We start from the raw sequence: 72,089 nt of genomic DNA, 5'->3' as shown, positions 1-72,089 counted from the left end.
CTAATCTACTCTCCAGTGACGTTTTAGCAGAATATTAGGCCCCAGAACAAATAAGTGTGTTGTGATCCCTATGACTAAACTTTACTCCTAATACACGTAATTAATATATGTCATTCTGCTCGTGGGTCCCCAGGCTAAGTGACTATGGTACTATTAAGATAGCTCTGCTACTCTCGTTTATCACGTACACACAATAACATATTGAAATACAAGTACACTCATGTCCAAAATGATTGTCGTATATCCGTAACTGTTTTCTTGTAAGAATATAATTTGATAATGATTTTGCAGGATACTTTTAATACTGATACTATGTGTATAATCGGGAAATGTATATTTGAGGTAAGTTTAATAGGAAAATGATTATAAATACGAAAATTAGAATGAGTAAAACAAAATGTTGTTAAATGGACAAGAAAGTTTTATTTTCGATTTATTGTTCTTATTTACTGTTCTTTTGACATGAAATTTTCCACACATGTCTTTGCCGATTATACACATACTAACATTGTAAGAAATACCGGACAAATTCGTTATCACATTATATTCCTACAACAACATATTTAGAGACATGCGACAATAATTTTGGACATGAGTGTACATCCATGGACTCTACAAGGGGTTATGACCTCTCCCTAACAAGTAAATGAATAGTTTGTATTACGTTTCCAGGCATAAGCCAGGGGTGCCCACAGAGGGGAGGCTATGAGCAAACTGCGTCATTGAAATATTTGTGGGGAGGTCAAAAATCTATATAAATGTGTTTGAGGGGGTGTAAAAATTAATCGAAAAGAAGATTTTTCATGGAAGAACACCTACGGATAGACAATTGTGGGGTGCGTCATGGACATAAGGGGGGTGGGCACCACTGCATAAGCAAATATTTCTGAATTTAATGCTGCAGTAGTTTATTTTATTTTTTTTACGCCTGCAACTTCTGTTGTAAAAATAGATATGTCCAAGGAATATTCTGCACACCCCTAACACACCCCTAAAATGAATTCATTTTCTCATTCTTCGCCTTCGGTGCGAGTGGTTTCGGGTTTGATTCCCGGTGTGGGCACTCGGTCGAAAAAGTGTAAAAAGCTTTTTTAGGCAAGCTACCCTGAATGAGGTTTTCCTCATTCACACCAGGCAAATGCCAGGGTGGTACCTAGCTTATAGGTCCCAGGTCACTTCCTTCCTTCCAATCCTTTCTTCCTTTCCTTTTTCCGTATAGTATGCTCGCCGAGGGACGTCATCCCTCAAACGTGACGGGCTAAATGGCCTTAGATGCCGACAGCCCAGAAATCTACGTAAACCCTAAATCATTTTCTCATTCATTCATTCCTAACGGGCGACTTTTCATAAGAAATTATATGCAGGTGATATGTTTTATTCAGTCATATTAACATACAATGCAAGTAGGGCCTATTATATTAACCTTAAATTGCAAAATAACTTTCGAAAGTCAATTCGTGTAAGGCTAATTTGACAAAGAAACTATGGTATTTATAGTTTTCACTACAGCGAAATTAATCTACCGCTAATTTTAAAGTTTTTTCTGTAATATCTTCAAAACAAATAAAAATATTCGAAAATCAGAAACGTAGTGAACTAGACGATACGACCTTTACCACAATTCACTTCTCTGCTTTTGGTGTATCGCTCGCTATTTACAGAACCTGCAAAAAATGCTAAATCTATCTACAGTAGCAAATCGAAAGCAGATAAATAAATGAGTTATGATAACGGGATCACATGCAAAATCGTATTGTCTACTTCACTATCTACGTTTCTCCTTTTCGAATATTTTTATTTGTTTTGAAGATCTTACAGAAAAACTCAAAAATTAGTGGTAGTTTAATTTCGCTGTAGTGAAGACCCTTCAGACGTCTTTCTCTTACATTCTCCACACCTGTATAAGGACTGTTGGTAGATTTTACTAAATTTTTAAAATACTCTTAAAGTATAATTATTTTTGTATGTATGGCCGTCCGTAGAGTAGGGCAAGTGGATCAGTACATCACCTATATTTTCGAAAACTGTTCAATTCTTCGAAATACATGTCAAAACTTGTTAGATTGGCTCGCTGATACAATGTTGTATATTATAGATTAGTATGAAATTCTCTAGTACTGTAGATATTTACTTTATTTAATATATGCACAGTGGCGTGACCAGGATTTCATTTCGGGGTGGGTATGGGGATCCTCTCCCGGAAAGTTTTCGGCAATGGGGAAATTAAAATGCAATTTTCGGGTTTCGTTTAACAACTCAAAAAATTTCGGGGGTCCGGGGGCCATCAGTGTTTGGTAATGTTTAGTAATGTGGGGACTGAAGACGTATAAAGGTAACCAAGAAAGTTTTGTCGCTTTTTGTGGAGGTCTGTGTTCAATTGGCCCTCACAACCTGAGTTGAATGCGAATGGAGACATGGTGAAGGTCAGTTGTTGGTGTGAGTATATTCAACATACTACCTGATTATGGCTGTTCAGCTGTGAACTTCCGTCAGGACTGAGTAAACATGGGATCTCCACAGAGCGTCATAAGGCATAAGGGCGTGTACGCTGTACGAGTTCAAACTGGGGTCAAACGCCACTGCAGCAGGGCGGAAGATATGCTAGGCCTTTTGTGAGGGTGTCGTGACTACATGGACAGTGCAGCGATGGTTTAACAAGCTTAAGGACGATAATGAAACACTCGAAGACGCACTACGTGCCAGAAAACCAACACATGTACAAAATGATCTTCAGACAGCAATTGAGGCGAACAGTGTCCAGACATGTGAGGAACTGGGACTATAATTCATTGTGAGTGGACAAACCATTCGGCAACAACTCTTGGGAAGCACTGCAAGTTGAGTCGATGGGTCCCACATGATTTGACTCCACGCTAGAAGGCAACGCGAGCAGACACCTGTGTTTCTTTGCTGTCTCGTCTGAGGAAGGAGCCATTTCTGGACACGGTGTTGATATGTGATGAGAAGTAGGTCCCGTACGAAGCTCCACGGCGCCATCATCATTGGTTAGCATCCCATGAACCGGTTTTAAAACAGTCGAGACCAGCACTGCATCAGAAGGTCTTCCTGTGTGTTTGGTGGACTGCTCGCGGCATCGTGCATCGGAAACTGCTACCAGGTGGTCAGAGCATTAATGTAACTGTGTACTATCAGCAGTTGAGCCGTGTTCAAGAAAAACTCAAAACTCTGGAGCCAGCACTCTGAATCCTGTTACAGGACAACGCTAGGGATGGTACCGAGACCGAGACTAGTCTCGGTATCGTCTCGGTATCGTCTCGAATTATCGAGACGAGACCGAGACCGAGACGGCCTTTTATATACCGAGACGAGACCGAGACCGAGACGGCCTTTTATCTACCGAGACGAGACCGAGACCAAGACGGACCTCTATAAATCGAGACGAGACCGAGACGAGACTTAGGTCAGTCTCGAAAGTCTCGGTCTCGTCTCGAATATTGATATAGACAACTATTAAGATTGACCTTTACTCAAAATTTCTTTCGTTGCTGTATTAGGTAATATGGGAACGGTTGACTAATGTTCAGTGGCGTATTTAGGGGATGGCTATCGGACTGAAGCCCCTCCCGAAATAATTTGTGATCATTTTTTTCGCATTGCACGTACAACACAAATATTTCTTACTCGTTCTCAAGCCTCTCCCGAAACAAAATCCACTGCTGATGTGTATAGTCATCTCTGTCTCTCTCTCTCCCTCTCTAAACATATATATATATATATATATATATATATATATATATATATATATATATATATATATATATATATATATATATATATATATATATATATATATATATATATATATATATATATATATACACACTAGCGGATCCAGGATATGATTGAGGGAGGGGCTAAAGCATAGTTTGACATTTTACCCAATGTAAAGAAAAAGTAGGATTGAAGCCCATTTTATACAGTGTATAGCTGAGCGTCAAGGGGAGGTATAACCCCTTTAACACTCCCCTTGTATCCTTGCCTGTATATCATATCTAATATAAGTAAAAGGAAGAGTTTGTTTGTCTGTGTGTCTGCGTGTCTGTCTTTGTGTTGTGATTGCCTGTGTGCGGCCTGGGGACCAGACGAGAGTCCAAGAGTTACGAAATTTGAGTGACAAGTATCATGTCCCAATCCTTAGACCAAGAAGAAGCGTTTTTTTTTTTTTTTTAATTTTGAATGAGGGGCGTTTACCAAGACATGCAAAAGTAGTAGAAAATGACCGATATTAATGTCGAATACATAGTTTTCGCAGTCGCTGCGATGAATGATGATACTTCCATTAGCGATGACTTTCAAAGTCAGCTGCCAGTGCATGCGGGTCATGATTCACTTGCGGGGGAGGGGAGTACCGAGACTAAAAAATAATACAAAATGACCGATATTAGTGTGAAATAGTTTTCGCGTTTTCTGAGATCAATGGTGAAACTCCGATCGCATTAACCTCCAAATTCACCCCATTCAGCTGCGGGCCGGAGTTCACAGGAGGGATACCGAGACATGTAAAAGTAATCCAAAATGGCCGATATTAGTGTCAAATGTATAGTTTTTGCGGTCGCTGAGATCAATGGTGTCACTTCCATTAGCGATGACTTTCAAATTCAGCTACCAGTGCATGCGGGCCGGGGTTCACCTGCTGGGGAGGGGGTACCCAGACATGCAAAAATAATACAAAATGACCGATATTGGTGTCAAATGCATATAGTAGTTTTCGCGGTTGCTGAGATAGTGATACTCCCACAGGCCTTGACTTCCAAATACTGGTACCATGCGAAAAATGGGTATTTCATCTAGTTATATATAATAGTCATATATATTAAAAATGCTAAATTTTTTTAACATGCTGTGTGAAATATGGAAGGGGAAATTCTTCCAGATACTCTGCAATACCACTAGATAAACAAGCAATGTTGCCAACGCAACATAAAGTTGTAATTTCTCAAATTGCACTGCGTTTGATATTACATATTTCTGTTTAGTTAATTTAGTTTAGTGCGTGCGTTTTCTCGGGGTTCTCTCGTTTCCTCCCACTTTCTTCATTCCACCATTTTATTCATCTCTCATCATCACAGTCTCCTTTAGCCTAATCGGCATAACCGTGGGACGTAAAACTCAAAAATTTCATTTCATTTTTTAATTGAGTTTAACGCCTCTTTCAGCAGCGAGGTTATATGAAACTGAACCTACTGATTAACGTTGAATCTAAACCACATGAGCTCCCGCCGGGAATCTAACCCGGGTCTCTCACGCCATAGGCTAACTGCTTAGCCACGAAAAAGCTCTATATATTTCTAATTTAGATATTAAATTAAACCACAAAAGCACATATATTATTCAGTGTAACAAAGGACAATACATATCACTAACATCAACATTTTGGAGATCTCTAATAACTCAAATGGCAGGAACATTATAACATTAGTGTTCAGTAGTTTAAATTACAAGTCGCAGTTACATTATTTTAAGCAGTGTTGCGAACTTAAATAAATTGCTAAATATTATTATAAATATAGTGCAAATAACGTAGCTAAAGTGCAAAATATTTTAAAATTACTCGTAATTTGTTTTATGGTGCAAGAATGTTTTCAAAACACGATATTTTTCATAGTCTTTGGGCTACTTATAATGTTATTGTCAAAGTTTTCGTTCCAGCAGTACATGTAAAAGCAAATTGTAACTGAAATTAAACGTAACTGACAACTTTTCAGTAGCACTAGTTGTTCTCCCTAAGCCTTAGGCCTGGTGTATTTTTTAGATTAAAACACTGCTTTATTAAACTTTCAATTACACCCTAACTGCATTTCATTTGTTATAGTTTGACCACTGACCACCGACCACCTCAAACTCGATAGCTATATGCAATTATTCAAAGACTTACAGTTAGTAATACACATTGTGTTGATTTTTGTTTTGTTTTAGTTTAAGGTTTCACGATTATGCTAGGGCGGCTAAAGGAGACGTGGAGTTACTGATCATAGTTTAATCCGAAAAACTTCAGTCGTTGAACATTACCGCCACCGGGAATCGAACTCGGAACCATGCGAACCAAAATCAAGCGTACTAGCCATTACAGCAAATGGGGGTTCTTACATTGTGTTGATTTAAATAATTGAGTCAGTGTTGCCAGATCCGAAGATCAAAAAGTAGCGTGTCTGTGCTCCAAAAGTAGAGGATATGAACTATTTGTAGCCCAAATATATAGAAATGAATTATTTGGCAACTAATGACTGGTACTAATGAAATAATTTTTAAAATAGATCGGAAAATGTTATGGACATATTGCAAGACGAAATTATGATCGATAGACGAAAACAATTTTAGATTGGATACCACGTGACAAAAACAGTCTAGGAAATGTCAACATACAAGAAATTGTGACAAAGTCAGGAACCACGGGGGAGTAACCTGGAAAAGAATTACTCAAGATAGATAGTTGTAGAGAAAACTTGGGAAGACTTCATCCAGCAGTGGATTGATAATGCTCGATTATGATAATGGTGATGATTTTATATCGAGACCTCAGAGGTAAACTAAACCAAGTCATAATTTCGTAATTTTACAGGAGAAGCGAAAAATCGGTTCCTTAACTAAGATCTATAATACTGTTTTTCAAACTATACTAAGTAGTTACAAAGTAGTAAGATGGCTTTAGGCTTATTACACCACTAGAGAGAACATAGTCTATTAAAAAAATATTCTAACTCAATCTGACCAAAAAGTGACTTAACATAGTCTACCACTAATGTTCATAATGTTCATATATATATATATATATATATATATATATATATATATATATATATATATATATATATATATATATATATATATATATATATATATATATATATATATACTGTATAAATTTACTAGGTAAGGTAGGATAAAATTGGATCCAAAATTTAACGAAAGTCATACAGGGAAAAAAGTATATATTTTTGACTATTTAATACTTTATGTTGCTGCAAAACTACGAAAATGAATACAAAAGAATACTAGAATGTTAAGAATCACTTGTTTTGGCGAGAGAGAGAAAATAGATACAGCTAGCTCGAATTCCCTATATATCATGTTTCGCATAATTTTCAATCAATATAAAATTTCAACGTAATGAACGCACAATTGGTTTTCTCGAATAAAGATCACATGAACCGCTAAGAGCTCAGGAATAAGCTTAATCTATGTTACGGCAGTGAATATACGTATGCGTATGTAATGCATTACAACTTTAGGAACTAGTATAAGAAACAGAATGTACTTAAATTTAGACGCGAACTATGCGAAACATCTGACTTTGAATCTAATTGTTTCGTGATGCAACCCGAGGCTACACATAGCAAAGATGAGTGCCGTAGCCCCATCACAAAGTTCAGGAATTTTGTGTTATAAGGTGTCAATTAAACACGTAGATGTAAAACGGTAATAAAGCATTTGATCAATTTTAAACAAAATATATTGTAGTAATAATTTACCCTATTTGTTCAGATAATGAACGTTATATTATGCATTTAAAATGACAGTCAAAACAGAATGTATTGGATAATAAATGAGAAATTGTAAAATTTCAAATTCGGTACGATTAAATACATTCATGCTGCTATGTGTTGCGTTATCCGTTAGAATGTATTGAACAATTCTTATTCTAAGGAAGGAAATAAACTACTGTATAGTACTGAAGTTAATTTAATAGAGTTTAATTTATAGGCAGTACTGAGGCCATATGAGAATGTCTTTTGCTGAAAGTGAAATATGGGTTACTATTAGAATTTTATCCCAGATATGATATACCCACTGATGATTGAAACTAGAACACACGCATGGAAGGCATCAGCACTAGCAAATTAGCTCTGAAGAAGTACACCATACTATAATTCTAAGTCAAGAATAAGGCCAAAAATAAAAAACAGAAACGACACACTTTACAATAATAATACTTTTACAATTTTAATTTCACCTATTTATTTCGAGACTTTCGAGACGAGACCGAGACGAGACCGAGATTTGGCCCTCGAGACCGAGATCGAGACAAGCATTTGTTGACCGAGACGAGACCGAGACGGCGATTTTTGACTCGAGACGAGACCGAGACCGAGACAGCTATTTTTAAACCGAGACGAGACCGATACTGTACAAAGTCTCGTCTCGTCTCGTCTCGATACCATCCCTAGACAACGCTAAGGCCCACGTGGCTAAGATGACCCGGGACACCATTCTACGCTTGGATGGTAAACACTATTGCATCCGCCATATTCCTTGGACAATCACCTCAGAGGACGCCAGTTCAAATCCCTAGTAGAGGTGTAAAATTCACTTGATACCTTCTTCGTTTCACGGCCCACCAAGTTCCACCGCGATGGAATCCACGGCCTTCCAGAACGTTGACAGAAGGTCGTCGATGCTGATGAGGACTATTTTTGATCTTCTAGACACGTTTTAGGTGACATATCGATCATCGAAGGTGGTGGGTGAGAAAGCGATAATACTTTCTTGGTTACCTTTATAATTTTAGGTTTTATTTTAACTTTTCAAAATTTCGGGAGGGGTCACTAAAACAAGTAGTATTATGACTATGACCTTTTCAGATATGATATACTAATATTGCTTGTTGTGGATTTACATAATTTTATATTGAAATGTACCTTATATATGTTTAGTCTATTAACTTATACGCATTATTTAAGCACACATTTTGATCGCCATCCATTCTGACTGCAAAATTTCTATTAAACTCTTGAAATGAAATGAAAATGCTTTTTATTTGATGTTCCAGGATTTGTTCTTAGGAGACGGATAATTAATGAAAAAGAGGGATTAATAAATATAATTTTGTATGCTCTCCCACTGGGAATGGGGCTCGAGACAATGTACACCACAGGTGCATGCGCAAACCACTAGACCAGCAGGGAGAGCGCTATCTACATCTATATATACATTATCGATATATGAACTATCGATATTTGTAAAGAAAATTATGTATTTTCTGTTACCGGCACAGAAACTAAATTCTGATAGTTTAGTATATGCCCCACAAAATTGCCAACTGAGGAACAGAAAAAAAATCCCTGTGAACTGATTTGCCTTGGTTGCTCTTTATGTCCAAGAATATCATCCCAAACGTAATCAATGGAATATTTACGGGGTTTGGGGCTTTCAGGCTGAAGCCCATCCAAATTGCATTTTTTAAAAATGTAACGTTAGTCATTCCTATGCGTATAAGCTTCAAGCCCCCCGAAAGCCTAGTGATTTTTTTTTTTTTTTTTTTTTAAGCTTTTCTGAATGAAGCCCTTTTCAAACAATTTTTCTTTTCGTAATTTATTTTCCAACAAGAAATCCATTCCGGCATCTACCTAAATAGGAAATTTACCTAAAATTAGAAGACAGGAGGTATCAGCAGTAGTAATTTCCTATCTAACAAGTAAGAGATTACTTGGACCGGTGCAAAGTAACCCCGATTAGAGACTGAAACCGACTTCTCCCAGTTTTTTTCTTTTTTATGACTTTAGAACGTTTCACACTTCAATTTCAACTATTGTTTCAAAGTCCCATTATACACAGTAGTATTCTGCGAAACTGACTTAACTTTGACGGAAATTCTTGTACGTGATATCTTTCCAATTTTATCGGCCTTTACAATGACTGCTTTCCATAGCTCTACAACAACAAACTCTCCGGGTAATTAGAACTGATATTAACCATCAACATTATAGCCAAAATACAGTTAGATATTCTATCTTACAGTGGCAGTTGAAACTTTCTCTTTACAGTTCATTATTTTTGCCGACTCTTCATATTTTGTGCAAAGTAACACCGTCTTACTATATATACAAGTATATATATATGTTCTACAGACATTGGTGCAAGTTAGTTGTAAACCTAGGGCCCCGCACCACCTAAGGCCGGCCCTGCTTCCACGCATCAGAAACTAACCATCCAAAGGTGAACTAAAGAAATAGATTGTGTAAGAGTAAGTGATGTAATGTCTGTAGAAGACTATGTCACATTCAAGTTATGATACTGTTTTCCAGAACAGAGTTGGTCAATGGTAGTTTTGTTCTATGACCTGATAAATCCTAATTTCACAGCAACCTCCACTACATTGTGTAAGAGGTTAGGTGCTGTAAGCTTACGAAAACCTTGTTCTCAGAAGAAATTTCTTCATATTTCAATCAGGCGTCCAGAAGATGACACCACTTTTTCCTCTCACATAGGATGTTTGTTAGGATTTAGATTTCTGGGCTTTCGGCATCTATGACCATTTAGCCCGTCACGTTTGAGAGATGACGTTCCTCGACGAGCACATTACCCGGAGGAAGAGATGGAAGGAAGAGGCCTGAAAATGAAATTTTTGAGTTTTATGTCCCACGGTTCTGCCGGCTAGGCTAAAGGAGACGGTGATTATGAGAAATGAATGAAATGGTGGAATGAAGAAAGTGGGAGGAAATTGGAGAACCGCGAGGAAACCCACGCACACGGTGTTTGTCCACCACAAAATTCACTTGGGGAAGCGGCCTGGGAGCTATAAGTTAGTTACCACCCCGGCATTTGCCTGATGTGAATGAGGAAAACTCAGGGAAACCTCATTCAGGGTGACCGGCCTGAAAAAGCGTTTTATACTTTTTCGACCGAGTGCCTCCATTAATCGAAGGGATGTTTGTTAGATCTCGGTAAATTTCTATGAAGAGGGAAAGAGATTAGCCGATAACACTGATAGTATAGTAGATAATTTACCTATCTTTGTCCCCGTAACTAAGTGAAGCCGATAAAAAAAAAAAAAAAAAGAAACCATCACTAAAACTGATTGGTTTCTCTCTTTTCCGCCATTAATGTTCGCTCAAAACATTAGGTTCTTTGTATGTCAATACGTAATTTTTTTTAAAAAAATTATTTAAATCTTTTGCGTTAACGTTGAAAATGCTTAGGAGAGACCGGGGTATTCACGAGCACTTAAGTTTTGATTATAAATGACACTTTCGTTTTTGAAGATAAAGATTTTTTGTGTATAGAAAGCTTGGAATTTTTCCTGTTTACTAAAGTGCAGAGGAAAGTCAACATTAACATTTTTCAACATATCAGTGAGATGTTCTAAAAATGTCTTTATGTTCGAAATTGCTCAAGTGGTCGGGGTAATCCTAAATATACTGTTTACTTTAAATTTTCCTATACGAAAGAAGCGAAATGCATTAAAATACATTAAAAGTATACCGTAATTTAATATTTAAATCTTTAATAAGAATTATAATTACAGACATAACTAATAAATATAGCAAATAATACATATAGCGAACTATTCTAATTAATAAAGCTAATAATGCTTATTACCAAGATATGATCTATTTCCCACACCAATTTCATTAACGTATTACTTAGTTTTCAATTAAAAAAATACTATTAACATTTTTTTAAATATAATTTCACACCATAATGCAACCCCGAACACTCCGGGGTAATGACGAACATCCTGTCTGGCATTTCTCCATGAGGCACCATTTTATTGTTGAAGTTGAAACTAATATTGTTGACTGCATACAGGCTAGTAAGATTACAAAGAACTAATGCTCAAATATAGGGGAATATATAACTTCATCTGTAACAATATCGATAAGAGCTGACTTACCTTGCCCAGATTGTTGAATCAACGTTATAAGTGGATCGACAAAAACAACAAAACATCTTCTTCCTGGCAATCCACTCAACTGACTGTCACCAAATTTATGCTACACTTTTCTAGGTCTCTCCGCTAGCGTGCAGCAAAATCGTCTGTTTTCTAACAAGCTTCCTTCGGCGTAAAGTTGGGTGTTTGGCATTACCTCAGTGTTCACGAATACTCCTGTTTCCCCTACGTGTACAGCTGCCGGACTAGCGTTCATTGCCTTGACTCGCGTTCATATTCTCGTTGAGGCTCGCACTTAGGGCCTACTCTTGTGCTCACATCCTTCAGTGAGGATTGGATTCACTATCTTCTTTGGAGCTCGCGCTCACTAATTTCGTTGGAGCATGTGTTTACTTGAGCTTAGCCTTGGGATCACTACACTAAACTGGCCTTGGGTTCGGTAGTCTCAGTTGGGCTCGGACTCACTTCCATCAATGGGGCTCGTGCATACCGTTTAGCCACGAGCTTATTTCCTTAATCAAGCAATATTCTTCATAGAATTCATCCATGTTAAGATGCTCAATTTTTAACAAGAATTAATTTTAACACATAGAAGGACGACAAAAGCGTCCGGTTTACTTACAAAAGACAGTCTTTCAACGGGCTTTGAATAAACTCACTGACGTTTACGAAGCGAACTAACGAACTCTTGACAAGGCTGAAACCTACTTAATAAATATAAATTAGTGGTCTTTTGTCTCAAACAGCATTAAACCTTCTCAAGAAATAATACAACTGCAATATCCATTTCCATCAATCGTTTTGTCGTAACTTTGGTATCGTTTATTTGGGAAGTTTGGAGACAATTTATTATTATTATTATTAGCCACTGAAATACAGCTAGGACCGAGGTCAATCACAGTATTTCAACAAAAATGCACCGGAATCTCCATGAAAATATTACTTGCATATATTATTTCTGGTTGAAGAGAAGGAAAAGTAGCACTTACACTTATTTTCGTTGTTGTTGTGATTGATTTGAGTTTTGCGTCCCTTTCAGCAGCGAGGCTACATGAGACGTGGACCTACAGCTTAATGTGAGATCCAAACCATATGAGTTCCTCCCGAGAATTGAATCCGGATCTCCCACGCAAAAGCGAGTATTCTAACTGCTAAGCCACGAAAGAGCTCAGCACTTATTTTTGAAAATATTTATAACCATTTTTATCTTTCTACTAAAAAGTACAAAAGATAGGACAATTTGTATTTTTCGTATAGAGTCATGTTCAATAAAATGCCTTGTTTTATAAACAACAATAGGTGTATTTTAAAGATATTATTTTATCAGCAATCGGGAAAGGGGGAGAATTTACTCCCTCATTATTAACCCGTTTCAACTCTAAGCAGTAAAGCTGAAATCCTCAGAAAATTTTATGCTATATTACACCAAAATTGCTTAAAAATAAAATAAATAAATAAATAAACGAAAGCTATCGTGGAACATATTTGTTCAAACCACAGAAATAAGGAAAAGGGTGAGTCCAAAAAAGGGATCCTTACTTTTGGTCGACTTCAAGAATTTGGGGTTGTGTTAGTCTCACACCAGTGACAATATGAGATATTTTTTAAGGATTTTTTTAAAAACCTAGGGTTAGAGAAGTGTTATTCATCCTACTTTAGAGACCTAATTCACCGTTACTTTTTAACTTTTGAATACCAAATACTGAAGACCAAGATAAAAAACTCAAAGAAAAATTTACGTATTCTATCAAAGTCGAATAATTTTTACTAAAGTTAATATGAAAAATTTTAAAAATCAAGAGGGGTTAATGCATTCCTTCAATCTTCACTTGCAGCACCGATTCTAAATACTAATAATTCTGTTGGTCTTCTTAACCCATAGTGTTCTACGCTACCCAATGCTAAGTAAACACCAGAAGTACTGAAGAACAGCAGTATTGTCGAAACTATTATTGAAGATTCAGCCACTATCTTGCAGAAAAAGCACCTATTCGATAATATCTAACAACTTAAAGATTTTTCAATGCTTATCTAAGTACGTGTTTCCACTTCTCAAAAATTTGCTAAAGCCCATTTTCTAAATGAGTACCTAACTTCTACACGGAAAGGCAGTTATGTCAAACATTAAAGAAAAGAATCCAAGCACTTTATTGGGTTAGATATACGTACTAGTTGATGGTTGAGTCGAACTATTAGATGCTTAATACTACTCTTCAACATTACCAAAATAGTCGGCAAAAGTCAAATTAATTTTTAAAAAAGAAATAAGATTCTTAATCTCTTTATCAATTCAGGTTCACTTAAAAATTTGATTTAAAAAATCATTCGACATATTGGGGATGTGCTTCTGGGATTTTATTCCAGCCAAGTCTGATGTACGTAACACGTTAATTGCCTGATAACCAACGCCTTTTTGCAGAGAAAGTGCATACTAATTGAACTGATTCAATTAGTGGAGTCTCCAATACAACGATAATATGTATTTGTATGTTCTTTTCAGTATTTTTTCCTATTTAGGGATAAAAGTGCTGTTTAAAAGGGCACAAGCTGCTGAAAAGAAGAAGAAAATATATATAGAATTAATTTAATAGTTGTTATTGCATCGACATATTTTCTTGTTTTGGTTGCTATGACTACCTGTTTATGTTGTTGATAGAGTAACTAAGATATAATATAACGTAAGACCAACTTGTATGAATTTGATGTTTATCATTTTAATGCGTCTTATTTGGTATTTGTTGCACAAACTATATATTCTAAAGTGTATAATCTGGAGTGTGACTTATTTTAATCTTCTGAACTTTATAAGTATTATGTTACATTGGCAAAAGGTTCGGTTAAGCTACATTGCACGCCACAAGCTTGTATACAGATCTGTCTATGATTTGCTTCGACAGTATTCGGATTTCAATTTTGAGAATTTCTGCCATATATGAATCTATTACGAAATCCATTTCGTGTAAATTAAACTTATTATTCACTTGATTCCTAAATGTATTACGATTATTGTTCCTGTTAATTTATTTTCTATTCCCTGGTTCCAACCATACATACATCAGAAGAGAGAAATAACAATGATCCCCTCCTCTGACTATTTCCACTCAAATTTTCGTTTCGGCATGTCTGAACCAGTTTATTTGAACAATCTAGATGACTCGTATTTCACTCAAATTCTTTGTTCTTGATCCCCTACCCCCACCATTGACATTATGTGAGAGCAAAAGAAAAAAAAATCGTACGTACCTCTGTTCAACACACAAAATGTTATGCAAATAAGATTAGACTTAGTTTTCAAAATTAGGTCAATAAAGGTGTTTTCAAGGAAAAAATTTGGGTAAAGCTGATTTTATCCCAAGTGATAGACCACTATGAGGGGAACATTTTCCCAAAAGTCCCCGCACCTCCCCCCGGAGCTTTCCCCCCACGCCCCCTTAAAGTTAAAAAATAGGCGTTTTAGAAAAAAAGGCCATATCTTCAAAACTAATGGACATATTGACATGCTTCTTTTTTTCTCGTAATCTGTGAAATGTGCTCTACAATTTCGTCTTCCTTAAAGTTTTTCATAAATCTAATGGTTTCTTGGCAATTTTAACCTAAAGAGTAAAAAATGAAAAAAAATCGCCCGCGCCATTTTGTTTTTCCTCATATATTTCCTTAGTGAGTTGTGATATAGAAAAATGTTTCAAATAAATCTTAAAGAGCATAAAATTATCTTTCCAACGGTGTATATATTGTGGGGGTTACTCGTAAAATTAGATATGTAGCGAGGTAAGTTTGAAGACGAGCGGGCTCAAATTTTCGCCTCAAATATCAGTCTCTGTTTCATTAAGGAAAAAAAAAAAAAACAAAGCTTTTTGTTTTTCAAATAATAAACCACTGCATTGTTAGAAAAGCGTTTTCGTGATATCCCTTCTCTCCTCTGGATCTCCCGCCTTACCTCCTTCCCATTGTAAAGTTAAAAATGAGCGTCATCCATCAAAAGAAGTTTTGTAGTTGTGTCATGATTTTGGTATTAATAAGAAAATAAAAAATGTGGTTAAATGACTAAATGAGAATTACTTTATTAAAATTAATGTTTCTATTGCTTTTGCAGTATGTTTAGACTAAGTAGGCTGTATGTGTAGCGACATTATTGTCCACGCTGTTGGCAACACTGCCCCCTTCCACTCAAGCTTTATCAGACCTAACTGGTGAGCTAGGTTGTTGTGTTCAGCGTCTCTGTGAAATACTTTGTGCCATATTGCAGGAAAGATTTCCCATCTAAAGCTGTTTAATAATAAAAGAAAAATAGTTCTTTCATTCTAAGTAACCTTAATTAAAGAACTCCCCCAAACGTTTTGAATTGTAAATAATCCTAATAAAAACAACTAGGCCTAATTAATCTTGAGTGCGATAAGGTTAAGTAATTAACCTGTCGCCATATTACTGTTTATTTTAGGGTTATAAATATTTTTATAGCTTGTATTGTTTGATAACAATGGCCAGTAAGTTTCTCATGTATTATTTGTGGGGATGAATTGGAAGGAGATGCCGTAATAGTTGAAAAGGGGCTGAAAACGATTATTGAAAGTAGCTTAAAGCTCAACGATGGGCTTCATGAAAAGTTGGAAGGGAAACAAAATATGACAGTTCATAAAAGATGCAGGCAAAATTATACTCGACCTTCGAGTATTAACGCTGCTATTAGAATATCAGATAAATACGAAAGTAATCCATCTTCAATGGCATCTTCGGTTTTGAGGAGTTCGGAAGTGAAATTTGACTTTAGAAAAGATTGTTTTCTTTGTGCAAAACCAGCAGAAATTGACACAAAGGCACCTTCAAACCGAAGGAAACCTATTCACATTGTAACGACAATTGAAATAGGAGAAAACATGCTGAAAAAGTGTGAAGAAAGAAACGATACCTGGGGACAGAAAGTAAAGGCCAGGCTTCTCAGTGTTAGCGACCTTATAGCTCCTGAAGCAAGGTATCACAAATACTGTTACAGAGATTTTTGTAGAACTACCAAACATGATTACGGGTCGTTTGGTAGGCCAAAATCAGAGTTGAACGAAGCATTTTCTAGATTAAGTGAACATATAGAGAATAGTGACGAATGCCAGTACACAATAAAGGAACTACAGAACCTTTTAACGGAATTTTCCGGTCTCCAAAAAACGTACACAGATAAACACTTGAAGAACCTTCTTAAGGAACATTTTAAGAATCGTTTATTCATGTCAAATATAAAAGGACAACAAAATGTTCTTTGTTTATCTGATAAAGATAACAAACTGATTGATCAGTGGTACAGAGATAGAGAGACAGATCCTGCTACAGAGTGTATGAGAATAGTGTTAGTAGCTGCAGACGTACGATTTTCAGAAATATCCAAGTGTTGATGAGGGGAAAATCTTGTTCCAGAGACTCTTAAATGTTTTACTAATAGAGTAACAGGAAAGAAAGGAGCTCCAGATACCAAGAAAAATGAACGAAAATGTGCGGTAATAAATCACGCAATAATTTCTGCTGTGAGACTAAGATAGTTTTTATCTCCCATTCAAACAGGTTTGGGATTAACACTGCATAGGTTATATGGATCAAAACATCTTATTGATCTTCTAGCATCAATGGGTGTTTGCGTCTCATACAATGAAGTATCTGTATACATGAAGTCTCTCATAAATGCTGGATCGCCTAAGGTAATTGATGAAGGACTCTTCCAATACGCATTTGACAATGCAGATGTTAACGTACGAACACTAGACGGATTAAACACATTCCACGCGATGGGAGGGATAAAATGCATAACACCAAGTAAATGTGTTAAAACAGAAGTGGAGGTGAAGCGAACTCCGTTGGGAACATTTAATCCTGAAACTATTCGTATTCTTTCGTATGCCAAAAAAAAAAGTCACCGTAGTGGGCTCTCCAATATTTTTGTGGAAGATTTTAATGACTTGAAAGTTACCAGAGGAATTGAATGTCGAACGGTACACCCCATATTTCCAATGAATGTTTTGTGGATTGCAGGCGCAGATATGCAGCCTGGGTGGAATGGATTCATGACCACCGTAATGGGTAGAAAAGAAGATTGTGAGGATACGTATATATTAGGAATTCCCTTTATAAACATGGATCCTAGCAATCCATCAACAATTTTCTCTGCTCTCAGTTATACTGCAGAACAATGTCAGAAGCAACGCCGTGCCTGTATTGTTACGTTCGATCAACCATTCTTTTTAAAGGCGGCTGAAATTGTAGCGTCAGCAAATCCCAACAGTGAAGTGTCAAAAATTATTCTGAGGCTAGGAGGATTCCATCTATTAATGTCTTTTATGGCTGCTATTGGAAAGATAATGGAGGGGAGTGGTTTGGAAGACCTATGGGCTACAGTGTACGGTAAACTGACTGAACCACATGTTGAATAGTCACACATACGCAAGAGTTGTCCGAGCATATAACCTTACTGCTTGTGCGATTGTCAAAGTGATGAAGAGCAGTTTTCCTGAAATAAATGGCTCTCTTGCATACTTGGAAAATATTTCTAAAGGTCTTCTTGAAAAGGGTTTTAATGAACAAGATGTTCTAGAAAAACCAGCTGTTAAAGAAGCTTTGAGCAAATTTAACGATTTCTTGCAGGAAATTAAAACTATTGAGTGGGCTATATAATATAGGACAACAGTGAGAATTTGTTTCTGCATCTATGAATCTTTGGGTATATTTCTAAGAATCTAGACGTGAAAATTATTCCTTGGTGACCTGCATCACCATGAAGAGTTTAGTGAATATTGCTCAAGAACCATAGGAAATGCACCGTCACGAAAAAAAAAAAAAAAAAAAAAAAGTGTAGCTTAAGAATTTCGCTCGCTCAGCTTAATTGTGCCCTTACCCTGGAAATAAGCTACTCAATCAATTTGAGCATTATTTTTGTGTTTACGACCCAAAAACACGAAGAAATTGTATTGCTTTCGTCATAATATCCCACTAATGGAAATTTGTTGAGCAGTGTTGAAGGAAAGAAGAAAGAAAGAAAAGAAAAAACGTGTGTATAAATTCGGAAGATGAGTTTCAATGTTTTAGACAACTTTATTATTACAAATAACTTTCAGCACCCTTTCCTCATTAAATAACTAACGAAAGGACCACGTTGATTGAAAAATAATTTACATCGAGGAATTGAAGAAAAGGGTTAGTGTTTGATTGCTGTTACGTTATACACAATTTACTCCAATGACTTACTGTTATTGCAATTTCTCGAATGAGGAGCACACTATGAAACTGTTCGATAACTCATTGTAGCCCTAAGCAAACAAATGTAGGTTTTATAGTTCACTGTGACTACAAAAGTATATAGTTACTCTGTACATACAGTTGACAGAAAAATTATTATAAACCCCATACATGTTTCATACTCACTAGCTTCAGGACAAATTTGAGTACCATTATCAACAGTGTACAAAGCGATTTCTCTATATCTAAGAAAAATGTACTTAAATTTTAAGGACTTATTTGGAAATTCCTGTAATTTAGCTATTATTTCATACATGAGTTCTTGTCAAGGGCGACGATCCTGAAGGGGCCGGGGCCCGAGCCCCCCAAAAGCTCGTGTGGGCCCCCGTGCATTTTTTATTGTTATATGTATTTTTTATGAATCTCCCCCCTCCCCAAGTTACAGAGAAATCGGCGCCCTTGGTTTTCGTGTACTTTATCTGTATACTTCTTCGGATGAATATTGATTGAAGCGATAGGACACATATATATAAGAAACGTATCTCACCTTATAGCATTGTTTTCTTGAAAACTGCAATTAAAGGGAAAAAAACTCGACATACAAGATAAGTTACGTTTCTTCGGATGAAGCTTAATTTTTAGCTACAATCATATCTGACTATTTAGATATATTTCTTATTTTTCTTTAGACATTCGTTTACATTTTTCTCTGAACAGTTTCCTAGTTAATTTTGATTCTGTTTATCAAATAAGTATATATGAATTAGTATGTATGAATAAATAAGTATATATGAAGTAATACTAAAAGCCTCATGTAAAAAGTCATAATTAAATTACAAGACTTTCCGAATCAGTAGCATACTTCTGCACAATTCCTGTGTATGTGTTGTCAAGATTCTGAAGATTATCTAAACCAACCATTCTGGAGTTAATGCTTTAACATTATCCATTGTAGGAAGCATGAACAGCGTTTTACGTTAGCTTCCATCTGCTATTACGTGCGATTTACTCTAACACTTATATAAATATAGAACCAACATGATTACCAAGGAAAATGAATCTTCAATAAAACAAACTTACGACTGAACAACTATTTATTCTGAAAATGCAGTGAAAATTATTTCTTAGTAACTTGTAAACAAAAATAATATTCAAGAAAATTCTGCTTGACCATTGTACTAAATGCAATATAAATACTTACATTAGGATCAGTCTTAGCGCTGGCTCAATTTAAATGAAATTTAGCAAAATGTGGAGAAATTTACGGAGAAAGAGAATATGTGAGTTGGCTAACAAAGCTCCACTCCGACTCCTGCTTCGAATTCATTTTCACAGGAGGCAGGGTTACGTAATCTTTCAAGGTAAACTCAACAGACGTACAATTTTCAGAATTGGACAATTTTTTAGTACATACATAAACACCAGACGTTTGAACTTCAATCAAATACTCAACATCTTTTCTCAAATGTACAGCATTACTTAGACATACATCAAAAGAGGAGCCGAACTCTACGCTATCTTCAAAAACAGTAGTATTGAGAACTTTATACGATGGTAATTCAATTACATTAACTGTCAGAGATTCCTCATATTCTTTGGTGAATGGATAATTATTTAGTTTACTAGACTGATTATCACTACTACCATGAGTACAGGCGGGAACATGTATAGCATGTAATACTACATCACTGCTTACTTTGACACTAACTGAAAATTTAGCATTACTGAAAGTACCATTTTCATTGAAAGGCATGAATTTATTATTGAAGGAAAAACCGAAACTATGACTACTAGTACTTTGAAATGTGCCACCAAATGAAGATGCTGTGGAAAATAATCCTGTACCTGCAAGTTTTTGACCAAAGGCCGATGTGCTTTTACTTTCAGGAAAAGGTGTAGCACCAAACACACCAGCACCTACTGGTATATTTTTTGTGAAACTAAACCCACTTGATCGTGGCTGACCAAACACACATGATCCTGGATTAGGAGTGACGTAACTTTGCTGCGGAGTAGAGTTTATAACTTTGCGTACGCAACGCAATTCGGGCAGATTCCTAGGTGAAGTTATCTTACAAAATCCTTCCGGCATGGGATGCAGATTGATAGAAGATAAATTCATGAAAATACTGCACATTTCTTCAAGAGTTAGAATTCCTGATGTCGCAGGACCTTCTGCGAATTCCTTTGGTTTAAACGAAAGATATCGGATCTTTCCAAACACTTCTGCACCAAGTACTTTACGCTTATGTTCTCCGTCCAATGGGTAACCTTTTTCTTTACAACGACGTTCAGCCCACCGTTTGATTGCTGCAAACAGATCACACTCACTGATCTTCAAAAAATCTTCATTCAACAACTTCAGGAGAATGCTTTTGTCTACTTCCAGAAAACTCGGGTGTTCTAGGACTTCAGTTGTTCTCATTCTAAGTATCTGTCGAAAGAAGAAAAATACTGCAATAAGATTACACAATGAATTAAACAAATTGTTATAAAACTTTCTGGATCATTTCTCTCATAAAAAACAGTTCACATTTTTCTTTTAATTTAAACCGAACTGGAATCCGTCTGTTCGTTACCATATTTGGCACTAGAAATCAACTAATATAACAATCCGAAGATTAATGTTAATTTTAAAAAATAAATAAATAAATAAATAAAATAAAATAAATAAAATCTAGGTGCTCAAACAAGCAGACTTATCATCAATACTGACTAAAGACTAACTCTTGAAAAACAAGTTTTAGAAAAAGATGAGGGAAGAAGCTTTGAATACCGAGTGTATAAGCCTACAACACTTAATACCACCCTGGATCCCAACATAACCGGGAATATAAAAAAGTTGTGTCATCTGATTCTGCATAAGGAATATCTGAAATTTGTGCTACAGTGTTTGACAACTTTAAGAAAGAAAACTGATCAGCAGGAAGCATGAGGTCAGTTTCCAAAGCCATGAAGCGAAAAAGAAGTTAGTCATTCAGAAGTTTGCCATCTTACATGGTCAAAAAAGTCAATGAAGGATTTTATTGGACTAAGATACGACACTTTAGAAAAATGAAATGTATAACAAAAATAACGTGTAAAGAGTAAGGAAGTTCAAGGATTCAACCTCAAGAAATTCGTTTCTCAAAAGAAGCTTATAGAACCAAAAGTGAATGACAGTTTCAGATAAGATGATGATGCTCTCTGTGGCTGAAGATGATGCTTACTAATTTGATGTCTCTCCATGGTTTATGTAATAAATTTTATGACAATGTACTGAGTATAGATGTTGAGGTATTGTATCTTAACCTTTGTATTATACCAAACGTTGTTACTTTCTTTGTCCCTTAAAACAGTTGTTTCTTGTGACACATATTTCTTGTACTGACGTTTCAAGTCAATGACTAAGAGATTAGTTGTATAAAGTTGCTGCATGTAACAAAATCTTTAATTTACATTTTCTTATTAACTAATGACAGTTACCATTGATTTGATGTCCATCGAGTCAAACTTCACCGGTTCGCTGCAACGGCATCCCGTGCCTGTGGTCTATCTAAGTCCTGAAATTTTAAAGATTATTGCCTCCGAAACAGCATGATCAATCGTATGTGTAGTCCACTTCGCAGTGAGCAACAACTTTCAAGCGACTTATATGAAATGAAAACCTAAGACAGAAAATTGGTGATCTCAAGAACAGCGACCCTTGATACAGGCTCGGTAATGGTATGTGGTGTGTGCCCACAACTGTGTGGTATATAAAAATATGAACAAGAAACGAAAGAATTGTTAGAACCGTATGTCATAAAATGTAACTGTGCCAATATTAGTTACTATTAAAGTAAAGGAAGGGTTGCTTAAACTGAAACCACATATGAGTAGAACTTGTTAATCTCTTACTTACGTTCCGTAATTATACAGTTTAAGCTTAGAGCGTCATACAACTTCTACACACAAATACACTGACATTTGATTCCTTTATTGTGCGACGTTTCTATATTCAACAGTGAGTACTTCAGTTACCAAAAGGAGTACTTGAATTACCAACAAAGCCACATAAACACAACACGATTAGAGATTCTACCGACAAGAGACATTAAGGCCGCGCCTCCATTGCTTCCGAATGCGATTGTGAATTTCCCAGCACGTGTAAATAAATAGGAGTGCCTCGACTAGTTCCGACCTGCGAATTGCGAAAACCGACGAAAAGATGCGAATGCGAAGGATCCCAACATGCTGGGATTGTTCGTCCGAACTCGTGCGAACGGAGGGTCGTCTGGAGGGAAATTGAGCGCTACGTGAGAGAAGAAAGTTTGTTTTGCGTGAAAGCAGACGACGTTGCGAGGTGCGGAGATAAAAATAAAATTGGAAATAGATATTGATGCTTTAATAAATTGTGTATTTGATAAAGTTCCATTCAAGCTCATCCAGATTACCACAAACGACAAATCGTAAACAAATTATGGGCAGATGTAAGTAAAGAACTTAGTTTGGAAGGTGTATATATATATATATATATATATATATATATATATATATATATATATATATATAATTTTCTTTGTTTTCTCTTTAAAATATGAAGATTTAATTAATACACGAACCGCAACTTCTTATTCAATTTATATTTCCTCTTCGTTCCTCAAATAATGATTTTACGAATACATGTAATTATTCAGTAATATGTGTGAAACAGCAAAAATGGGTTTTTTACTCCTGGAGAAAATTTTCTTAGAAAGTTGGTTGATTTTGCAATCTCAAATTTTATTTAATTAATTTATTTTAAAGTGAAAATAGCGGTTACTACAGAAGCACGATAATAACAGGAGCGACATTCACTCTATTTTGCACACAAAGGAAAGTTATTATTATTATTATTATTATTGCTCTGAAAACTTTAAGATATGAATTTTAAAGCAAAAACATATCACATTGAAGATTTGAAAGAAACATTGCAACTTGATTCGCATTCACAAAACTTCGGATGTAGTAGAGGCACATGAATTCGCAGTTCGCAGTCGCATTCGGATGCAATGGAGGCGCGGCCTAAGCCGACATATTTCGTTTCTACAGATTCATTGCTGAACAATTATACATTCAAAATAGAGTATATGCTATATTCTGTGGCACTCTGAGCCCAGTACAATTATTCCGTAGTATTTTGTGCTCCTCCAATTCCCAACACTCTTCCTCTTCACAAAAAATTGACTCGATATTGCTCTGAACAATTAATTACACACACACCTAACCACTAAACAATAGAAGAGCAATAACAGAATGGAAATTACATTAAGATACTTTGATATCATAAATGATCAAACCATATTTTTTCACTTTCACACTGAATTACTTAAAACATTTTTCCAACACTGTGGTAATGCCTTTTCATCTTAATTTTCAAAGTCGCTTGAACAGCTGGTAGACTTGAACCACTTTTTCTCTTAAGTTTTAATATTTAACCTGATTCTGCATAATAATTTGATTCTCAATTATTAGCGTTAACTTTTGATCCATATTCATCCCAATACATGCTTTTCCAGTCCAACAGATTGTATTTTCCACTTCCTGTCCTCTGTCTTTCTTTTTAATGACCCTGAGTTGGTTCTTTTTCCTTTCATTTCCTATTAGAAAAATAAGGTTTTGTTGGCGACAATCTTGATTTTTCGGAATTCGCTTCTTCTAAGGTCATGGTGTGATCAAAAACTCCTTCATGGGTGAGTCTGTACTCTTTGTGCTTTCAAAACTGGGTTCAGCAAAGTCTCCAAAAAGAAATTTGCCGTGATATTTAATTCCTCTAGATGTTCGTTATCGATAACAGCCGTTCTCTTGAACCGGCTCCACAACTGATACCGGTGCCTGTTGTCTGTACTTGGAAGTTGGAAAAGTGTCGTACTGATTTAAATAAATAAATAAATAAATAAATAAATAAATAAAAAATAAAAATAAAAAAAGTGAAATGATATCTTCGATTACATTTCATACATTGTTTTCCCCATGCTGAACAATTTCCTTTCCGATGTTGTCCTCCACAAAATTTACATCGAACTATTGGTAGTAGCGATTCGGTAGAAAATGGTGATGAAAATCGTCTGCTATCTAGATTTGGTCTTTTAATTGGAGAGCTGAAACATTTAAATTACAGGTTGCAGACGATTTAAACATTTGTAATTGTTTCTCTGCTGTCCATGGCTTGCGCAATCTCAATTGCTTTATAAAAAGTAAGATTGTGTGTGTTTATAATTTACGTCGTAACGCTTCATCGCAGACACCGAAAACAAACTGGTCCCGTAAATTGCCATTCAGGCAACATTTAAACTCACAATATGAAAACTATTTTTTCAATTCCAAAAAAAATGTTGGTCAACTCCAAAACAAACAACCAACACAGACGGACTGTAGAAGATAATGAACAGGAAGTGGAATAAAACGTGGTAAAATAGAGTGATACTTACTCGGAGTTGACTGCCAAATTTAAATTACGGTCCACAATTGGCATTTAGTTTAGAACTGTTCCCCACCTTAATGTTTCGCCTCCCAGAGGTCTGAATTCACAAATTACATCATTCAGTCTTCTTGAGGTGACCGGTGATATATGAAAACCCAAGATTGTTAGACCCTAGAAAATTGAGTAACCCCAGTGCTAGTGCATGTCACTTATAGCCTGGGAACTGAAATACAGAGATGAAAAGTTACTTCCACGTGTAACCACTGTGAGCATACAAAATCCGAAGGAAAATTAAGACAACTCATAATAGAATCTTGAGAACTTCTGCTATATCAATGAACCACAAACCGGAAACCACATATCCGATTATTCACAGAAAAATCTTTCCTTGTGTACTTTTTAAGCCTATAATAATTTAAGATTGTAAAGCTTCATTTAACAAATATATCACACAACAAAATTATTTTGGTTTCGTCACAACGAGGAACTCTAGAATGGAAGTATAACATCCGATTTTCCTTTAACTTAGAGACCTGAATGTGTGTTGAGAATATGTTGTGGAAAGCCAAGAAAGAGTTAGCGTAAAACGACTTCCAGATACAGGGCAATTTCTACCAATAACGATTGGCATAAATTAAAATATTTTATACGATGTAACCCCATAGAAAACGTAATGCTTAAATAAGAAAATGATTGATCAATGAATTAATTGATAGCTCAGCAAAATGATAATTGCTAATTACGTATTCAACATTTCTTAATCGGTACCCCAAATCGGCACGAGCAAGGTAACACTTAGTAATCGATTATACCAGAAGTGAGAGCCGTACCACAGACAGAAAACAGACGATTTAAAGATAAGAGATCTGATTAAATCACACCACTTCATTTAATCATATCAAAAACATTAACACCTAGTGTCGGATCTAGCCTGGAACCAAAAGATCTAGCCCCCCACCCCCCACATCTCTTGAGGAAAACTGAATGTAATCTTATAAGCAAAGTTTTCCGAAGTGTCACACTAACATGGGGGATGAAGGGAGTAAACATCCTCCTAAAGAGCGAACATAGGGTAATATGACACATTTTAGCAAGACTATAACTAGCAACGTACAATGCAGATCTGCTTGAAACTCCTGCAGTGAATAACAAATAACGGAATCAAAAGTCGGACATACGTGTTATATATGAAGGGGGTAAACACCACCACCCCTGAAGTGCGAACATAAGATAATATGACACATTTTAGGAAGGCTATAACTAGAAACGCACAATGGGGATGTGCTTGAAATTCCTGAAGTGAATAAAGGAATTAAAAGTAGGACACACACATTTTTTTTTCCTTTTTAATCGGTCAATGTGGGGAATGAAGGTGGTAAATACCTCCCTAAAGTGCGAATATAGGGCAATGTGACACATTTTAGCAAGTCCATAACTATCCAGGAGTGATCAGGAGTGAAATAAAGAAATCAAAAGTAGAGTGTTTTTTTTTTATTATTATTATTATTATTATTATTATTATTTTAATATTGGCAAACGTGGAAGTTGAAGGCGGTAAACACCTCCCTAAAGTGCGAACATAGGAGAATATGACACCTTTTAGCAAGGCCATAACTAGCAACGCACAATGGGGATTTGCTTCAAACTCTTCCAGCGAAAAAAGGAATCAAAAGTGCGACCTAAGTTTTATATCTCGGCCAACATGGGGGATGACGGTGGCAAGGGTAATATGACACATTTTAGCAAGGCTATAACTAACAATGCACAATGCGGATGTGCTTGGAACTCCAGCAGTGAATAAAGGAATCAAAAGTAGGACATACGTGGTTCTTTTATATCGGCCAACGTGGGAGATGAGGGTTGTAAATACCTCCCTAGCTGAAAGGATTAAAAAATCTGCTAAATAAAGCAATAGAATCAAGTATAACCACTTTTCTGACTCCAACAGATGAGAGACGAGCGATGTCCACCTGTCCATCCCAGTCAACCTGTCAAGAATGATCAAATCCCAGCAAGCATACTTTCTTGGATCCAAAGGCCCGTGGATAGGAGATAATGAGCCAAATGGAGGAAATCCTAAAAGTATTGCGATCAGGAGAGAAAAACTACAAGTCTCGCTCCTTATCTTCTATCCTCTTGAGTCCCTATGACGGAACAGATGTTATCACATCTCTATAACAATCTGAAAGTCAATACTTTCTTTTAAAAAGCTAATCAAAGTCTTCCACTAATTAAACTAGAAAATCCTATCGTCTAACAGTACCACACAAAAACAGAAGAAAAGTCAGATCATCAAATCTGAGCACAACAAATCCATTTATATACAGGCTTTTCCTCTAAAATCTATACTTCTAATACAAGCAAACACGGTCTAAGAACCAATGTTTATTTACAATACTAGAGGCACAGTTATTGGAAATGGGTGGCGGATTGTATACTTCTAAGAATCAAACGGAAGTTTGAACCCAGTGTTTCAAGGATATACAGGAAACAGTGCCTACCAAATGTTTTGTGGATGCAAATGTGACCAGGAAGATGATGAAAGAACATCTGAAGACATATTTTCTTCCTGTTTTGAATTCACATTTGTCGAAAGTTAAACGGAACTGTGTGACTTCTAGTCTGGACATAACGATGAACAAGTACTGATAGAAGCCTCTGGAGGAAAATGTAAATTTAAAAATCATCCTACCTAAAACTACGAAATATGCACAATCTCTACATGTGTATTTCTTTCGCCAGTATAAAATATATGCCAAAAGAATAACACACTTCATTAAACTACATTTCAGTAACACGCAGCCAAAATTCCATGACAGATTCTTTATCATGAAATTCCTTCTGTCATTTACAATTAATTACCTGACTAATGCCAATAGACTAATGCTTCCTTACATATGGCACAATGCTAAGATGTTGGTGAACCTATGGATAATTTCAAAAGTGTCATCGACGTGGCGTCAAGCATTGACATTACAGAATAAACTGTTATGGCAATTATGCCATATGGCATATGAAACTGTTTTTTCTTTACTGTGCGTTTTGTGGTTATTCATATTGCTTTAAGCATTGTGTTGAAAGTCCTAACTTGCAGTAATACTCCTCATCTGCACTGTGTTTAGCTTCTGGTGAACGTTTGCACAATTTTGCAGAAAAACGATACCCACCAGTATACTCAGAGACATGTAATCGCCTGTAATTAAAATTTCATACAGATAAGTTTGTTCAAACACAAATACTCTTCTTGTAAGAACATTTTCGATTGTATATAGGATGTCTGTTACGATCATGTATTGTACACAAACTATATGACACCATGAACACATGCCCAAAGAGCTAATTACTTTTGTTACTCTAATTTTTGTTATCTCACTATAAAACTCTACGAGAACTGGAATTTGAACATTTTCTTTTGTTCTATCCTCATTCATTTTCTACTCTGTTTCTTATATTTTCATCTCGAACAACAACCAACAAATAATTAAAAAAAAAAAAAAAAAAAAAAAAAAGGAAAAACATGCAAGAGGAAGCAACGTCAGCTATTATTATTATTCTTTACACATTTCACATCAATATAAAATTATCCTTACCTTCATACATTCTTTGGTCAAAGCTTCATCTTGAACGGTTTCAGATAACCGTAGAACAGTCCACACGTTAGAAGCATCCAATTCCTTCACTAAGTAAGCACTACACAATTCATACAAATGAGGTAGTTCATACCGCCTAGCTGCTAGAAGAACTTCACACGCTTCATCCACTGATCTGAGATTCAAATTATCTGTATACATGTACCTACAAATATAAAACGGCCCATGTAAGTCTCCAACTGTGTCTACATCACTTAACTGTCCATAACATTTCACTTGTAAACTTCTGAAAATACAATGTCACAAAGAAAACATCTGGCGTATTTGGTAACACAACACAAACACTAACCTCTATACAAATGATTATATCACAATATTTAATATGATGAAATAATTTCGAGAGGGCCTCCTGCTCTCTTCATCGGTCAAAATACAGAAGACGAACGCTAACATCGAAACACATATCTTTATTTCTCCTTTTCCAATACTTTTGAAACACTGCACTGTATCAATTGTATCACGAGTCATTCTATTTAAAACCAGCTAGTCAGCTATAAGAAGAAACAATATACACAGTTCTCAAGATATATTTTGTTAAGAAATCTATTCATGTGGCAGTCTATGAGGTTATCTGTCAATGTGATGATGGATAAGAATAATAACGATACCAAAGACATACAAGACGTCAAGAATCAAGATTTTGCAGTTTCCTGCAGGCTTGTCCAAACATAGTATTAATAGATTCATTTTTAATAAAATATAATTTGGATTTTAACATCAAACTACTTATGTTCGGAGGTTATTCACTCGTTAGAAGGCATTTAACTTACATAAAGAGAAATTACACGATTTCAAATCACAATCTTATAAACGAAGATTTCGTTATTAGCTGTGTTGAAATATTGAAATATCAACAGCATCAATATAAAATTCTAGAGTTGGTAGATCACTGCCTTTCCAAGTTTTTCGAGAATACATTAGACAGTACCTTACTCAATCTCAGACATGTGAGAGGTTAATGTCTTCATTAAAAAAGTAAAACAGACTCTTATAAAGTCATGTGTGGAAGAAAGATCCAACCCTCATCCTGTAAACTTCGCTATAGCAGTCAGTGTCTCGTTTTCTATGTAGGTACCTTGCCACCTCAGGCTGTCTCGATTTATTCATGTTGTATCCCTGGCTAGTATTAAATGGTTATTTCTACGAACATTAATTATGGATATGATTTGAAGTATCTGATTCAGGAAAACTAACTGTTGTATTTCATTTAACAGTGAGTCTGAATTAATTTTATTACAGAAATTAGTGGATACTTAAGATGTAGGCCAAACACGGATGTATTTCAATAGCTCCCAATTTATTAGAAAATTGCTAAACATAATATATTCCATTGTGCTATATATTAATAGCACCAAGGAAATAAAATCCATTCACAAAACCACACCACAAACCGAAAGTAACGTTCTTCAGTTGTGTTATATTACAACTAGAAGTTCCAAGTTAAATCTAGACGATGGCAACTTCGATAAGAACTAAGATTATGTCATAAATAGTTTAATTCAAAAATTTAAATTCAATTAACGTTAATCCTACTTAACATTTCACTTTCCCGTTTATACTCGGAGGCACTACATAGGAGCAATTCGCTCTTAGCGTGTGGAAATTTGCAACATTAAAAAAACTTTACATTTATTTCATATAATCCTAATTACGGTTCGCTTATATTCTGTCAAGTGCCTTGTAAATATTTTAAAATATATTTTCTACCTTTAGTAATTGTAATTTTGTATAAGTAACAAGAATAGGTTTCGATGGCCAGCTTGTTTTTAAATAGAGTGATTCGTGAAACAGTGCAGTATTAGGGAAGGATGAGAAAAAGAACAAATAAGAATACGAGTTCTTCAATTTCTGCATTTATCTTTCATAGTGTGACAGACGGAGAAAGCAAGAACAGTTCTCCAAATTAAAGAAAGCAAGAACGGTTCTCCAAATTATTTTATCATGTTAAATAGTATGGTATAATACAAATTAGATGGTCCCGCATAGCGTAATAGCTAACGCTCTCGTCTTCGATAACAGCGGTCCCAAGTTCGGTTTCGACAGCGGTGGGAACAATCGGTCGAAACAGTTTATAAGTTTTTTCACAACAGTCATCCTGACTGAGGTTTTCCTCATGCCCACCAGGCAACTGCCCGGATGGTACCAAATATAATGGTCCGAGACCGCTTCCTTCCTCCCCAAGCAGTGGGATCGCCCAGGGACGCCGTCCCTAATATGTGATGGGCTAACATCCAAGATGCCGAAAGCTCAGAAACCTAATTCCCAATCTTACTACAAATTAGTTATTTATTGTGTTATACTGAGATACAAGTTACTTTAATGCTTAGCTTCATCTGTATATAAAAAATAAAAGCGCATGTGTGCGTATCTGCCATCAAATTTTCGCATAGAAAGGAAAATTAAATTAAATCTTTAAGTTTTACGTCCCATGGTTATGCCAGCTAGGCTAAAGAAGACAACGATGATGAGAATGAAGTAGTGGAATGAAAGAAGTTGGAGGAAACGGGAGTATCCCGAGAAAATCCACGAACACGGTTTGTCCACCACAAAGCTCACTTGGCGCGAGCTGGCATCAAACCTAGTGCACCAGAGGTGAACGTTCTTCCACTGAGCCACCACAGTCCTTTGCATTGAAAGGAGTTGCCCAGATCCACCAAATATTTCACACAGACAGATCTTCATCAGCGCGTACGAACGCCGTTTTCTCGATTTTTGATTCGAGGATCCGCGCGAAGATCATATTCTTCTGCTAGTCTAGATTATACGTAAGCATGGTGCCACTTAAAATCACTTAATCTCATTCATTTTTAGTCACAACAAAAGAAACATTGATAATATTAAGCAGCTCTGTAGTCTTATATAAGACATTAAACATATACTGTATATTTACTTTTCCTGACCAATAAGGCAAACACAACAATATATAAATTAAGACCAACGTTTACTCAAGCAAACTTGGCTTGCTCAGTAAATAAACACTGGAAGTACAAACATTTCTAGAACACAACACATTTTGAATTGTGATGACTGTTAAATATATGAGATTTTTATTTATATATTTTCCTTAATTGTTCAATGTGTAGTTACCTTACTGAAGACAGAACTGTAAAACACAGTTACAGAAAGGATTTGTTTTTAAACTAATTTCATTCTTATTTTGCCCCCTGAACTGCTTGCTATACAAAATGCCCGTATTAACATGAATACGAATCCAATATTTTATAATTTTCATAATTAAACTACCGGAGAAATTATTTAATACATATACATACAACAGCTAATTTGCTGTGTCCCCAAGAAAGGTGACTGTCTTCTGGTTTTACCTACGATTCAATATTTCCACGAATCTTGTATATACATTTTTTTTAACAAGTAATTATGAAACTCCAACGCTGCCTAAGTAATCGTGCTTCAACTATGCTTACTTTCTACCGAACCACACATTTTCAAACATTATCAACCTTTAAGAATTTCTACACCCTTATATTCGCCATCCCTTTACTGCGAGTTTATGAGTCAAAAATATGCTATTTACGAATGCGAGTAGCACACAATGACTGTGTTCGTTTTTTCCCTTTTTTTGTGCATAACAAACTAACGTTTATCTTTCTGTCTCCTTCATAATATACAACATATATTATTATTATATTTACTTACAAAAGTTCGAATTTCTCATGAAACAGATTTTTAAATATAATTTTGAAAGCAAACTTAACAATGCCTACAGAATAAAATTGTAGCATTTCAAATATTGCCTTTTCTTTTGTATTTTGACTGAAGTTAATTTCACGATTTTTCCTTCTTTTAATGTGAGCTTGAAATTTCATTACAAGCATCTAAAACTGGAATATCTCTACTGAGTTATCTCGCTTTTTGTATCATTACTGACTGTGTTGCGTACATATGGAAACCGCCTGATTTCCACGGATTTCGTGATGGACGTGAAGACATTTTTGATAACCCCTGAAAAGGACGTCCGTCAACGAGTCGTTCAAAGAATAATGTGAAGCGTGTTCGCGACTTGCTGCAATCTGACCATCCACATGTACTGCAAATCAACCGCGAAACGAGCCGGTAGGTCCCGAAAAAAGTTAGGAAAAAGGAAAATTTTTGCGAGTCATTCTTTTATTGAAGAACAAAAAGCTGAGTCGAGTGCAGCACAGAGTTGATTAAGTCTGTGGAGTCGGATCCGTCGTTACTGGATCACATTGTTACAGGCGATGACGCCCAGTGGTATCAATATGAACCATCACAAAAAGGCAATGCATGGAGTGGAGAGAAATAAATTCACAAAACTCCAGAAATCAAGGATCACGACAATGCTAATCATTCTTTTCTAACAGCCAAGGGATCGCTCATAAGGAATGAGTTCCTGAGAGTGCAAAAATCAACGGATCCTTCTTTCGTGAAGTTCTTTGAATGCTCGCTGAAGAGAGTTCATCGTGCAAGCCACAATTGTGAGAACGCGGCAACTAGTCCTAAAAGACAATGCTCGTCCTCGCTTAGCAGTAACTGTGAGATCTCCACGCTCACCAATCCTCCTTATTTCCTAGTTTTGGCTCCCACCGACATCGTCGTATTCCCCAAACTCAAGCTGAAACAGAAAGGACAGCATTCATGACAGTTTAGGACATCAAGATATCCGTGATATCAGAACTCATTTCCTTGACGCATTCCAAAGAATTACTTCATAATCAATTTTCTAGACCTTGTGAAACAGACAAATCTGAGATTACTTTGATAATCCTCATCGTGGTTTGCTCCAGTAACCTCAACTTTCCAGGCATCAGCATCATTCACGGAACTTTATTGTCGAACCTTAGTGATTCTGTGCTTTGATTTCATATTATTATTAAGGTTATTAGATCTGCGATAGTTACAACTAAAGTGGAAAATAATGGAGTCAGTAGGAAAAGAATGTGGGTCATTTGAGGACACGCCCAAGACGCTTGATTTATACTATGTTTTTGTGAAAATCCCATAGTATAAACAAAGCGTCTTGGGCGTGTCCTCACCCCGCCTCAATATATTGGCGTCATATGTCTCAACACTTCATAACTATCCGTTAAAACAAATCTTTTGGGGTGGTATATCAGGGGGAGGCAATCTCTTTGAACATCGGTGAATTCTGTCCTATAACGACTCCTTTATACTATCAAACAAGCTGTACTCACGAGGGTACAAAATCCGACAAGACAGGAACAATTTTTAGATCCTGTTATTTCTCCATAGTCGCTGTAAACTATTGGTTCTGGCATTATAGTGTAACGATTTTCAACCATTTCACCAACCCTTGCTGAACTCAGTATATCATTCTTGAGCTTTTCATTGTATCGGAGTCAATCCCAGCATCAGAGTGCCATCAGCACTTTAGAATGTAGTTGCCAGTTGTTTCCCCACAGATGATTGTTTTAAAGGCTGTTGCCCTTCTATTACATCGGTTGGTTGCTGCTTCTAAGGAGTACCGAACAGATTTGTTCAAGGCGCTACCTGCACTTATCAAACGCGTTCACGCTCTTGCTCTTGTTGCTAGGTGAGATTATGTATTGAATCCATTGGGTAGATTTTCAAATCTTTCCCGATGTAAAATTTCCTTCCCCAGCACATTTTTCACTACAACTATTCAAGTGTAACATGTCTGTCTTGTGTAATGCCAGAAACTTGCTCAATCATGGTCAACTTTAGGGATGTTCTTGGACTGACTCCCTTGTCTGAACCGTCGCTCCCGCCTTTGAAAGCCCCATTCAGTAAGACAAGGATCTCAAAGTTAGACTCGCCATTTCCACACATTCCCCTCATTCACTGTACCAATTCATTATCTCTCATGCTGTAACACTCCTTTTGTTACAGTTAAATTAACAACGTGACAAATTAATATTCTTTTCACAACAATCTATAGCTACTAAGTACAATTTTAATAACGGGATTCTAATTTGCTGTTACCAATTTATGGTGTATAATAAGTATACAATGGAAAGTCATCGATATCAAAAAATTAATAAGTAACGGAGTAATCAATCACTAACATTATTAATCAATTAATAATTCACTTAAATGTGAAAACTACAACTGCCAGTGTGTGTTTATCAGGAAGCCGTATTATATATCAGGAATTTGGAAGAATAAGAGCTCTTGTTCCTTAAAGGTTATTGATCTTATCCTTCAGCAGTTCTAAACCTGCAAATAAATATAAAATTACATAATGCATTTTGTGAGATGAGAAGATTTTCCAGTAACTAGCTCCGATCTACTGAGGACGACAGGGGTATTTGTCGAAAGTAGTTGTTTTTTACTATTATTTTAATTGGAAAATACCTGGCCTCTCAAAGGACTTCTTCACTTCACCATCTTTCACCCTGCCATTTGTTCCTTCATCTTCTCTGTAGCCATATCTTGCAATTTTTTGTACAGAAACTTATTAGGTTTTTTCCATTCATTCTGCAGGTCCATACATGTAGCACAAATTTTTTCTACTCTTTTTGGAACATTCTCTTGGTTAAGTATATTCCTGAGTATTTCACTTATTTCATTCAGCATTTACTTATCTTCCCCAGAATGCTTCTTAAGAATCTTTCCGTCGATTACTGTGGTAGGAAGTACACGATACAATGTAAAGTCTCTTAATGAGTTGAGTTCAAAGAAAATTCAAATCTATATATAAAAGGAAATGAAATGAAATCTTTAAGTTTTACGTCCCACGGTTATGCCGGTTAGGCTAAAGGAGACGGTGATAATGAGAGATGAGTGAAATGGTGGAATGAAGAAAGTGGGAGGAAACGGGAGAACCCCGAGAAAACCCACGAGCACGGTGTTTGTCCACCACAAAGTTCACTTGGCGGGGGCTGGGATCGAACCCGGGACCCCAAGCACCAGAGGTGAACGCTCTACCACTGAGCCACCGCGCCCCCTATATATAAAAGGAAACAAGAAAAAGAAGGTATATTTCTGAATTGTATAAATTTCCGAAAAGCATACACTTACTCTCTCATAGCTTCGAAGACATCAGGCTTCACATCTGGTAAAGTACACGTATTAATCCCATCGCCCTGTGAATCTTTACAATAAAGCATATCTTGAAATTTAGGACTTGACATTGCTAGAATCATCTTATGAGCTGCAAAAGTCTGAAAAGAAATCATGTCTTCGTCACTAAGATAAAACTGATTATTATTATTATATATTAAAATACTAGTTAAACTAAACAAACTTTTAAGTTAACTTCCTTGAAGAACTAGAAGGTAATTAAAATTCGGCAATGTATTATGAACAGTGATACAACTTTCTAGTTTGAGACTTCACCTAGCTAAATCACTAGTATACTCACTTACCAGTTAAGAGTTGTCAGATGTTATGTTTTTCCCGTAAGTTTTATTTCTTGTGGCAGGTCTTACATTACACGTTTTTATTTCGGTTTCTTCCGTTTTTTAATAAACAAAAAGAAATGACTGCCCTGGACACTTTTAAAATGCTTTTGTAAGTTAATACGAAGAACTTTTTTCTTTAATTACAGGAACTGATTTCTCACGCTGTGTTAACTGCGCAACCCATTAATGTAACATAGTATTCAGAGAAATAAAGCAACAAGTTGAGTGTTGATAACAAAATATCTGTATATTATACTTGACTCGTAGGATTTGAGTTGTGTTCCTTTTAGCACCGAGGCCACATGAAACGAGAACCTACGGTTTAACGTGGGATTCCAATCACATTAGCTTTCACCGAGACTTGTGATATACCTTTTTGTATTCCATGTGTTGGATTATTTTCAATAAGATTGCCCAAATTTCCAATTGAAAGGAGGCACAGTGGCTCAGTGTTAGAACGTTTGTTTGGTGTGTGGGGTTCCTGGTTCGAACCTCGGTCTAGTAAATTTGCGGAGGACAATATCGTGTTTGTGGCTTTTCTCAGAGTACTCTCGTTTCCTCCCACAATTTAATTCCACTAATTCTTCCACCATCATTCACTTGCTTTAATCATCCGTCTCCCTTAGCCTAAAGGGCATAATCATGGGATGTTAAACTGAAAAACTGAATTTCATTTTCTTTCTTTTTTTCAATCAAAATTATTCTACTTCACTAAATGAAATCATATATGTGTTTGTCATATGTAAATTCTGAACATTACAGATCTTCATTACTAATAAAACTCCAACTGACCATTCCTCTCTGGAAAATCTGGAAACCCACCTGGCACAGGAAACCCGGATTTTATTTCAAGAGTAAATCTAGTTCGATTTTCACATTAAACCACAGGTCTGTGTCTCCTATAACCTCCGAGTTAAAAAGGGGCGTTGACTCACAACAACCACAACTCCCAGTTATGTAACAAAGTACAATCAATATTTACAATCTTATTAATATAAGAAAGTAACAAAGTATTTTCGAACTCAACCCATCAATGTCTGTATCAATAATCGTATCGGTGTCTGACATAAATTGGGCGAACTTCAACTTGACTTGAGTTTTACTGATTATGATGATTCAAACTTAAAGCTCTTCGTGTTATGACAATACCTAACTCAAGGCATACTGGTAATTACAATATACACTCCACAACTCAGATTTCCATTGACCTACTTATTTTTCAAAAAGCTAATAACATCTTATAATCTGTAATTACAATTAACTCATTTATCTAGGAATCATATCATACTAATATCAACCTGAGCTTCCTCGTGGCTATATGCCTAGCGTACGCGTCTTTGGCACGAGAGACCTGCCTTCGATTCACGGTGGGACCTCAGTGGATCAGATCACATGTTTAGCTGTAGGTCCAGGTTTCATCTAGCCTCCCTGCTGAAGGGAACGTTGAACCTTCAATCTAACAATTCATTTATTTTCCGTTTTTCTTGTTAGCTTTTATTACAATTTTCTATATTCACAATCCACCACACGAATCAATCTTGAAATCAAAGTCATAATTTTATAATCATGTAACGTCCCTTCCTAAATAGTTTACGTCAAGTACCTGACAAATTTACAATCCACTTTTTTTTTTCCTTTGGTCTCTCATCAGTTTGAAAGGAGGATATTATGTAATAGTGATATTGTGCCATTGCAGATATTCTGGAAACGAGAAGTGATACACCCATAATTACTGGTTTCAGAAATTTCTATGTTCTCACGTCTATTTTTACAGGGCAACAACATCAGTAATGACCAAATAAATGTCAACTGATACTCACTGAAAAATGTTTACCGGACTGAGAACACGATGTGCGTGTAATTTTACACGAAAGAAATATATGACTTTAATGGTTTTGCGTTTGTTTTCTTGTTCACGGTAGCATTGTTATCTTGCTCTAAGTTTGAATTTAAACTAAAATTTAATGGATATATATATAAACAACACGAATGTCAATATTTATATAAATTTCAGGCACTGATGAGCAGAAAATGTCTGATTAATGTGGAATATTTTGATCCTTTTCCATGAGTAGTATAACTAAGGTGAGTTGTATAATCTAGCAAATATGCAATGCTAGATTAAAAAGCAATCAAGAAAGCTGGCCCCAGATTGAACATAAGATTCATGAATACTATGTTGCAAAGCTACTTTCTCTATTGCAGAATCTAATACACGAAAATAAAGGTAGTAATTGAATAAAAAATTATACGTACAACAATTCTCCATCCTTCATTAAAAAAATACGAAAGAAGAAATGCGTCTCAAAAAATCAGTCTTTTTTCATCTCTAACAGCACGATTTAAGTGTTGTAGTCAAAAGAATATCTTCCCCAGAACCAGCTTTGAATTTTGATATATTTCCACCTAATAATGTGGTAGGATGGATCAATTAATCAGAAAAAATAGTCACTAAAGCGACGCATACGTTTCAATAGAAATTTAAAGCCAGTAATTTAAGATTCAATAACATTATTTTTACAATGGAGCAAACAAATGAGAATACTTAGTTTTCCAAGCAGCCTGAATTCTTGAAGCAAGACAACTGGCCACTGAAACGTATTCGGCGAGTATTTTTCTCATTAGACTTTCTTCCAACCCAACAAGTCTTCCTATTACTATGATAAAATTGCCTACTTTCAAATATATACACATTTCAAATCCATTTTTATTACCTTACAGGACAAAGAATGAGTACTGAAATTGAAAAAAAAAAAAAAAAAAAAAGGATATACAATGGTATTCGTAATAGGGAATTGTGGTGGTATGAAAACAAAATTAGATTTCTCGATAAATTTAAAGTAATATATAATTCATAATGTAATATATAATTTAACCGACTCATTCACTTAGAACATCCCACATATCCATAACATTTACATGCAACCTACCTTCTTATTACCATCACTTCCGACAACAACTTTACAATCACAGAAATCAGTGCTGTCTAATAAGTGATGCAGTCTGTCCAAAACTTTTTTCTTCGATAACCGCCAATCATCTAGAAACAAAGCAATTTTCATTAAAAAAAAAAATTAAAAAAGACAATTTACAGGGTTAGTTTCTTTCTTCAAAAATCAATTACATCATTATATAATGAAAATACCGTAATATTCTTAGAGATGAAACTATGAAATTATTATTACTATATTTTAGTATGTTCAACTACACATAAACATCTCCTGATTAATCATCAATTGAAAATATATATACTCTATATATTCTTATATTTGAAAGTTTATTCATAAAACTCAACAAGATCAACACTTTCAATTGTGCTTCGTCAAGATGCTGCAGACTAACCACTAAAAAGGAAAACGAAAGAGTGATTTAGACTTCATAGAAACGGCTCGCATCTTTGTGTTTAGAGTGTAACATTGGAACTAAAAGTTTGAAAGGTTTTTTGCTTAGTGTTTCCTGTAATGTTATGCATAGTAGAAAATGAACACGTAAAACACTTAATGTATTATAACAAGTTATATTTTGTTTGCTATTTTGTGTTCTGAAACTTTCATATTGGCAAAACCTAATATTTGTAAATAGTGATATACAAACCCATTTAGGGACTCACTTTGCCTGTGCTTTTAACATTAGCTGGAACTGGCATTATGTTCTTCTACTGATGTTTGTTCTTGCATTGAGTAGCCCAAACTTCGGCAGAGTCCAATATCAACTGAATTGCTTTCCAAGTTTGATTAAGATAAGGTAAGCCGTTTTGCTCGTCTACTTTGTCTCTACTTAGTTTAACAAAAGTGAAAAAATAACCATGACAAAATTTCCTATATGCTAATATATCTGTGGAAGAATTACTGGAAACTTTTTCTCTTATCTCAAATATCTAAAATATGTAAGACTTTATTTAATAATTTATATACATATTTTGACGACGCTTTATCGTTTTGCTTCAGTTGAAGATTAAGGAAAGCAATTTCACAAACTTCTTCGAGTTCATAAAAATTCAATGTTCTAATGTTCTTTAGTCAACGTTGTAAAAGACAGTGATCATATCCGGTGACAATTACCTACATGTTAATATTTTGGTAACAAAATTACCTAAATTCGTTGTGAATAAGCATAATCAATTTTTAAAAGCCTAATTGTATTCCATCTAGCTGTATTTGTATTTGCTGAAAATCCTTAGAAATACGAGGGGTATCATAAAGTGTTAATGATCACCAGGAAGTTATGAAGAAATGATGATGAAATTTTGTCAGCGTTATGTTTGGTTCTTATGTGCATGATGTTAGGGAAGTTTTTTTTTAACTGTGCCACAAGTGACCAAAGTGCAAGATGGGTAAGATTGAGGCTTGCAGTGTGATAAAGTTCCTCCATTTGAAGGGTAATAATGCCAGACAAATTTATGACGAGATGAAAGCTGTGTATGGCAATGACTGTCCATCTTATGACACCACTGTAAAGTGGAAAAGAAAATTCCAAACTGGTCATATACGTCCCTCACAGGAGACTCAAGTCCTGGAACACCATCCCTAACGGACGATGCGGCCACTGTGAAGAAAGTGGAGTGTTTAATCCTCGAAGAGAGACGCGTAACTATCCAAACGATTACGAATGAGACTGGTATCAGTTATGGCAGTGTGTGGAAAATTATCAATGAACTTCACATGTCTAAGGTATCTGCGCACTGGGTTCCTCGTTTGCTGACACCTTTTCAGAAGCACAGCTCATTCATCTCAAGTTGCTGTCGACAAAGCAAGGACATGTGGCTTCCAGGCATTGCAGCATCCGCCTTATTCTCCCAACCTTGCACCCAGTGATTTTTTCTTGTTTCCCCAAATGAAGAATCCGTTGCGTGGTCGCTATTTTGATAACACAGATGACGTCATTCACAAGGCAGAAGAGTGGTTTAAAGCACAATGTGCTGGCTTCTACAATGACGGTATTCGTAAAGTGAAGGAACGCTCGCAGAAATGTGTAAATCTGAGTGGTGACTACATAGAAAGGGGTTAACAATCCCTGAATCCTGGTATTTTTACTATGATAATTAAAACCTTACGACACCCCCTCGTATGTACAGGTGCTATCAAACTTGAAACGTAAAGAACTCTAGATAACAAACTTGCATGTTCGCTGTTCTAAGCTAGCTATTTTAAAAATGCCAAATTTTTACTTTTAGGTGCACCTAAATAAATCACCATTTCACACAGCATAAACAAATGTTTATGTACTAAACTAGTTGTTTACATTTACTTGTAGTTTCGTTGTCATATGTTCACATGGTTAAAATTACAAACAACGAACTTATACCATGGGCGGCGATTAAGGGGGCAGTTGCCCTCCCACTTTTTTGTAACCAATTAATGTATATAGTTTAATTTGGAAATGTAAGCTTTTTGTATGTATTACTAGTTCATAGAAAAAAAAAAAGTGCCATATAACATTCGCCGTTGCGTGAGTACGTAATGGTTATCCTCCCGTAGAGTTAAGAAAGCTCCAGAAATTGCGTTTTAATTGCCACGGAAAATAACGCCAAAATTAACCTATTGGAACACAAGAATTCCAGCATACTTTCACTTCTTACAAGGATTCAATATATTAATCAGCCGCTTTGTATTTTAAGATGTTCGTGAGCAAGGAATCAAATCTCTTCTTACACCTTTGTTGTTTAAGAGTACAAAGGGCTAGTATCTACTTGCGTTGCTCTTGTCAATTTACTTAATAAAATATGAAATACGATATACGGTATTTTAACCAAAAAGATAGTATCCTATTAGTTATACAACCTTCCGTCAAATCTTGCCCCCCCCCCCCACTTTTAACGTCCAATCGCCGCCACTGACTTATACAGTAAACTTATGTGCAACAGTAAACTTATTCTTGTGATTTGATTGTTATTCGTGTGCTTATTTTCATCTTTCAACGAATAAAAAATATAAGGAAACAAATATGTAAAATTCGCAATCTTTTACTCCCAGAAGTGGAATTATGCTTTGACATATTGTGATATCCCCCCCCCCCCCCCACACACACACACTTTTAACGTCCAATCGCCGCCACTGACTTATACAGTAAACTTATTCTTGTGATTTGATTGTTATTCGTGTGCTTATTTTCATCTTTCAACGAATAAAAAATATAAGGAAACAAATATGTAAAATTCGCAATCTTTTGCTCCCAGAAGTGGAATTATGCTTTGACATATTGTGGATGATTGTTCATAATATCGGATGATTATTTATTTATTTGGAACTTAATTCAACAGAAGTTCTAGGTTTGTGTGCTTCTATTTATCCTTAAAAAAAATCCAATCCAATGACATTGGTAGTACATGGAATATGATCAATACCCTGCTTGTTCCTTGCGTTTTAATTCTGTACACTTGCTCTACAGGTAATTTTAGCAAACACAAACAAAAATATTGAGCTACTCCACTATCATTCTAAACTATGGCTAGAGGTTTTAATTATAAAGATCTAACGCATCACTATAGGACAAAATTCAAGCAGTAACTTTGTTTCATATTATTCTGTAAGTTTTAAACCACTAATAAGCTCACACTTAGATGTTAACGTTTCTCTTTTGGTATTTTCAAATTAATAAAGGAAGGAAAAGCACACGAACTAGGACTTTCTTTCGAATTCCTCCTGACCTGGAACTAAACAATGCTTTTTATTCAGATATAAACATATTGTACCGGTACATATTGTCATGAAATTGTGGGATTTATATTACATATATACTATTATATTTCATAAAAACCAAAAGCTGGAAACAGCATTTTTTAAAAAGGTTCAAACAGTTGTTCAGCTTTTGTGTTATTTTACTGTATATGTTTTATCTGGTGATGATGGCTACATGAAATTCTGTTTCAATCTTAATAATAATAAAGAAAGTATATTTGGTATTTCATTTAATCAGGTTGAAAGTTAATTTGTCAACGAACTCAATCACGTATTTTGATAATTTAATCACTGAGGACATTAAGGCATGAAATTAAAAAAAAGTCCATTCTAGCTCCAGCTAAACTGCATTGCAGAAAAATGGTGCGGTAGTAAGAGACTTCCTTCCTTATCAACACATGTAAACTGTATTCTTGTATGTCAGATTCTGTCATTTATGCTTATAGTTTGGACTCTCGCGTTTCTTATCAGGTGCAAGCTCTCTCTCTCACCCTGGTTGTTGTAAACGCAAACAACTGGTTATTAACTGTTTGTCCAAAATCTTGTACTCACAAACAAAATAAATAGTTGGTTAATCATCACTGTAATGGGAAACAATAAGAGGTAATGTTTTTTTTTATTTGATTTTCCCTAAAAACTGGACAGCTAAAAATACTCATACAATCAACGAATTATATTTATTTAAATACTACATTCATTGATTATAAAGCAGCGTAATCCAATTGCGATCCTCTCCACTTCTCTTAATATTATTTGACATTAATCTTTAGAATACTTTGCACTTGAGAAAAGTAAAGTTTGGACACTACTTTAAGTATAAGTATCGTGTGCGAACTAGACGCATTTTCATAATCATTATCACTACTACTAACTCAAATAATAATAATAATACGAAGAAGACGAAACAATATTTAGTAATAAACAAGATATACAGCATATTCACGTTATTCTTCTTGAGCCAGCGTTTAATTTTTGATACTTCTTATGTAAAAGATCAACTTCCGTGACTGACTATCTTATATATGGTTAATCATTGCCTTCTCTGTACGTTCTACTCGTGTTAGGTGGAACTAGCAAGTTAGTATAGCAGGTCTAGAATAGTTAACTCTTTCCATGAAATTCAAAAAGTATTTGAAAAAAAAAAAAAAAAAAAAAAATTAGTGTGGAGCGAATGAATATATTAAGAATTAGGATTATGAATATAACAACTAGGTAATTATTGCTTCATTATACAAATATTCATTTTCACACGCTAACTAATGTTTCTTTCATATAAAACACACTGTATACTTGACAGGTGTAATCTCATAATTTGTATTAACAATAAATTGAAATTTCTACATGAATTTATATAATATCCCTATATCACACACCTGCATCTTCATTTTTAATTTTTGAAGACTCCTCCCCATCAGATGCTGACGTGTTATTTGATTCCATCGTGTATCTGAAACGAAAAATAATTTTTAGTAAAGCATGATCACGAATATCCTGAATACAAAAACTGGGAACGGGTGAGATGTAAGCTCCACATTTCATATAACTGGTGTTGAAAGAGACACATTAAACTTCAAATCAAGGACATCAAACACACAAACTTCCAATGGCAACAGAAATCAAGTATCCTTCACCACAAACAAACAAACAAAAAGAAAGAAAAAAAAACAAACATATAAAGCTTATTTATGAATATTTTGAATATATCTACCTAGTAATATGACAATGATAGGTGACACTCAATTCCCGCGAATATAAACAAATTTAATTCAAGGTTCCATTCGCAGATCGTTTTTAAGGAATTAAACAAGTATTTCGGTTTTATGTAACACTACACTTTAACAGAAGAATCATGAAATGAGCGTTTAAAAATATATTTGTGGAAACAGATTTGAAAACACCGCGTATGCATCGCCCGATTCAAATAAAGTTCGCATCACTGTCTGTAGAAGTTACGACGCTAGTAGTTTGAACGTATTTGACAACACGACAAGTGTAGGTATGTGGAATCAATCTATGTCTGCAATGCTAGTATACAATCGAATGAATATTGTTCGTTTTGAGTGTGGCCGTACACTGGGGCTGGAAGAGATCCGCACCCGGCCAAGATCTACAGCGAGCACGGCATATCACGCTTCAGGCAGACACTAACCATTTGTACTGACCGGCGGCACAACTGAAACATCTGCCTGTATGCTTTCCTGGAGCGATTACAGGTGCTATTAATGTGAATATTGTATGATTATTTTTGAACATTCTACGTAACATGTTCGGAATCTCTCATAGGCTTTATGTCGGAATAGGTATCACTACTACCACCTTCTTGTTTACAATCTTTGGACCAGATCCGTGAATTTCTACTGGATATTCTTAAAATGAATTCCCACCAGTATATATATATATATATATATATATATATATATATATATATCCTATTTTATTCTCTCTAAATATTTATATTGTTTCATCTTTAAAGAAATAAAAAAAAAAAGTCATGCCAATATTCAAATCCCCAAAATTATCACAAGTTCGCTGTCTGAAGTCCTTGGCGAAACTTAATAAGGGAGAATCACTGGCATAGAATTATTTTTAGAAACCAAGGAATACTAGTTATCAAAATATCAACAAGCAACAAAATAGAAGAGAAAACAACAAAAAATATGAACTTTCAGAGTAGTGGCCACGCTGTCAGCATCATATTGAATAGGTTATGCTAACCTCTGAGAAAAGAAGTCAATTTCCAACTCGCTTTCCCTACGAATATCCGGCGTTGTCAGTATGGTACACGACACCTTTTCTGTTGACCAGTTCCGTAAGCTTGTTTTGATTTCCTAGGTGCAGTCACACTAGCTGTCAACCGTTCAGATCTATCGTTTTGTCCGGAGGCAGCAGCTCGTGATCCATTCCAATCCAAACAACTGCGCAGCATAACTTGCCTTGGCGTCAGTGTGGGCTTTGCTACAGACATTGGAGGTTTTCCTCGCTTCGACCACGGTCCTTTTCACACACTGTTGGTGCAGGTTATCCACTTCTCATCACCCGTGATCAAACGCTTTAGAAATGGTTCGAGTTAGTTACGTTTGTTTAGAGATTCACACGATCAGGTAAATGTTTTTGAGTTAGATCATGTAGCATCCAAACGTTAGGCTTCTTTTTATAGCCATCTTTCTCCAAATGGTTTAACCTGATTAATTATGGATTTTTAAGTCACTGGCGACATCAAGACTTTACATACCAGTCTTTCTCGATCTTTGAAAGAATATAGTCCACTTTTGCTGTGATTGGTCGCCCACTGCAAGGTGTATCTTGGACATCGAAATGTCCAGAATGAAAGCGACAGAACCATCTTTTGACTGTTCTTTTCGATAACGTATCTTGCCCTCGAACAGTACAATTTTTTTTCAAGGACCTCCGCAGCATTTGTGCCTTTATGGAAATACAATTGTAAATTTTGTGTAGTTTTGCGGAAAGTCCATTGATCTTCACGGCGCAATCCCTTACGTCTGATTATAAGAATTGTAATACTTTTTGCATTGTCAGGTATCAAACGACGTTAGGCCTGACCCGGTGCGACTCCTAGGCCTTGAGTTTTGTGACACTGACGTCATCTCGTGCGCAAAAGGCTCAATATTTTTCTTTTAAGACTACCTGATATTTCCCTTCTAATCAAAACTTGCTATTAAAAACAAACAAATAAATTAACACCACCATTTTTATGACAGACACATTCGATGTTAAGAATAATTTTCCTACCTAGAATTCAATTGAGATTAGTTCAAGCAAATATTAGGAAATAAATTACTCCAATTCCCTTAAGCAAGAGTAGAGTACGGAACATGCTATTTTATATCGTGTGAAGCATTTATTATATATATATATAATTATACAACATATAGTAAAGAGGATACACTTGTGTTTAAGCAAGAAGTACTGTGACGTATCTATCACAACTTACCAAGAAGTATTCAACTAGAAAATTGCATGCAGTTACACTAGTACAAGAAAAATGGAATCTTTCAGTTTAACGTTCCCCGATTATTGACTTTAGGTTAAGGGAGACGATGATTAAGGCAAGTGAATTATGATAGAAGAATTGGCTGAAAGTGAATGAGAGAGGAAACGGGAGTACCCTGAGAAAATCCACGAATATGATATTGTCCACTACAAACTTACTTCACTGGGGATCGAATCAGGGATGATATGCACCACAGGCAAGTGCTCTTCCACTAAGCCATCGTGCCCCCTATTTTACTTAATGATGTAACGATATATATATTAATAATTAAAAACGGTGTTACTTCAACAGCACCCAAACGGTAATGATGACGCTACGCTAGCTGATGTATTAAACCAAGCTCTTACATTAGATTCTGTAACTCTGCAAGTAGCTCGCAACCCAGAACCTGACTTGAAGTTTAATTTTTGGTGGCACACAGTTTCCATTGACAATTCTTGGAATGTTAAAAAGACAAATGAATTACTTTCCATCTGTTTCAGACGAAACAGGACTAGTGAAAACACTAAGAGCTTTACTTTGTTCAGTTCAATAAAAGTATAAATTTTACTCCAGCGAAAAGATCTTTAAAAGACCATATATAAACATAATCATCATGAAGTATTCAGAAACGCAAGTTGCACCTTACAGTACAAATTTCTCCAGAGAGATTTAATACACATTTCCTAAAAGAGTAACTGAAACAAATAATTTGAAAACTTTGCGCTTATGTTTTATGCTTCTCGGGATATGTATTCCTTGAAGTTCCACACATGAAAATTAATCCTCACTCCCAGAAATAATATCATATTATAATCACAAAAGAATAGACATTTGGCAAACAATTCTGTTCGAAGAAATAAACATGCTCGCTTAAAAAAGTTTACTTATCATGTACTATTTGCTGAACAACCTTACGAGGTTCTACTAAGGTATTCAAAAATTAGATCGCTACACAGATTTGTGTTTGTGGAAATCAGATACCAAAAAAAAAAAATATTTGATATGAAAAATTAAGCTAAGCGAGTTTTGAAACTCCTCTAACGCAAAGTACTAAGTAAAGTATTAAGGACATCGTAATGGTGGAACACCACAGAAAAACCGGATCGCTGGAATTTCCTGTTATTTATGTACTGCGTGGCTGCCAAATTCTGCTAATGCAAGTTTTAACGTTATGTAAATTAAGATTTGGAGTGACTGTTCCTGAAGGACATAATTTACCCGATATGTAGTTATTCACTTTGCCATCAATGTTCACTATCACAATTTAAATTTAAAATTCACTTTCATGAAAAGGATCTTCCAAGATTACATAAATCTATCCATCCTATTTAGAAACACAACCTGCACAGTACGGCACATATTCCCAAAATGAGATTCAATGCCTAACATGATACGACTGGCTCAACTTTTCTCATCATGGATGACTTAATGTCGGACTGTAACTACTAACTGATCGGACTACTGAAACATGCAGCCAATCATGAAAAACCTCTAGTGCAACAGCCAACCAAACAACCGACATGCGATCTGGTTTTTAGTAATATAGCGAGAATGTTACGAAATAAGGAAAGATAAAAAATAACGATAGAAACCCACCTGGGACTATCATCCTGCAGTTCATGACGGTTTATAAGACACTTCTTCATTTGCGACAAATAATTCTTACTTTTCCAGGTGACGACAAAATTCCGCGAGTAGATAATCTCCTTGATAAATGCACCGCAGCACTAACAGAAAATACAAAATAAAGATCTAAATGCTCCACACTACATTCGAATCAAAAACAGATTTTGATTTCCTGCCATCACAGCAAACATCTGTAACCCATCGAAATCAAGACTTACAATTGAAAGCACACAAACACCACGAAGACGGAGAAAATATTACAATTGCATTGATCACGATGTATTTACTCTCTTTGAAACATTTAAGCAAACCAGTGTAAAAGAACAAAATATACTTTAAAATCTCTAATTCAAAATTAATGAAACGATATATATATTTGATTAATCAAGTTTCCATTTTACTGAACTATCGTGTTTACATACAATTAGTTGAGTGAATAAAGACCAACGAATACTGAGATACGATCAGCTACTTCTTCATTCAATTAGTGAAGAATAAATCAAAATTTTAAAAATGTAATATTAACAAATGCAAGCTGTTAAACCTTAATATATAAGGGGGAAAACCTACTTTAAAAAATTAATTAGTATTCTACAAATGCTTTCATTCTTATTAAAAGAAAGATAAAATCAACTTCAGAAGAATGTATGCACAAAGAAAAATGTTTAGTTTGAAGAAATGATATGAAACAACAATACCCAGAACATATTATAATATGTTACGGCCAATGCGAAAGTGTACTGGCAGTTACCACTAGCGCCATCTATTGGAATCTACTACAAATAAATACAAAAATATTGCAAAAGGAGAAACTTTGGTCTCCTGAGATTTTTATTTCCAACTTCAGAAGTACTAGACGAATATATTACGATCTGCACTGCACTGGGATTGGAGGAACCACTACAAAGTCCTACCTAAATACAATTATTTCAAGTGCTTCTGAACGTCAAATATCAGATTATGAAGATTCCGTAATATATATAAAAACCGTTTTCACATGTAGTACCTGGTGTTACTATCCAACAGCTGCAATTATCACTCTTGTACTACGACTCATACAGTCGTAAACTAGGTTGTCCCGTCTCTAGAAAGGTTATCACGTGCCAGTCGCTTTTCTCTTCATACACACGATTCGGTCTCCGCAATTGAACTACATGTCAACTTATTAATAACATTACTACTCCTATGGTAGATAATTAGATCAGGTGTATGATCTAACAATATTTATTTATTTTTTTTTTTTTTAAAAAAAGACGTTTTCCTATATTCTCATAGTTCTGTTTCGCACATCCCTATCAACACTAAAAATACATAACCAGCAGCCAATAAATGTACTTATTGATAGTAAAATATGCATCACCAGATATACACGAGTTGTTAGATCAAGACCTCTAACGTACGTGGATTATAATGATCATGTTGTAAATTAGTGCTAGGTGTACCGAGTTCACTTTGAGAGCCTTTGGTTAAAAGGAGACCTTTAAGATGAAAGATATATTGTAATAAAACAGAACCTTTTGCAAGCAGAGTGTGCCTGCTCATCAGGGTTTGAAAAACCCGGGTTTTTTTGAAAAAGCCCAACCCACCTGGGCCCATATGGGTTTTTTCGGGTATTTTCGGGTTTAATCGGTTTTTTCGAAATATTTCAATGTCTTTGGGGTAAAAGTGTTAAAATAAGATTTATATTTCAAGATTGTCATTGTCACAACTTGCAACAATTTTCTACTCACTGCCGTTTTGAAAAAATGGCCGCCATTTTGAAATTTTACATTCGATCGTCGAGAAAATCTATATAGCAAAGTTAGCATATCTTGTGCTTCCACCGTCAAAATATCAACTTAAAAGACTGAAGATTGCGCTTCGTAGCGTAAATACTCGCTGTTTTGAAAAAATGGCCGCCATTTTGATATTTTACTTTGATATGCCGCCGAAATCTATACAGGAAATTTAGTGTCTCGTGCTTGTACTCTGAAAATTTTAACTTAAAAGGCCGAAAGTTGTACCCTGTAGTGTGTGTGGTAGAGGCAGACAAACGAGTTGAGTTGATTTTGTGTTTAACGTCTCCTTCAGTAGCGAGGCTTTATGAGACGGGACCTACTGATTAAATTTGAATCTGAACCACATGAGCTCCCTCCGGGAAGCAAATCCAGGTTACCCACGCCGAAGACGTGTACACTAACCGCTTATTCATGAAGGAGCTCGGCAGACAAACAATCAAATGTAGATCAAGTCATCCAGAAGCCTGACTGACGTTCGCCAAATATGAATACCAAAAGGGACCTATTAATTTAAAACAAAGATACAATTCATGTTGTATGAGATAAATAAATGTTTCAAAATGTCTTATATGAAATTAACATCTTCCAGCGTAAATAAACCTGCCATATTTTCTCCATGAGAAAACAGGACACCTCAGATCTCCCCCCCCCCTTAACTTTCCAACACAATGAATTGAACTATAGTCTGGCTATGAACAAAATTATAATAGGCCGCGGTGGCTCAGTAGTAGAGCGTTCACCTCTGGTGCATGGGGTCCCTAGTTCGATCCCAGCTCGCGCCAAGTGAGCTTTGTAGTGGACAAACACCTTGTGCGTGGATTTTCTCGGGATTCTCACGTTTCCTCCCACTTTCTTCATTCCGTCATTTCATTCATTCCTCATCATCACCGTCACCTTGAGCATAGCAGGCATAACCGTGAGACTAAAAGTAAAAGATTTCATTTCATTTTATTTTTTTCAAGAATATAACGGGCGAAAGTTCACTAAGCAGCAGCTGCTTTTCTCTCTTTGTACCCTGCAATTAATTGTATAAACTAAAGATGCCTAAAAACTTAAGATGTGCTATAAAAATGCTTCACAGGAAAACAATATGCAGATTATTTAAATCAGTGGTATAATCTACATTCAATAGTCTTCGCGCGTTTAGCAATATTTATTTACATGGTTGTATTTGCCAAAATTACGTTCGTCAGTTTAATCTGATGAAAAGCTAATTTTTTCCCTGTGTCGTATGTAATTGTCAGGACCAGATTTACATTTTTCTAAGACCTGGACCAAAGCACAATTCTGTGCCCCTAGCCTTTGAAAAAGATTATAATTCTTGTTAACTTATCTATGTTGCTGGAGAAAAGGTCAGCCATCTTTCCTGTGTTTGTAAATGTAGAAACACTCAAAGCCATCTTTTTTAATATTCCGGAGAGTATCCAAGTTTCCATCAAGTTCACTGGAAAAAGTAGCATTGCAAATTTCGCTCGCTATCAAGTCGAACAGAGTGGTGTAATAACTTCCTCGAAACTGTGACATGCAACAGCGTACTGTACATTCACTAAGTACAGGATTCCCAGCCATTTTCACTTTTCGAATAAGCTGATATTGATAGTAGAAATGGAACGGAGTTAAAATACGGGACATTTCCCTGTTCCGGCTAAATTTACGGGAACGCGGGACGCTCGGGCCCTAAAACGGGACTGTCCCGTTTTTTACGGGACGTATGGCAGGTTTAAGCGTAAAATAAATAGTTTTATTGTTGAAGTATTCATTTCCGATCCTTCTGCTTTTAATTCGGGAATTTCCCGAGCACTTCTTTCACGTCGTGTACATCAAAACTTTCACTAGTACGGAAATTTGAACTCAGCACTTGACATAGTAAGCGTTACATAGTCTTCGGAACCCCGAGCATTAAGCTTCTTAAATTTGACAAGAATTTTTACGCTATTGCTGGTGTTGATTCTACAGAATGTTTATTTGAAGAGTAGCAACAAATGACTGAAATAAACTGTTATTGTTCAACCAAATTTTAGTTGAAAAAACTTGTGTTTTACATCAAAGGTAAGAAATAACACTAATAGTTTCACTAATGTATTTACATATGTACTGTTAGTACCGGCACCTATGACCTTAAACCTGTCAAACGTATGAGTGATAACGTCCCTCGGTGTTGCCGAGTCGACGAGCACACTATTCACGGAAAATATTTTCTAAAGTACAGAATTGCTTATTTTACTTCAAAAGGCTATAAGCATAATCCATACATTAATTTGTTCTATAACTATCTCAAGCTAAGTTTTTTTTTTTTTTTTAAATTCATTTAGTGCATTCAGAGCTTTATAAAGGTCTTATGTTCAATGTTGTTGTATACCTTAACGTGAAAGCCTATAATTCACCCAAGGAAAGTCTAAAATCTGATAAAAATCACTTATAATGTGATCATCCTAGTTGTATCAATAATATACTAACAAATAGGTCAAAAACCCAGGTGGGTTTTAAAGTGGGTTTTTTTAGGTGGGTCCAACCCGAAAAAACCCACCGGGTTTTTTCGGGCTGGGCCCACTTGGGCAAACCCTGCTGCTCATTTAGCTTACCTTATCATGCACACTTACTGCAAAAGGTACAGATAACTTCTTGCGAACAAAATTCTTCATGAGAAATTTCAAGATATACCCATCCAGATGGTCACTCGCAAAGGCGTACAATGCCATAATGTATTCAACGCCGCGCCGATGTACTCAGTGTAAGAGTTTACTTTAGGCAATTCATTAGTTGCAATGACCATTTTTAATAGTTAATATTCATATTTGAGGAAATACACAAATACTTAGTGATTACGGTTCAGTTAGATTAGATTTAGTTGAGTTGCAATAGTAAAAATCACTATTGAATGAGCTCTTAAAATGTCGCCATATTGTCTTCTGAAAAACAAACAACGTTCAACAAAATACAATGATCTGAGTTTGAAAATATTATCTGATATCATTCTACCTCACACCCGCTTACTTGTCTTGCCCTGTAAGTAGATTCACGTGATTCATAGCTAAGGTTAATTCCGTTACGACCCGCCGCTATTTATTATATACACCAAAATAATCTAATTATTTATTATACAGAGTGGCCCACAACTAGGTAAGCAGAACCGTACTGATCAGGTCATTGCATTTTATATTATTTCTTATTGTTATCCATCAAGTAGATTTAGTTTTTCTATTATTTGAAGGGTAAGGGGAAAAAACAAGAAATGTTCATGTATGTGCTTTATCGGGTGATTTGTCCTATCTGTTGGTGACTCTTGGTACTATTTCACTGTATATGCCACGCATGCGTAGATGTAAAAATGTCCATGTAAAAATGAGCACAAGATTTAATAACCCTATTCTTTTTACGCGGTTTTTCAATATTAAAACGCAGTTTCCTCGAAAATCCAGTTTTGTGACATTCCTTCTTTTTTTCCCTTACCCATCATTTGTTCTTAATGTTTTTAACCTACACCTTAAACTCGGAAGAGCCGAAGCAAATGAACTTATAAACTAGAATGTTAAACTTGATCAATGCAGGGGTATATATCTACTTTTGGGGCACTCTACGTGGTAAACCCAACATAATCTAATCTAAACTACCTAATGTGTGTATATATATTTACAGGATCAAAATTCTCCACGAACACAGAAACCATGCTCTTGGGCCAGCTACTCCTGAACAGTTTGACGACCTTTCCATCTCGTAGGCGACGAAAACCAACATTAAACCAAGGAGACAATAAAATGTAAAAGTTACGTAATATCTCATAGAATGGGCAGCACCCATTGGAGCGGATCGTTCATTTCAATAATTACTTCTATTAGCTCCTCATGTCTTGTGTTTGACTTGAGATTACACCCTACTTGACATTCAGGAAAGCCACTATGTGCCTGTATAGCGGAGTTACAAGCACAACCAACTCTTCTTTATTAAGTGAGAAGGGCACGTGCGGGCGTCAACTACTTACACCGTTACAAAGGGTTAGTCACTTGTCCCTGTCACCAGGAGGGCTGATAAGTTTTCCCATTCAATAAATGTCATCGTAAATCTTGAACTTCGAGAAAAGTGTTGGTTTTATTTGTGTGTGAATCATATACTCGTATATGTATTTTTGTTGACTGATTGGAGGTTAATGGAGACAGTTTATTTACTTTCAAAAACAGTTCGTTAATGTCTTACAAGCACGAAAGCTACTCTATCAGTGTATTTTTATTTTTAAAAATGTATAAGTTGTGAAAATTTATCACTTGAATAAGTATAAGGGTTAACTGCCACAGCTGGCGGCCCCGAAATGCAAAATTTACGGAGAAATGAACAAAATCAGATAAAATGTCATCATGAGAGTTCGGTAACAAACAAACAAAAGGTCATCAGTGTAGGTTGATTAATAAGGAAGAAAATCGATGTTAAATTCTAGACTATATATCTTCGCAGATTGAAGCGATATGAAGTGAACAGGAAGTAGTGCATAACACGACACTGTTTCAAACCCACAATGTTACTAACTAACGTAGAATACTGCTGTAATGGAGGGGAAATATATAAATGTAGAACGGAAATTAGTAAGAGGGAAGTTCCATTCGAGATAAATATAGTGAAATGGGGTAAAATGTTGGGGCTGTGTTTTATACCGTACGGATCTTCCATGTTATGGGGGACGAAATTTGAAAAATCCACGGAAGAAGTCGTGCATTTGATTTTGCAATAGGATTGTAAAAGTAAATTTTAAAAAATATCGGGACGGTACATATTAAATGCTTAATAAAACACGATTTTGTGGTAAGTAAGAGTTCGTAATTTAATTATAAAAATATGCGTAAAGCGGGATAAAATCGGTGAATAAAAATTCAATGTAAGAACACCATTTTCCTTGGCAATTACAATTAGTTACCTTTTATTTGTTCCACTCATCAATCATCATGATATGAGCTCATGCATGACTATATTAAACAATATTCGATTTTTTAAAAAATAACACTAAACATCCTCATTGAATAAAAGTATCATTTAAACAAAAAACAGTAATAGAAAAAAAAAAAAACTTTAGTGTTCACAGTTTACTTACGCAAATAACACCTAAGCATTGCTTCAATGTTCTCTGGTGTTATATTTGTACTTCTGTCGGTAAGTATGTCATTGTAAGAAGAAAGAGAACTCTCCACATCAACATTCGAAACTGATATGTACACTCATGTCCAAAATTATTATCGCGTGTCTATAAATATGTTGTTGTAGGAATATAATTTGATAAAGAATTCGCCCAGTATTTCTTATAATGTTAGTATGTGTATAATCGGCAAAGACATGTATGTGGCAAATTTCATGTCAAAAGAGTAGTAAATAAGAATAAAACAAAAATAAAACTTTTCTTGTCCATTTAGAAACCTTTTGGGATATAGTATACATGAAGCTACGTCAGTTCCCGAAGGAGCAGGACGCTCATACTTTTAGGGATTATTCATTGAGTATGTACGAACTTACAAAGGGGATAACAAAGCGACTTTTATTTACTTATCGACTGATACGAAAATAAAAAAGAACGTACCTGTACTTTATATCTGCATGTGTAGTGCCCTTGTACTTTATCTATGACTATGTGTGTGTGTGTGGGGGGGGGGGGGGGGGATTTAACGCATATCGCATGTCTTGTGCACATGGATACTTCTTACTATTGCACTACGTAGAAAATTTATGGTATTTCATGTAGAAGTGGTAATAGAATTCAGAAGAAACGCAGATCAGGGGGTTCTCATGCATACTATTACCACATTTTGTTTAAACTCATTCTAATTTTCGTATTTATAATTCTTATCCTATGAAATTTACAAGTATACATTTCCCTATTATATAAATATTATGAGCATCAAAAGTACCCTGCAAAATCATTATCAAATTATATTCTTACAAGAAAACAGTAATAGATATGCGACAATTATTTTGGACATGAGTGTACATTAGTTGGAGGCACTTTCCAGCGATTTCTGAATCCTAATCTAATACACCCTGCAACATTCCTTCCACACTATCCACTTCACCAGTAGATACCGTTCGGAGATTATTTGTAAAATTTCAAAAATTCATTGTGGTCTACTTTCTCAAAAAATGGGAATTTTCATCACATTGCTAGAAAACTTACCATCATGTTTTGCAACAATGAGCTAGGGAAGATAAAAGAATGATGTCAATGCCTTAAAGCTCTCACCAGTTGAATTCTTTTTAAGCATGTCAGCCAGTTTGTTGCTGCTGATAACGCAAATCCTGTTTTTTATTTATTTATTTATTTATTAACATTTAGAGACTCTTCCACCGATATTTATCTTTCACACCATTTTCACAAAACAACTAGTTCTTCTTTTTGTGATTTTCGCCTTCATTGTGCTTCACACAGGAATCGCGTCGCTTCCAGTCTAGTGTAACATTACAAAATTTACACATAACTATTTTTTCACGTGCATCAAAAACGTAGTAACCATAATCTTTAAATTCGTGCTCTGTGGAAACATATTGTGATTTTCGGCATTGTACCGGTTGCTTTGCCGTTGGCCAAGAAAACAGACAGAGAGGGCTCGCGCAAGACACCCAACAGTCTAATATTTCATTGTGGTAGACAAATGAACTAGTAGTGTTTACTCACGGGCAAGTATGTAAAAGGGAGAAATAATGGCAATCAATAAATCGTAAAAGCGTCGAAAAATTGTTACTTTTGCGAAAATTTCGTGGAATATCGAGACTTGTTGCAAATTTCGCTAATTAAGACAGAATTTCGCGTTTAATCTCGAGCGTTATATGGTCTAACAAATAGTGAAAAATATATATTTTAAGTACACAACATTTTCAGCCAAACCCTATACATTTCGCGTGTCAATAAAAAATCGTCTCTCTAATAATAAGGTAGAAGTACGAAATGGAAAGTGTGCTCTGTACACCACATAATACTCAATAACATACATATGGTAAGTGCTTTGTCAAGGCAGTCTGCAAAATTATAATGCAAGTATCGCAAAGCATTGCGATACACAAAGCATATGTTTTATACCGCATGGATGTTTTTCCACTATCCTCATTTATACGTATATCCACCGTCGCTGACGCGCCTTTGCCCTACGGACGCACCCCCTTGCTGCCATTTGGGCTCCCTGTTCCGCTTCTACCTTGACAAGGTTAGATAGCATCCATGCTTTTAAGTGGCCACCTAGCACAAGTTGTTTCGTGCTTAATGCACTGCAGCTCTTATGCCATACATCCACACACTGTATTTATACTCAGTCCTCGTGAAGTCAATCTGCACCTATTAATGGAGCTCCTTCTTTAAGAAACACTAAGACAGTAAGATACATGTGTTGCTGAAAGAAATTCACTTTTCGTGAATGTTTTAAGTATTTTCCCATTGAATGGTTAGCACCTGGGAAAGAAGTATTTTCGTATGCGTTTTGCAAGTTTTAATATCCTAGGGACATGTATGATAGGAGACTGCACCCCAAACGCCCCTGAAACACACAACAAAGAAGGATGATATCATTCACAAACTTTTAGTAGCTGTTCCGAAGCTATATCCTCCACTGCAGTAAGAAGTTAAGGATTGTTTTAATAATTTCCGAGTAGTGCGCAGTTTCCAATACTTAACAGTTCAAAGGCACTAATTTTGCAAAATAATACTATATAGATTAGTTTATAGATAAGTTTCGAATAGAATCTCGGTTTTAGAAGACTCGGAGTGCACTAGTGTTGAAGATACTTGGATTGAAATTAGAGATAGCATTAAAAGTTCAGCAATAGAAAAATTGGGACACGCGGAAATACGTAGGAACAAACCATGGTTCGACCAAGAATGCATTAAACTAGTAGAGAAGAGAAAACAGGCAAAATTACGGTGGCTACAAAATCCGAATGAAATAACTACACAAAATTTCGCAGATATCAGGCGGGAAACTTCCAAAACTTTTAGAACAAAGAAACGGGATTTTTTGAAAGCTAAAATTAAGGAACTTGAAGATAATAGTAAAAATAAAAATATTCGGGACATGTATAAGGGGAGCAGCGAATTTAAGAAAGGCTATCAACCTCGTGCTTATATATTAAAGAAATCTGACGGAACAGTTCTCACTGATACGGATAGCCTCTTAAATAGATGGAAAAATTTCTTTGACGATTTGCTGAACACGTAGCCAAAAACTAATGTGCGTGGAGAAAAGGAGATACACACCGCAGAAACGTATATTCCAGAACCCAATCGAATAGAAGTAGAAATCGCTATAAAGAAATTGAAGAAACACAAATCTCCGGGTGTAGATGAAATTCCGGCTGAGTTAATTTTAGTTGGAGGCGAAAAATTGTGGAACAAGATACACAAACTCATTCTCCTTATCTGGAACAAGGAAGAATTGCCACAAGAGTAGAAAGAGTCAATCATTGTTCCAATTCACAAGAAAGGCGACAAAACTGACTGTAATAATTATCGAGGCATTTCCCTTCTGCCAACATCCTATAAAATCCTTTCAAATATTCTGTTAGCAAGATTGACCCCATACGCAGATGAAATTATTGGAGATTATCAGTGCGGATTTAGACGAAATCGATCAACTACCGACCAAATATTTACCATCCGCCAAATACTCGAAAAGAAGTGGGAATACAATACCCCGGTACATCAACTATTTATTGATTTTAGAAAGGCTTACGACTCGGTTAGGAGAGAAACATTATACAACGTTCTTACAGAGCTTGGAATACCGAGAAAGCTAATTAGATTAAGATATGTTTAAGTGAATCCCAAAGTAAAGTCCGGGTAGGAAAATTTTTGTCCACGAGCTTCCACGTCGAAAATGGCCTGAAACAAGGAGATGCGTTGTCGCCATTATTATTTAACTTTGTGCTGGAATACGCCACAAGGAAAATCAAAGATAGCAACCAAGGCCTAGAGTTGAACGGCATTCACCAGGTTATGGCATATGCTGATGATGTAAACTTAATAGGGGATGATAGGAGAACAGTAGAAATAAATGCAGAGATATTATTAAACGCTTGCAGGGACATGGGTTTAGAAGTAAATGCAGAGAAAACTAAATACATGGAAGTGCGTCGGGACCGTAATACGGCAAATTGTGGAGGCGTTAAAATATTAAAGAATACTTTTGATAAAGTGGATACTTTCAAATATTTAGGATCAATATTAACAGACGAAAATCATATTCACGAAGAAATTAAATGTCGACTGAAAGCAGGGAATTCGTGTTACTATTCGGTTCAAAATCTCTTGTCGTCGCGAATTCTGTCGAGGAATTTGAAGCTTAAAATATATAAAACGATAATCATGCCTGTTGTTCTGTATGGTTGCGAAACATGGTCGCTTACTCTGAGGGAAGAACATAGACTGAAAGTATTTGAGAACAGGATCCTGAGAAGAATATTCGGACCCAAGAGGAACGAGAATGGGGAATGGCGGAAGCTTCATAACGAGGAACTACATAGTTTATACGGTTTACCCAACATTGTTAGGGTCGTCAAGTCTAGGAGGCTTAGGTGGGCAGGTCATGTAGCTAGAATGGAAGAAAGTAGAAACGTTTTCAAAGTCTTGACTGGTAGACCCATAGGAAAACGACCATTAGGAAGACCTAGGCGCAGATGGGAGGATAATATTAAGATGGATCTCGCAGAGATATGAATACAAAGTAGAAACTGGATGCAATTAGCTAAGGATAGAAGTCAGTGGAGAGCTTTTGTGAACGCGGCACTGAACCTCCGGGTTCCATAGGCGATAGAGTTAGTTAGTTAATACTATATAGATGCATACGGATGAAAGAAAGAGCAAATGAAACATGAAAATAAGAAATATTGTGAATAACAATGAATAGTGAAGGCCTGAGATGGAACAGGGGTACGGTAATTGCAGGTAAGGTATATGAAAGTAAGAACAGATAACGTTAAAATCAGGTTCTTGCGGGCGGGGCCGCTGTTTCGCAGAGTATAAATTACGCACAAGTTATAATGAAATTGTGAATTTAAAAAATACGCATATTAGAGTTCAGAAAACTTAATGTTACACTTCGCATGGTATTTATGGCGTCGGTAATTTTGTGATGGCTTGTCGATTGGAGAGCGATATTTCTTATTTGCTCGGAATGCTGGTTTGTTGTATAATTTGTGGTGAGTAATATTGGAACTTTCTGGCAAGGGAAGGTTCTAGATTACTGGTCCCCAATGTAGGTTAGTAGCTGGGTCGGTTTCTTTCTGTACTAAAGTTTATACATTTGACTTATACAGTATTACCAAGCGAGCGTCAGCGAGTAAAGGCGGGTTAGAGCCCCACAGGGCATGTTTTCTGTCTTTATTATTGCTCAATAGGAAGAGAGACCAGTAATCTAAAACCTTGCCTTCTGGTAATATTTTGGAAAGCATTTTAAGATGATTTTTTTTCAGTGACGTTTTTGACGAGGGGTCTGGGTGCTGCAGCCCCACCCCCCATGGAGATTAGAAAATAATCGTAGGAAATGTATTACGATTTACTTAATTTAGCCTACTGATGTTTTTACTGGCGGGGAGGGGGAGGAAGTGCTAGACTTGAAAATAATCGTCATGGTTATTCTGTGTATTTGTTTAAATTTCTCATTTGATAAATTAGATGTTATTGAGTAATATTGGTTAAGTTTAGAGTTACCCCTCCGCTTTTTATAAAAATCAGGAAAATTTACAAGAGAAATGAGGTAAGAAATGATAATTTGAAGCTTTTATTTTTTATGTTTAGAAATGTAAGTTCGGCACGATAGTTACATTTAATGCGAAAAAAGATATGTGGAAGTTAGTACTATTTGCCGGATGCGGAAGCATAATGAAGAAAACCTTTTAAATCTTTGTGAAGCCCACGGAGTACTGAAGTCAAGTGAAATGTAAAAATTTTCAATACTTTGAGCACTGTTTTTTGGATGTTGCAAAGTCCAAGGGCACCTTCAGACTGGAGGGGCAACCCTAAACTTAAGCCAGTAATATTGTTGTTAATTTCGTGTGGTTAGGTTATCAGTATGTTCAGCTAGTTTAGAAGCTGCTTGTTGTTTTAACTGATATGCGTGGGTTATAATTGATTCATTTGATATAGTTTCCATATTAGTGCAGGTATCCGTTCTTAAGTGTGTTTTGATTCTTGGGAGTAGTATGGCAGTAAGTCCTTTGTAACAGGTTGTCTGTTTCGAGAAACACTGGGAGTGTGTTCCAATGAAACGTTTCCAGTCACTGGTCGACACAAAGTAAACTCTGCCGTGTAATTCCTTGTCTCTGTGTAACGATACCAAATGAAGCGTTTCTGTACACCTGCAGCCATGTTCAGGTTACAAATGCTCGTTACTTTTCCACAAGCAAAAGGAACCCTTCGCGAAGTAGCTTCTTCGACTTGCAAAATAGTTCCATATTATCAAGCACACAAACGAGCAAATTATCCATTTTCCCGGTAAATTTTGCTTGAAACGGAGGACTAACTTCAGATATTCACGAAATTTGTACAGCTCCATATTATAGCCTAGTTTCCCCTCCAATGTCACCTGTACCTAATACAGTCATGTGATGCGCGAACAAAATCTTTTGCAATGAACAAGTATCTAGTGGTTTAAATGTTGAACATTCGTTTCGAGATGTCTTTAAACTTAACAACGTTTATGAGTTGCAACATAGCGGAACACTTGTCTGTACCGGTACTGATAAATAATCTTGAAATTGACATAAGAAACACCGGTTCAACCTATGCTTTGTTTCACAAACTTACGCCTCCAGGCTAGAAATTACTCTCTTTTTGAGGGTAGTTCATGTCAAATTTCCAACTTTTTAATCGTGTAGTTTTCACTATTGGAAAGATCGACTTGACAGTTTGTCTAGAACTCCCATACACTAAAGAGAACAAAAAAGCAAGCAAAAACCGGGAAAGACATTTCAACGATAGCGATAATTTGAGTACTGTTATTTATATTTTCAATGAGACCGTTTAAAAATCTACCAAAAGTAAAACAACAGTGTATAAATACACATATTTATATGACGTTAACTATATTAACAATTGCATAACAAAATTACTCCTTACCTATAGAAAAACAATATTTCCTTCTCTTATTCTTGTGCAGTAACAATGTTGTCAGTTACTAAATCATACTAAATCTGGTTCAGTGTTGCCAGGCCAATCAGTTGGAAAAGCAGGAGACTCGAGAATAAAAAACAGGAGAAAGCAGTAGTCATATACAGTGGTGGCGTTTGAAAAAAGAAATGAAATCTTTAAAAAATGAGTTTTACGTCTCACGATTATGCCGGTTAGGCTAAAGGAGACAGTGAGGATGAGTAATGAATGAAATGGTGGAATGAAGAAAGTGGGAGGAAACGGGAGAACCCCGAGAAAACTCACGCACACGATGTTTGTCCACCATAAAGTTCACTTGGTGGGGGCTGGGATCCAACCCGGGACCCCAAGCATCAGAGGTGAACGCTCTACCACCGAGCCACCGCGGCCTCAGTTGTGGCGTTTGAGTGTAAATCCAGGGAAGGGCCAAAAATTGCCATTCTTAAGGGGACAGTGGTCAAAACAAGCAATCCAGAATTTATTACTAATTTCATTTCAAAATAAAGCAATACATACAAAACATAAATTTGAATTTTAATTACTTCAAAATAAGTTTCATAAAGAATATTTTTTCCGATTATTAGGAATCTTCTGGAGGTAGAAAGACCGCCATGCCCCTAATTGCGTCTAATGGCTATAGAATACCTAATTGCCGCTCATGCTCCCTAATGCCATAGAACAAATGAATTTTACGCAGCAAAAAGCAGGAGAATTTGAAGCTGAATTTTCCGCTGCAAGGAAAAAGCAGATTTTTTTTATTTTTTTTTTTCGCAGTAGACCAGTAGAACATAGAAAAAGCAGGAGATCTCCTGCAAAACAAGTAGATCTGGCAACTCTGATCTGGTTGTCAGTGTCTTAACAGAATATTTCCCAACAGGGACAATAAAATTTCCCGATTAGATGCAAAATTTCCCGCCAATTAAAATACATGTTTTAGCATATGTTATTCCACTGGCGTCTCTGGCATGTAAAATTTGGGGGGGGGGGGCATCAAAGAAAGTAATTTGAATGGTAATACCTAACCCAAACTGTTTATTATTTTCTATTCCATTTGTTACCTTTCTGCTTACATTCACGGACCCCCTGAGAATTCTTAACTGTTAAAATCGTTTCACAGCCTGAATATTATATTCCAAATAAATATAAATTAATATTATTTATATGTTATTCTGTCGTTAGTAAATAAATTAAATTAGAATAATATATTGAATGTACTTATAACTATTAGGGGAGACGCGTCCCCCCGCCAGAGACGCCCGTGATTTATTTTGTTTATTTTCAAGCTTTGTGTATAGAGCGATTGTTCAAATAAGATCATTTTCTAATTATTTTCACTCTTATGGCTTGTCCAGTAATAATACGAACAACCTTGTTACACTTGCAATGCATGATGGCGAGGTGAGTGGGATATTCTGGAAGAGTCAGGGAATTTGAAATTTCCGGAAGTTACGCAATTCTTAAAATTTCTGCTACTAGTCAGGGAGATTTCAAGCTTCTGGAAGCATAATGCCGGTTGTGTAACAGCGTGGACATTTTTAGGCGGATTTTCATGCCCGCGTTAGAACGGAAGCATCACATGTAGCGTATTCATCGTAAATTATTTTCGTTCTCATACATCCGTGCGTGTATTGCGCCAAATTACTACTCGTTAGCTAATGCGCATGCGTAAAATAGAAAGTTTGCGACTTTAGTTTGTGATAATGGATTCCCGAAGGAGAGCTATCGTTTTAGCTGGAATATATTATATTTCAAAACGCCGCCGTCAGAAGTATGTTAGGAAAATGTGGTGGGTTCACCCCATTTTCCAGCTTCGACGAGAATACGGAATATACAGGAACCTTTTCTTTGAATTAAAATCCGATCCGGATAAATTTTATAAAACAAATAAAAGTATTTATAAATCATACTAAAGCATGTTTCAAATTACATTGCTTTTATTTTATATAGGGATTGATAATTTGTACATACCAGTTATTGTATGAACTATCTATTGTTCCCGGTAATACAACTAATTAATTACACAAATATAAAAGTACTAACCATCGATACCAATATTTTCAGCAATTTGATGGCATGTTTTTGTCCTTAATACTGAATCCTTGTATTTCGGATACTTAAGGTTGTCCAAATTTTGTTTTCTCTTACTTGTTCTACGAGCAGTTCTTCAAACGTTGTTCTTACCTCCGCCATGTTAGTCAGTGAATACAATAGTGTACGCGCGCTACTTCCGTCAGAATTGAACAAATTTCTACTCTGACGCGAGTGTAGCGCGCCATCTCCGATGCGTGATTTCATTGGCTGTTTAGCACAGTCGCTCGCAACTCACGGAGGTAAAGGACACATGAAAATCCGCCTTTTATCATAATTTTTCCTCATTGCATCCTTGCACTATCAAACACGTTCTTTCAAAAACAATTTTCTACTATTCCTTTAATCTGTCATTTGGAACAGACAGTAGTTGAAGGAGTAATAAAAACAAAAATGTATGTGAAAAGAAAGTTATGTGAAAAGAAAGTATGTCAACAGAGAAAGGAACGCAGATATTGTAAAATATTTTACAAGACACTATTGAGTTTTTACACTCATGTCTAAAATTATTGTCGCATGTCTATAAATATGTTGTTGTAGGAGTATAATTTGATAACGAATTGGCCCGGTACTTCTTACAATGTTAGTATGTGTATAATTGGCAAAGTGGACAATTTTGTCAAAAGAGCAGGAAATAAGAACAATAAAACAAAAATAAAACTTTCTTGTCCATTTAGCAACATTTCGTTTTACTCACTCTAATTTTCGTATTTATAATTCTTTTCCTATGAAATTTACCACAAATAGGGTCTATACATTTCTCGATTATACACATGGTATCAGTATTAAAAGTACCCTGCAAAATCATTATCAAATTATATTCTTACAAGAATACAGTCATAGATATGCGACAATTATTTTGGACATGAGTGTAATTTTTATAATAGTGAATATGTACTTTTTGTAATAGTTGAGGTCGTAATGAAAGGAAAATTGTTATATTTGAATGAACAGAGGAAGAACGTAAATATTGTAAAATCATTTTCAACACTTTTTTTTTTTTTTTTTTAATTTTGCTCGAGATTTCTTCGTAGTTTGTTATTAAAATACTTATCAACATATCCTCATTTTATCGCCCTAACAAACCAATATATGTTGATAGTAAAGTAGTTTAGATTGATTGGGCCTTCAGTGTTTTATGTCATGCCCCCTCCCCCCGTTACGAAATCCTGGCTAAACGAACCGGTATATGTTCCAGTAAAATAGTTTAGAATGATCGAGCCCCCTGGTGTGACAACCACAGTATTTCATGTCATGGACTCCCCCCCCCACCTTCACAAAATCCTGGCTACGTGCCTGGTTGTGATTAGATAATAAGGGATTTTTGTATTTTTTACGTTACGAGAACTCTGCAAGATGATATGGAATTGGTCCCTTATCAGGCAAACAATCAGCTGTCTAGCATTTGTTTAATCAAGCTCGACTCTAGCCATAGGAGTTAAATACGTGGTTCTGATTGGTTGAAATTATCTGTTTCTTGCCATGTAGCTTACATACAGCAATATTGAAATGCCATTTGCTGTCGGTCCTTTGTCCGAGTGTGCTATCGTAACGTGTTATTAATGACAATCGTTTTTAGCATGGGTTCAAACACAGTCGAAGGAAAGTTTTTATATTGTTTTGAATTTTCGTAACAATTTTACCATTAAAATAAGACAAAAATAATATTCATTTACCCTTCTACGTAATATATAATGCATTAAAAGTGAGTTAGTTAAGTCAGGAAACATAGCTGAGCGAGCGGCAGCGAGCGAAGGGGGTTAGAAGCTCCGTAGGGCTCGTTTTTTTTTTTTTTTGCACCTTTACCCCATGATAATATCACGTGACATTACGTCACACTCGGGTGGTCCAATTTCGAACCTCACCCGCTTCCTTGTGACCATGCATATTTTTTTAAAAAGGTAGCACTTGAAAAAAAATATGACTCATGTTCTTACTAAATGTAATTCAAACCTAATTATATTTTTATTTTTATCAACACACAAAGTGACAATTTTCTTCTATTAGTACAATACACTATACATGCACCAAGCGGTTTGGACGATCGCTAACTGCAACCAATCAGAAACGTGTATTTAGTTCCTATGGGTAGGGTCGAGCATGAAAAAATATGTAGCTGTCTTTTACTTGTGAGATTAGGTTTTACTAACACGTTAGAACGGACACAAGGGCGGATTTTCTTACAAGCGTGTACAGTTCGCGGCATAGAAATTGTTACAAAAATTCTAAGTCCAAATTAATAACAAACTCTTGCCCCGTTTTCTTATGCATCCAGAAATACATGTCTCAATCGATTAGTTTCTTCTAGTACGATCCAACTTCAACTCCTCCTCTCCTCCACCTCTCCTTGTCTAAAGCAGTGTGTGTGACGTAGTACATTCTTTTCATTCAGACGAAAAAAAAAAAGAATCAAGTTTATAATGTTATAGCTCTAAAATAGACTTTTACATTCGTTTGTTCTGAAATAACTTTAAAGGGTCTACTTTTCTTTTTTAAAGTCATACAATCCTCCCATAGCTTCATTAATACCTTTAGTTTCATTCTTTCCCTTCTTTAAAGACTGCAAGCTAGTAAGATGCTCCCTAAGAAATCTATGGAAATTGCCAATAACGGCAGCAAGTTTTGTGTCCCTAAAGTCTGCAATGTACGCACAGAGCTCGAGAATATCTACTGACAGAAATGAGTGTTATTCAATGATTCATTTCATTTCTTTTCAGTAATTGCAAGCAAATGTTCCAAGAGCGTCATTTCGGCAGGACAGGAGGGTGTAATTTCTTCTCCCTTGAGCCTCATAAATACATATTGTTTGAGCAAACATATAGTAATACACAAATAAAAAAGTGAAAAAAAAATGTCGGCGGAGACTACCCCCCCCCCCGAATAAAATCTAAAATGACGCTGCTTTTAGCAACAAACCTATAGAGTTACCTAATCACATTGCTAGAGAGCTTACATTTGGTTTCAAGAGTCAAAGGTTTGATCTCAAGCCATATGAGTTCCTGGGCGACATTGAGAGAGACAGGCAGAGAGAGAGAGAGATTGAAATATGGAGACAGAGAGGAATGATTTATATACACAGATTTAGAACTGGGGAAAAATGATCGGACAGCATTCGTATTATGACAAAAAAATGTGATTTTGTGATACAGAAGAAGGGAAGGTTTCAAACTGCGAGGATCACATTAGGCAGTTATCGAATTAAGGTAGAGAACACTTTTGAGAACATCAGATGATTACAAATGGAGATAAAGATCTTGAGAACTGAGGAATTAAGAATTTAAAAAATCTGAAGCTTCTGAGACGGGTTTCGAACCGCGAACCTTATAGTTATCAAACCATGACTTTATCCATTCTGCTACGGAAAACTCTGTGCTCATGCACATAGGTTTCCTTTAGCTACATTGAAAGCTAACTTAATGGAATATTCCAAAAGTTGACTTGGTGGATGCGCCGTTCTGATAGGATATAAACCATTTGTAACTTAGTTACAATGTGCATAATGAACTTCTCCTTGATCAGAACACTTTTTAGAGCAGAAAAATTTGTTACTATTGTGTTAATTAGGTTACATTTGATAGAACCATCTGATAAAGTAGTGCCAAACCCTGTGCGCCATTGTTAGGTGAATGGTTAATGTAAGTTACTCCTACTTGTATGGTCCGAGCTTCGAATCAAGACCATTCTTATTGATTATTTTCTTTGAGCTAGGCTCATACTGTGCATTGCACAAGTTCAATTTTGAAGTAATGTAGTCACAGCTAGTTTAATTCGAAATTATTTTCAAATATGATATTTGTTATTACATGCGTTTCTTTAACTTGCAGTATTTCAAACTTGATATTAAATCTTACAACCTTAATGTAACTCATTTCCCTACGGCATATCATCATGAATGTTTGCACAACGAGGACAGGCAGGCGTTAATACAAAATTCAGTTTTTACTGGAATGTATGTATATATATATTTAGAAAGTTTGACTCAGAAAAAACGTACAGTGCAACATTGATTCTTGGAGGAATTTCAAACGAGTTTACTATACGTATAAATTACCATCACAACAATTTACTGTGGGGTCTAAGACACTGAAACCATTCCAGGGAGGGAAAGGGGTTATAAGTAAAAAAAAAATAATAATAATAATAATAGAAAATGAAAAGTATTGTGTTAAATTCATAGTTTTCTGGTTCGAAGAGTTGAATAGTGGCTACCAGGTGGCACTCCTCACTTGTTTGTAGCCTTGCATAAATGGAAAATTGTTTTAAAAGTATATTTTACATTCAAGTATGATTGTTTTGAAAAAAGCTTGTCGTTCAACATTATGTTTTATAATTATTTTCTACTGTATTTCTTATTTATAATAACATATTTTCTATATATATTGTATTCTATGTTATACTTTTCTTAATTACATTTTACGTCTTACATTTGAAGAGGAGCTTATGACAATTCAGAGCAGCAGGGACATACACAGAATGCAGGCCTTGGCAATTCAGAGCTCCTGCTCCACGAAATCCCTACTTTTCTGTAAATTATATCTAATTTTAGAGATGATGAGAGACATTTTAGTAAAACATGCCCTCAAAAAGCCTTGTCTACGCCCCTGCAAAGCAGTGAAAATTTTAGAGCGCGAGTAGTTAGTAAGGTTTCTCCAGAAGTTATACCTCCAGTAATTCCGAGTGTTATATCAGTATTTGTGCATTATTACTTTTCACCCGCAGTGTATTGAAACGCACTAAAAAGGAACAGTTCTGAATTCTTCACTGGCTCCCCCTATGACATCATGCCAATAGGGTCAACCTTGGACATATCCACATCTGAAATATCACGTTTTATTTCAGTAATTCCGAAAACTATCCATTCGACACAAATATAGGATATTTTCGATTCTTTTTGCCTATCACTCTCCCATTGTCAACTCTATGCCAACCAAGGCTTGATTTGGACTTACACAGCATCCACAGTGTCACCATTCATCTTTGCACATGAATTCGACACTAATATCGTTCGTATTTGACGTCTTTTACATGCCATCTTCACCTCTTGGTAGGGGTGGTTTCAGTGTCTCGCCCTCATAACTATGGAGAAATTTCAACCAACGTAAGTATAATTATAAATTACCATTTGAAAAATAAGTGTACACGTGATCTTTGTAGGAAAGGAATTGGTTAACTACTTTTTCGATATCAATGTATTGCCTTTTTTTGCTTTCCATGGTAAAAATTGCCAAAGGGCTCAAATTCATCTGCACAATTGTGCTATGAATATAGGTTTTAGTGATTTAATTCACTGAATGCTCGCTTAGATGTTGCTCTCGTCACAGGAAAAGTGAGATACAGTTGTAAAAGAAAAATGAAATGAAATATTTAAGTTTTACGTCTCACGTTTAAGTTTTACTTCCCTATTACGCTAATGGTGATATTGATGCTGAGAAATGAATGAAATCGTGGAATGAAGAAGTGGGAGGAAACGGCAAAAACTTGAGAAAACTCATGCACACAGTGTTTGTCCATAATAAAGTTCATTCGGCGCTAGTGGGGATCGAACCAAGGACCCCATGCATCACAGGTAAAGTTATAAAAGAATAGGCGTCTTAACAAATACGGAACATTACTATTAATGAGAGTTATATAAAATTAGATCTTTAGCTATTTCATTCTATGGTAAACTTTCAATCAATCTTGTTCTTCATTACTGTCCGAAAACGTAAAGTTGTTGCTGCAAGGACGTGATAAATCTTTTCAGTAGACTTCACAGTCTATAGCTCCTTCACAACTTCTTTTTCATCTAAGGCTAAAGTAGTTGCATTTTAGACATTGCGGAAAAAGTGTGAAATTATATAAAAACCTCCAAAGTGGAATTACGAAACTTCACTGGGCCCCTTTTCGCTGTAGGACTTCCTCACCACACTCCCGTTAGTTACGCCGGGTGCATGATACAGTTTCGCCCTTTTAGGAATATTTTCTAAGGTAGTACGAGATTTTTTTTTACTGGTGTGTGAATTCAGTTGTATTTGTTAGAACTGTTTTTTTAAATGAGACGAAAGATCCTATCCTCAAACACAAATCATCTTTCAAAGCTCTAATGGAAAACGAAACGAATCGTCGTATATATGTTACGTTTTTGAAGAGAAAAAGAGCAAAACATTGATTGCACAAACGTATAATGGTATCATTTGCATGCCAATTTATAACTTATAAAACGTGTTGGCTTGTTAGATGAGGGGTCAGTAAACGGGATTCTTCTGTTGGTGGTCCTACCTTTGAATCTCGTCCATTCTTGTTGCGTTTTTCTTTTAGTTACACTGTGTTCGTGCATTCCAGATCTTCAAGCTTGAACCAAATTTAATACGTTAGTGAATTAAGAGTAGCTGACATTATTTTCAAATACGAGACGTTATTACATGCTTTTCCTTAGCTTACAGTACTCAACTTTGATATCAACTCTTCCATCCTTCATTTAACTCATTTCTTCACGTGTTTCGTTATAAAATTCATTAATCCTGACGGGAAAAAAATGCTTTACTACTTAATGGTGACTGCTTTGAAAGCAAGTGCAAAGTATGAGAATTAAATTTGTCATATCTGTAGTTTCGTGTGGAGAAGAAACAAATCTGTGAACCAAAGGTTTAAGAACAACTCAAGTTATTAATATAAACTTTGCCGAAGATTATTCACTTATATCATCATAAAATAAATAAGAAAGACGTTCTGAAACGAAGAAATACAACATACAACTTTGCAAGCGGAGGCAAAGAAACCTAACGTAACAAAACTAAAGACGATTTATTTACAACGTAGTGATCGTGGTTGAGTGCTCAAAGCACTCGATTAGTAATCTTGGTGTTCGTGGTTCGAATCCGTATCAGGCACTTTTTTACTTTAGGATTTTTGATGGCGATTGATCGACGATGACACGTTTTATTATATTCAGATATTTGAATACTCGGATGTTTCAATACATGAACTATCAAATCTTCAGGTATAATAATAGTAATAATAATACTTATTATCTCGTAGAAGATTAAAAGCTAGGAGCTAATTATCGCTCCGGTCATACCGTTATAAGCAGAAACGTGACATTTGGCAAGAATATTTGTTTTGTTTAATGTTTCCCACGAGAAGAGAAATTTCTCATCTTGTTTCTAAAACAAACAAAACAAGATGAGAATTAACATTTTACATCCGACACGGAATAAAGGTAAATCAAATTATCATGTCGCTTTAGAGATGAGAATCGAGACGAGATGAAAAGTATCGTAAACATTTCTCGTCTTGTTACGATTCTCGAAATAGTGCATGTCCATTGTTTAAGTAACAATTGCTCTGTAGACGGAATCTTATAAGCTTTTTGTTACTTTGTATTTTACAGCTCATTGAATTATGGTCTGTGTAGGTATTTTTTTTAGCAAAGCGTTTATACCTACCTCTGCATATCCTAAAAATTAATATATTATATGCCTTACTGTTGAGTGATATTGAATTATTTCTATTACAGTTATTTTTCTTAAAACATACAGTAGAACAATTTCTACATGAAATGT

At 35.7% G+C, this 72,089-nt stretch overlaps 1 protein-coding gene across 3 annotated transcripts; it reads right to left on the bottom strand.

Annotated features, from left to right (window-relative positions):
* Window positions 1-19,924: 19,924 nt before the first annotated feature.
* LOC145674627 (uncharacterized) lies at window positions 19,925-62,522 on the bottom strand. 3 transcript variants are annotated; one of them, XM_081744850.1, is made up of 7 exons: window positions 62,431-62,522; window positions 48,550-48,680; window positions 44,333-44,406; window positions 39,213-39,322; window positions 35,900-36,042; window positions 28,859-29,063; window positions 19,925-21,278 (listed from the first exon to the last, which is right to left on the bottom strand). In XM_081744850.1, exons 2-7 carry the CDS (start codon window positions 48,597-48,599, stop codon window positions 20,106-20,108), a joined length of 1,755 nt encoding a protein of 584 aa, XP_081600976.1. In that variant the 5' UTR covers window positions 48,600-48,680; window positions 62,431-62,522; the 3' UTR covers window positions 19,925-20,105. The 3 variants fall into 3 exon arrangements, with proteins under 3 accessions (XP_081600976.1, XP_081600969.1, XP_081600978.1); XM_081744843.1 differs by lacking the exon at window positions 62,431-62,522 and adding an exon at window positions 56,506-56,526; XM_081744852.1 differs by lacking the exon at window positions 48,550-48,680 and having other exon boundaries at window positions 62,431-62,515.
* Between the last annotated feature and the right edge of the window lie 9,567 nt (window positions 62,523-72,089).

The sequence above is a fragment of the Thermobia domestica genome, chromosome 2 (genome assembly GCF_964235325.1).
Source record: "Thermobia domestica chromosome 2, izTheDome1.hap1.1, whole genome shotgun sequence".
NCBI lineage: Eukaryota > Metazoa > Arthropoda > Insecta > Zygentoma > Lepismatidae > Thermobia > Thermobia domestica.
Note: the sequence above shows the minus strand (reverse complement) of the source record. Positions and strands in the feature narration are given on the sequence as shown.

Coding starts and splice junctions, on each gene's coding strand:
- LOC145674627 (XM_081744843.1), bottom strand. Junction 44,407..48,549: donor CTGCAGGATGATAGTCCCAG/GTGGGTTTCTAT, acceptor TTTTCGTTTCAG/ATACACGATGGAATCAAATA. Junction 21,279..28,858: donor TGACCAAAGAATGTATGAAG/GTAAGGATAATT, acceptor TTCTTTCGACAG/ATACTTAGAATGAGAACAAC.